The 72,089-nt window shown below is 44.9% G+C and overlaps 1 protein-coding gene and 1 pseudogene across 1 annotated transcript; both read left to right on the forward strand.

Moving 5' to 3' along the window:
- The first annotated feature begins 17,703 nt into the window (after positions 1–17,703).
- LOC123410917 lies at positions 17,704–37,430 on the forward strand (annotated as a pseudogene).
- Positions 37,431–61,403: 23,973 nt separating this feature from the next.
- On the forward strand, positions 61,404–64,145 carry LOC123413515 (disease resistance protein RPM1-like). The gene has a single exon (XM_045106450.1). It carries the CDS (start codon positions 61,404–61,406, stop codon positions 64,143–64,145), a length of 2,742 nt encoding a protein of 913 aa, XP_044962385.1.
- The last annotated feature ends 7,944 nt before the right edge of the window (positions 64,146–72,089 follow it).

Below are 72,089 nucleotides of genomic sequence, written 5' to 3' on the forward strand. Positions count from 1 at the left end.
TCATCAAAAGTTCTATCCTACGCATTTGGTGCATCGTGATCAGAACTTTATTTATAACTTCTGGCCTCGTGACAGGGAAAGCATAGCTCAAGCTTGGGGAGGCTTAAATCAATGCTATATTCATGCCCCAATCATGAACTCTCGAGATAAATCATCACTCAAAACTTTTATGCTCGGCTTTCTCATGAAGATCGTACCATGCTTGACACTTCTTGTGCCGGTTCTTTTATAAAAAAAGATATTGATCACAAGTGGAATTTATTGGAGAGAATCAAACGCAACTCTAAAGATTGGGAGCTGGAGGAAGGTAAGGAGTCAGGTATGAATTTCCAGTTTGATTGCGTTAAATCTTTTGTTGAGACAAACACTTCTAGAGATTTTAGCGCTAAGTATGGACTTGACTCTGAGATAGTAGCTTCTCTTTGTGAATCTTTTGCTGCTCATGTTGATCTTCCCAAAGAGAAGTGGTTTAAATATCATCCTCCTGTAGAAAGCAACATAGCCAAAACCAGTCTAGTTGAGGAGAAAGTCATTGCTTTTAGTGATCATGTTGTTCCTTGTGCTTACACTGAGAAACCACCATACCCTGCTAGGATAAAGGATTATTCTAAAGCTCCAACTGTGATACGTATGGGTTACATTAGACCACTTGCACCCCCTGAGGAGATTAGAGTTGAACCTAGTGTTGCTATTATCAAAGATCTCTTAGCCGAAGACATAGACGGGCATGTTATCAAATTCTGTGAGGACTCCGCTAGAATACTTTGAAATACTTAAGAAGGCTTTGATAACCGCACCTATTGTTCAACCACCTGACTGGAACTTTCCCTTTGAAATCATGTGTGATGATAGTGATTACGCTGTTGGTGCTGTTCTAGGACAAAGAGTTGACAAGAACTTGAATGTCATTCACTACGCTAGTAAAACTCTAGACAGTGCCCAAAGAAACTATACCACTACGGAGAAGGAATTTTTAGCAGTCGTGTTTGCATGTGAAAAGTTCATATCTTACATAGTTGACTCCAAAGTCACTATTCACTCTGATCATGCTGCTATTAAGTACCTCATGGAGAAGAATGACACTAAGCCTAGGCTGATCAGATGGGTTCTCCTGCTACAGGAATTTGATTTGCACGCCGTTGACCAAAAGGGTGTTGATAACCCTGTAGCAGATAACTTGTCTAGGCTAGAAAATGTCCTTGATAAGCCACTACCTATTGATGACAGCTTTCCTGATGAGCAATTAAATATCATCCGCACTTCACTTAGTGCACCGTGGTATGCCGATTATGCAAACTATATCGTAGCCAAATACATACCACCCAGTTTCACCTATCAACAAAAGAAGAAATTCTTCTTTGATTTGAGACACTACTTTTGGGATGATCCTCACCTTTATAAGGAAGGAGTAGATGGTGTTATTAGACGTTGTGTGCCTGAACATGAACAGGGACAGATCCTGCAGAAGTGTCATTCCGAAGCCTACGTAGGACACCATGCTGGAGATAGAACTGCCCATAAGGTATTGCAATTAGGTTGCTAATGGCCCACTCTCTTCAAGGATGCCCGTAAGTTTGTCTTGTCTTGTGACGAATGCCAAAGGATAGGGAACATCAGTAAGCATCAAGAGATGCCTATGAACTATTCACTTGTCATTGAACCGTTTGATGTGTGGGGCTTTGATTATATGGGACACTTCCCGAGTTCCGATGGGTACACTCACATCTTAGTTGCTGTGGATTACGTTACTAAGTGGGTAGAAGCTATCCCCACTAAAAATGCTGATCACCACACCTCTATTAAGATGCTTAAAGAAGTCATATTCCAAAGATTTGGAGTCCCTAGATACTTGATGACTGATGGCGGTTCACACTTCATTCATGGTGTTTTCCGCAAGATGCTAGCTAAGTATGATGTCAACCATAGAGTTGCATCTCCTTATCATCCTCAGTCTAGTGGTCAAGTGGAGTTGAGTAATAGGGAGATCAAGTTTATCCTACAAAAGACCGTCAATAGATCTCGAAAGAACTGGTCTAGCAAACTTGACGATGCACTATGGGCTTATAGGACTGCTTATAAGAATCCCATGGGCATGTCACCGTATAAAATGGTTTACGGTAAGGCCTGTCATTTACCTCTTGAGCTGGAACACAGAGCTTATTGGGCAATCAAAGAGCTCAACTTTGATTTCAAACTTGTCGGTGAGAAGCGGTTGTTTGATATCAGCTCGTTAGATGAATGGAGAGCCCAGGCATGCGAGAATGCCAGGTTGTTCAAGGAAAAGGTTAAGATATGGCACGACAAACGAATACAGAAACGAGAGTTCAATGTAGGTGATTATGTCTTGCTATACAATTCTCGTTTGAGATTCTTTGCAGGCAAGCTTCTCTCTAAATGGGAAGGTCCCTATGTTATCGAGGAAGTATATCATTCCGGTGCCATCAAGATCAATAACATGGAAGGAAATTTTCCTAGAGTGGTAAATGGGCAAAAAATCAAGTATTACATCTCTGGTACTCCCATAAATGTTGAGACAAATATCATCAATGTCATAACTCCACAGGAGTACATAAGGGATGTTTGTCATCCTGTTTCAGGCCTTAAAAACGAAGATGTATCTGTTTCGGCCAGAAATTGGACTCCGATACTTTTCCAATACGAAATTTCTTCCATTTTGGAATTTTTGGAAAATTAGAAAAATAAAAAGCAGTCCGGAGAACGAACGAGGCAGCCACAAGCCCTGCCACCGCCCCCTACCCCCTGGTGGCGGAGGGCAAGCTTGTGGGCACCTCGTGTGCCTCCCGGACTCCGTTTTCTTGCGGAGGACTCCTTCTGGCGCAGAAGAAATCAATATATAGTCGCCCGTAGGTTTTGATCTCCGTATCGCGTAGTTTTCCTCTATTTTCGTTTCGAGCCTGTTTCTTTGACAGATCTAGATCATCATGACTTCCCCAAACGCTCCTAAGGACAAGATCTTCGAGAAGGTCATCAATCCCTACCTCATAGAAGTGCTGAAACACCCTCAATCTATCAAGATGAGCGAGGGGATGTTGCACATCCGTGATGTTGAGGGGCCTAAGAAGACCAGAAGCGTGGAGACGAGGCTCGAAGCAATGGAGCGACAAGTCTTCAAGTGCCAAGGGATGGTGGAGTGTGGACTCAACGCCAACCACACAATGATCACAGAGTTCACTAGCAATCACAAGATGGATGCCATTGATATTGGGAAACACCTCTCCAGGCTCTACGATAGGGTTGACCAACTTCAGGGCCAGATCTATGACCTGCAGAATCAAAACTGTGAGTATGAGTACAGATTTAAATCAATAAGGTTGGCTGCAGATTTGAGGATTCCGGCGACTCGTTCATCCTGCCATGATGGAGCACCAATGCCTTGGAAGACGGAGGATCACACTACTCCAACAACAACAACAGCACCACCAAAGGAAGACAACTAAGCATTGGTATGGGCAATCCCCTTGGTTTCTGCCAAGCTTGGGGGAGTCGCCCTTGTATCGTATCACCTTATATCTTTTGCTTTTACCTTTGTTTTAGTTCTTTCCTTTTCAGTTTTTATTTCTTCTTTTAGAGGAATAAGTCTTTAGTTTTTAGTTTGAGTCTTTTGCTTTTGTCTCTCCCCCGATGTATTCGAGCTTACGAGCTATATAATAAAGAGTTTCTTAGTCAAGGGCTTTGCTTTGTGCCATGATCAAAGAGTATGAAAAGAACGATAGCATGAAAGATCATGAGACGATCTTATGGAAAGTGATAACTTCACTTATGACATGTATGATGATTGAAACTTGTTGAGAATAAATCAACATAGACCTCAGTCATTGTTGCAATTAATAAGAAGTAATAAGGAAAGAGAGGTTCACATATAAATATATCATCTAAGACACTTTTTACAATTGTGAGCACTCACCAAACTATTACATGCCTAGGAGTAGATGCTGGACAAGGAAGAGAACATAATGAATTGTGTTTGCTTGGTTCCAAACAATGTTATATGATTAGAGATCCCTTAGCATGTGACGATTGCTTCCACCTCATATTAGCGAAACCTCCCGCACTGAGTAGAGATACTACTTGTGCATCCATAAACCTCCAACCAGTTTTGCCATGAGAGTCCATCATACCTACCTATGGATTGAATAAGATCCTTCAAGTAAGTTGTCATCGATGCAAGCAATAAAAATTGCTCTCTAATATGTATGATCAATTAGTGTGTGGAAAATAAGCTTTGTATGAACCTGTGATGAGGAAGACATAAAAGCGACAGACTGCATAATAAAGTTCTTTATCACAGGAGGCAATATAAAGTGACGTTCTTCCGAACTAAGAGGACACGCATTCAAACCTCAAAAGCGCATGACAACCTCTGCTTCCCTCTGCGAAGGGCCTATCTTGTACCTTTACTTTTTACCCTTGTAAGAGTCATGATGATCATCACCAATTCCCTATTTTTTTCCTTTGTCTTGGCTACCGTCACATGTTTGGAAAAGATCTATATTCATATATCAACTTGGAGTTGAGTACTTATGCTTTATTGTTGTTGACTTTACCCTTGAGGTAAATGTTTGGGAGGCAAAACTATAAGCCCCTATCTTCCTTTGTGTCCAGCTGAAACTTTGACACCATGAGTACCACGTGAGTTGTAACAATTTTGGAAAACGAAAGAGATGATTGAGTATGTGGGTTTGCCTTACAAGCTCTTATTTGACTCTTTCCGATGTTGTGATAAATTGCAATTGCTTCAATGACTATGGACTATTGTTGGTTACTTCTCGGTAAGGTTTTTTGCTTCATGCATTGCTTTGTGAAGGAATTGTTACTTTCCCATAAGAATCTTTATGATGTATTGTTGTTCTATGTGTAATCATGATGCCCTCATGTCCGTATCATGTTTTATCGACACCTTCGTCCCTCAACATGTGGACATGTTTATGGAACTTGGTTTCCGCTTGATGACAAGCGAGGTCTAAGCTTGGGGGAGTTGATACGTCCATTTTGCATCATGCTTTCATGTTGATATTTATTGCTTTTTGGGCTATTATATTACTTGCGGTACCATATTTATGCCTTTTCTCTCTTATTTTGTAAGGTTTATTTGAAGAGGGAGAATTCAGGCAGCTGGAATTCTGGACTGGAAAAGGAGCAAATCCTAGTCCACTATTCTGCACATCTCCAAATGCCCTGAAAAGTTACGTGGATTTTTCTGGATTATATAAAAAATACTGGGCGAAAGAACTACCGGAGGGGGGCCACCAGCACTCCACAAGCCCTGCCACCGCGACCACCCACCTGGTGGCGCAGGGCAAGCTTGTGGGCTGCCTGACGGCCCACTAGCTCCCCCCTTTTGCTATATGAAGGGTTTTGGTCCAGCAAAAATCATACGGGAGCTTTTTCGTGGTTTCGCCGCCGCCACGAGGCAGAACTTGAGCAGATCCAATCTAGAGCTCCAGCAGGACGATCCTGCCGGGGAACTTCCCTCCCGGAGGGGGGAATCGTCGCCATCGTCGTCACCAACACTCCTCTCGTTGGAGGGGAGGCATCTTGATCAGCACCATCTCCTCTCCAATCCCTAGTTCATCTCTTGTAACCAATCTTCGTCTCGCAACTCTGATTGGTACTTGTAAGGTTTCTAGTAGTGTTGATTACTCTTTGTAGTTGATGCTAGTTGGATTATTTGGTGGAAGAGTTTATGTTCAGATCCTTGATGCTATTCATTACACCTCGGATCATGATTATGATTATGTCTTGTGAGTAGTTATTTTTGTTCCCGGGGACATGGGATAAGTCATGTTAATAATAGTCATGTGAATTTGATATTCGTTCGGTATTTTGATATGTTGTATGTTGATTTTCCTCTAGTGGTGTTATGTGAACGTCGACTATATAACACTTCACCATATTTGGGCCTAGAGGAAGGCATTGGGAAGTAGTAAGTAGATGATGGGTTGCTGGAGTGACAGAAGCTTAAACCCCGGTCTATGCGTTGCTTCGTGAGGGGCTGATTTGGATCCACTAGTTTAATGCTATGGTTAGACTTTGTCTTAATTATTCGTTTGTAGTTGTGGATGCTTGCGAGAGAGGTTAATCATAAGTGGGATGCTTGTCCAAGTAAGGGCAGTACCCAAGCGCCGGTCCACCCACATATCAAACTATCAAAGTAACGAACGCGAATCATATGAACATGATGAAACTAGCATGACAGAAATTCCCGTGTGTCCTCGGGAGCGTTTTTCCTCCTATAAGAGTTTGTTCAGGCTTGTCCCTTGCTACAAAAGGGATTGGGCCACTTTCTGCACCGTTGCTACTACTTGTTACTTGTTACTCTTTGCTTGCTACGTTTCACCTCGCTACACAATCACTTGTTACCGCTACTTTCAGTGCTTGCAGTTATTACCTTGCTGAAATCCGTTTATCAGAGCCTTCTGCTCCTCATTGGGTTTGACACTCTTACTTATCGAAAGGACTACGATTGATCCCCTATACTTGTGGGTCATCAAGACTCTTTTCTGGCGCCGTTGCCAGGGAGTGAAGCGCCTTTGGTAAGTGGAAATTGGTAAGGAAACATTTTTATACTGTGCTGAAATTTATTGTCACTTGTCACTATGGAAACTATTCCTTTGAGGAGTTTGTTCGGGGTATCTTCACCATGAACGGAAGCACGAGGAGTTGCTCCTCAACCCGAGGGACCTACTGAAAATATCTTTTATGAAATTCCTTGAGAAACTGCTGGCTAATCCTTTCACAGGAGATGGATCTTCACATCGAGACTTGCATCTAATCTATGTAGATGAAGTTTGTGGTTTATTTAAGCTTGCAGGTTTGCCCGAGGATGAGGTAAAGAAGAAAGTCTTTCCTTTATCTTTGAAGGATAAGGCATTGACATGGTATAGGTTATGTGATGATACTGGATCATGGGGCTACAACCGGTTGAAATTGGAATTTCATCAAAAGTTCTATCCTACGCATTTGGTGCATCGTGATCAGAACTTTATTTATAACTTCTGGCCTCGTGACAGGGAAAGCATAGCTCAAGCTTGGGGAGGCTTAAATCAATGCTATATTCATGCCCCAATCATGAACTCTCGAGATAAATCATCACTCAAAACTTTTATGCTCGGCTTTCTCATGAAGATCGTACCATGCTTGACACTTCTTGTGCCGGTTCTTTTATAAAAAAAGATATTGATCACAAGTGGAATTTATTGGAGAGAATCAAACGCAACTCTAAAGATTGGGAGCTGGAGGAAGGTAAGGAGTCAGGTATGAATTTCCAGTTTGATTGCGTTAAATCTTTTGTTGAGACAAACACTTCTAGAGATTTTAGCGCTAAGTATGGACTTGACTCTGAGATAGTAGCTTCTCTTTGTGAATCTTTTGCTGCTCATGTTGATCTTCCCAAAGAGAAGTGGTTTAAATATCATCCTCCTGTAGAAAGCAACATAGCCAAAACCAGTCTAGTTGAGGAGAAAGTCATTGCTTTTAGTGATCATGTTGTTCCTTGTGCTTACACTGAGAAACCACCATACCCTGCTAGGATAAAGGATTATTCTAAAGCTCCAACTGTGATACGTATGGGTTACATTAGACCACTTGCACCCCCTGAGGAGATTAGAGTTGAACCTAGTGTTGCTATTATCAAAGATCTCTTAGCCGAAGACATAGACGGGCATGTTATCAAATTCTGTGAGGACTCCGCTAGAATACTTTGAAATACTTAAGAAGGCTTTGATAACCGCACCTATTGTTCAACCACCTGACTGGAACTTTCCCTTTGAAATCATGTGTGATGATAGTGATTACGCTGTTGGTGCTGTTCTAGGACAAAGAGTTGACAAGAACTTGAATGTCATTCACTACGCTAGTAAAACTCTAGACAGTGCCCAAAGAAACTATACCACTACGGAGAAGGAATTTTTAGCAGTCGTGTTTGCATGTGAAAAGTTCATATCTTACATAGTTGACTCCAAAGTCACTATTCACTCTGATCATGCTGCTATTAAGTACCTCATGGAGAAGAATGACACTAAGCCTAGGCTGATCAGATGGGTTCTCCTGCTACAGGAATTTGATTTGCACGCCGTTGACCAAAAGGGTGTTGATAACCCTGTAGCAGATAACTTGTCTAGGCTAGAAAATGTCCTTGATAAGCCACTACCTATTGATGACAGCTTTCCTGATGAGCAATTAAATATCATCCGCACTTCACTTAGTGCACCGTGGTATGCCGATTATGCAAACTATATCGTAGCCAAATACATACCACCCAGTTTCACCTATCAACAAAAGAAGAAATTCTTCTTTGATTTGAGACACTACTTTTGGGATGATCCTCACCTTTATAAGGAAGGAGTAGATGGTGTTATTAGACGTTGTGTGCCTGAACATGAACAGGGACAGATCCTGCAGAAGTGTCATTCCGAAGCCTACGTAGGACACCATGCTGGAGATAGAACTGCCCATAAGGTATTGCAATTAGGTTGCTAATGGCCCACTCTCTTCAAGGATGCCCGTAAGTTTGTCTTGTCTTGTGACGAATGCCAAAGGATAGGGAACATCAGTAAGCATCAAGAGATGCCTATGAACTATTCACTTGTCATTGAACCGTTTGATGTGTGGGGCTTTGATTATATGGGACACTTCCCGAGTTCCGATGGGTACACTCACATCTTAGTTGCTGTGGATTACGTTACTAAGTGGGTAGAAGCTATCCCCACTAAAAATGCTGATCACCACACCTCTATTAAGATGCTTAAAGAAGTCATATTCCAAAGATTTGGAGTCCCTAGATACTTGATGACTGATGGCGGTTCACACTTCATTCATGGTGTTTTCCGCAAGATGCTAGCTAAGTATGATGTCAACCATAGAGTTGCATCTCCTTATCATCCTCAGTCTAGTGGTCAAGTGGAGTTGAGTAATAGGGAGATCAAGTTTATCCTACAAAAGACCGTCAATAGATCTCGAAAGAACTGGTCTAGCAAACTTGACGATGCACTATGGGCTTATAGGACTGCTTATAAGAATCCCATGGGCATGTCACCGTATAAAATGGTTTACGGTAAGGCCTGTCATTTACCTCTTGAGCTGGAACACAGAGCTTATTGGGCAATCAAAGAGCTCAACTTTGATTTCAAACTTGTCGGTGAGAAGCGGTTGTTTGATATCAGCTCGTTAGATGAATGGAGAGCCCAGGCATGCGAGAATGCCAGGTTGTTCAAGGAAAAGGTTAAGAGATGGCACGACAAACGAATACAGAAACGAGAGTTCAATGTAGGTGATTATGTCTTGCTATACAATTCTCGTTTGAGATTCTTTGCAGGCAAGCTTCTCTCTAAATGGGAAGGTCCCTATGTTATCGAGGAAGTATATCATTCCGGTGCCATCAAGATCAATAACATGGAAGGAAATTTTCCTAGAGTGGTAAATGGGCAAAAAATCAAGTATTACATCTCTGGTACTCCCATAAATGTTGAGACAAATATCATCAATGTCATAACTCCACAGGAGTACATAAGGGATGTTTGTCATCCTGTTTCAGGCCTTAAAAACGAAGATGTATCTGTTTCGGCCAGAAATTGGACTCCGATACTTTTCCAATACGAAATTTCTTCCATTTTGGAATTTTTGGAAAATTAGAAAAATAAAAAGCAGTCCGGAGAACGAACGAGGCAGCCACAAGCCCTGCCACCGCCCCCTACCCCCTGGTGGCGGAGGGCAAGCTTGTGGGCACCTCGCGTGCCTCCCGGACTCCGTTTTCTTGCGGAGGACTCCTTCTGGCGCAGAAGAAATCAATATATAGTCGCCCGTAGGTTTTGATCTCCGTATCGCGTAGTTTTCCTCTATTTTCGTTTCGAGCCTGTTTCTTTGACAGATCTAGATCATCATGACTTCCCCAAACGCTCCTAAGGACAAGATCTTCGAGAAGGTCATCAATCCCTACCTCATAGAAGTGCTGAAACACCCTCAATCTATCAAGATGAGCGAGGGGATGTTGCACATCCGTGATGTTGAGGGGCCTAAGAAGACCAGAAGCGTGGAGACGAGGCTCGAAGCAATGGAGCGACAAGTCTTCAAGTGCCAAGGGATGGTGGAGTGTGGACTCAACGCCAACCACACAATGATCACAGAGTTCACTAGCAATCACAAGATGGATGCCATTGATATTGGGAAACACCTCTCCAGGCTCTACGATAGGGTTGACCAACTTCAGGGCCAGATCTATGACCTGCAGAATCAAAACTGTGAGTATGAGTACAGATTTAAATCAATAAGGTTGGCTGCAGATTTGAGGATTCCGGCGACTCGTTCATCCTGCCATGATGGAGCACCTATGCCTTGGAATACGGAGGATCACACTACTCCAACAACAACAACAGCACCACCAAAGGAAGACAACTAAGCATTGGTATGGGCAATCCCCTTGGTTTCTGCCAAGCTTGGGGGAGTCGCCCTTGTATCGTATCACCTTATATCTTTTGCTTTTACCTTTGTTTTAGTTCTTTCCTTTTCAGTTTTTATTTCTTCTTTTAGAGGAATAAGTCTTTAGTTTTTAGTTTGAGTCTTTTGCTTTTGTCTCTCCCCCGATGTATTCGAGCTTACGAGCTATATAATAAAGAGTTTCTTAGTCAAGGGCTTTGCTTTGTGCCATGATCAAAGAGTATGAAAAGAACGATAGCATGAAAGATCATGAGACGATCTTATGGAAAGTGATAACTTCACTTATGACATGTATGATGATTGAAACTTGTTGAGAATAAATCAACATAGACCTCAGTCATTGTTGCAATTAATAAGAAGTAATAAGGAAAGAGAGGTTCACATATAAATATATCATCTAAGACACTTTTTAAAATTGTGAGCACTCACCAAACTATTACATGCCTAGGAGTAGATGCTGGACAAGGAAGACAACATAATGAATTGTGTTTGCTTGGTTCCAAACAATGTTATATGATTAGAGATCCCTTAGCATGTGACGATTGCTTCCACCTCATATTAGCCAAACCTCCCGCACTGAGTAGAGATACTACTTGTGCATCCATAAACCTCCAACCAGTTTTGCCATGAGAGTCCATCATACCTACCTATGGATTGAATAAGATCCTTCAAGTAAGTTGTCATCGATGCAAGCAATAAAAATTGCTCTCTAATATGTATGATCAATTAGTGTGTGGAAAATAAGCTTTGTATGAACCTGTGATGAGGAAGACATAAAAGCGACAGACTGCATAATAAAGTTCTTTATCACAGGAGGCAATATAAAGTGACGTTCTTCCGAACTAAGAGGACACGCATTCAAACCTCAAAAGCGCATGACAACCTCTGCTTCCCTCTGCGAAGGGCCTATCTTGTACCTTTACTTTTTACCCTTGTAAGAGTCATGATGATCATCACCAATTCCCTATTTTTTTCCTTTGTCTTGGCTACCGTCACATGTTTGGAAAAGATCTATATTCATATATCAACTTGGAGTTGAGTACTTATGCTTTATTGTTGTTGACTTTACCCTTGAGGTAAATGTTTGGGAGGCAAAACTATAAGCCCCTATCTTCCTTTGTGTCCAGCTGAAACTTTGACACCATGAGTACCACGTGAGTTGTAACAATTTTGGAAAACGAAAGAGATGATTGAGTATGTGGGTTTGCCTTACAAGCTCTTATTTGACTCTTTCCGATGTTGTGATAAATTGCAATTGCTTCAATGACTATGGACTATTGTTGGTTACTTCTCGGTAAGGTTTTTTGCTTCATGCATTGCTTTGTGAAGGAATTGTTACTTTCCCATAAGAATCTTTATGATGTATTGTTGTTCTATGTGTAATCATGATGCCCTCATGTCCGTATCATGTTTTATCGACACCTTCGTCCCTCAACATGTGGACATGTTTATGGAACTTGGTTTCCGCTTGATGACAAGCGAGGTCTAAGCTTGGGGGAGTTGATACGTCCATTTTGCATCATGCTTTCATGTTGATATTTATTGCTTTTTGGGCTATTATATTACTTGCGGTACCATATTTATGCCTTTTCTCTCTTATTTTGTAAGGTTTATTTGAAGAGGGAGAATTCAGGCAGCTGGAATTCTGGACTGGAAAAGGAGCAAATCCTAGTCCACTATTCTGCACATCTCCAAATGCCCTGAAAAGTTACGTGGATTTTTCTGGATTATATAAAAAATACTGGGCGAAAGAACTACCGGAGGGGGGCCACCAGCACTCCACAAGCCCTGCCACCGCGACCACCCACCTGGTGGCGCAGGGCAAGCTTGTGGGCTGCCTGACGGCCCACTAGCTCCCCCCTTTTGCTATATGAAGGGTTTTGGTCCAGCAAAAATCATACGGGAGCTTTTTCGTGGTTTCGCCGCCGCCACGAGGCAGAACTTGAGCAGATCCAATCTAGAGCTCCAGCAGGACGATCCTGCCGGGGAACTTCCCTCCCGGAGGGGGGAATCGTCGCCATCGTCGTCACCAACACTCCTCTCGTTGGAGGGGAGGCATCTTGATCAGCACCATCTCCTCTCCAATCCCTAGTTCATCTCTTGTAACCAATCTTCGTCTCGCAACTCTGATTGGTACTTGTAAGGTTTCTAGTAGTGTTGATTACTCTTTGTAGTTGATGCTAGTTGGATTATTTGGTGGAAGAGTTTATGTTCAGATCCTTGATGCTATTCATTACACCTCGGATCATGATTATGATTATGTCTTGTGAGTAGTTATTTTTGTTCCCGGGGACATGGGATAAGTCATGTTAATAATAGTCATGTGAATTTGATATTCGTTCGGTATTTTGATATGTTGTATGTTGATTTTCCTCTAGTGGTGTTATGTGAACGTCGACTATATAACACTTCACCATATTTGGGCCTAGAGGAAGGCATTGGGAAGTAGTAAGTAGATGATGGGTTGCTGGAGTGACAGAAGCTTAAACCCCGGTCTATGCGTTGCTTCGTGAGGGGCTGATTTGGATCCACTAGTTTAATGCTATGGTTAGACTTTGTCTTAATTATTCGTTTGTAGTTGTGGATGCTTGCGAGAGAGGTTAATCATAAGTGGGATGCTTGTCCAAGTAAGGGCAGTACCCAAGCGCCGGTCCACCCACATATCAAACTATCAAAGTAACGAACGCGAATCATATGAACATGATGAAACTAGCATGACAGAAATTCCCGTGTGTCCTCGGGAGCGTTTTTCCTCCTATAAGAGTTTGTTCAGGCTTGTCCCTTGCTACAAAAGGGATTGGGCCACTTTCTGCACCGTTGCTACTACTTGTTACTTGTTACTCTTTGCTTGCTACGTTTCACCTCGCTACACAATCACTTGTTACCGCTACTTTCAGTGCTTGCAGTTATTACCTTGCTGAAATCCGTTTATCAGAGCCTTCTGCTCCTCATTGGGTTTGACACTCTTACTTATCGAAAGGACTACGATTGATCCCCTATACTTGTGGGTCATCATGAGACGCTCCCCGTTGATTGTCACCGGAAGCAGCATCATCTTTGCCGTCTTGATGCCAGCCATGGCATGAAGGGAGACGACGAAGGCGGTCGCATCGACCGGCCCGTAGGTCGTGACGCCGGCCTCGAAGAGTGTGGTGGCGTCGAGCTCCACGGTGAGGGCCTCCACCTCCGCGTCGTAGACGGTCTCCAAGTAGAACAGGCGGGCGCACGTATGACCCGGCGCATACGGCTCGTCGCAGTTGAAGCACAGGCCCTTGCGCCGCCGCTCGAGCTGCTCGGCCGATGTCAAGCGCCGGAAGGTGCGTGTCGGCGCGGGGGTAGCCGCAGTAGCGGCCGGCAGGGCGGAGCGTGTCGGGGTGGCGGCCACCGGGGCGGGGTGGGTCAGGGGACGCGTGCCGCGGCCCAGGAACGCCTCCTGCAGGGCGTTGGCGTGCTGCTCGTACGCGCATGCGTAGTACATGGCCGTCTACAGGTCATTGGGGTCGCGCATCTCGACGTCGATGCGGATGTGGTCGGGAAGGCCGCCGACGAAGAGCTCGGTGCGTTGGCGAGCCATGACATCAGGCGCATGGCAGACCAACGTCTGGAAGCGGTCGGCGAAGTCCTGCACCGAGGTGGTGAAGGGAAGGCGACAGAGCTCGGCCAGGCGGCTCCCACGTATGGGGGCCCGAACCGGAGGAGACACAGGTCGCGAAAGCGCTCCCACGGAGGCATCCCGCCATCGTCCTGCTCGAGGGCGTAGTACCACGTCTGTGCGGCGCCACGGAGGTGGTAGGAGGTGATCCACGTGCGGTCGGACGCCATGGTCCGCTGCCCCCTGAAAAACTGGTCGTACTGATTGAGCCAGTTCATGGGGTCGACGGTGTCATCGTAGGTGGCGAACTCCAGCTTGGTGAAGCGGGGCGGCTGCTGCACGTGTGGCGAGGCCGCGTAGGCGCCCTCGTGATGACCCAGTACGGCGGCAGGAGAGTGCTGCGGCAACACGGAGCTCCCGGCGTACGGGTCAGTGTACCCGCCGAGCCCCTCGAAGGTGGGGGCGGGTGGCTGCAACACCGTCGGCTGTAGCGGCGCCGTCGTGTAGGTCGGCGTGTCGATCCACATCGGAAGCGGGGATGGCGACGACGGCCACCGGACCTGGGTGATCGGCAGGCCCTAGGGCGCGACGGTGGCCGAGGGCGGTGGCGCGAAGGGCGCCGCCGGCAGAGGCGGTTGGGGCGGGGTTGCGTACGGAGCCTGGAGGAAAGTTCGGAGGTTTGAGACCGCCAGGGTGAGGTCGAGGATCGCCGAGGACATCTCTGCCGGGGAGAGGACGGGGGCGGCTTCGACCGCAAGGGCCGCGGTACCGGAGGCGGACGGACCTGAGGTGGCCGGTGGCGGCGACTGGTGCGGCGGCGGCGGCTGCTGCGAGTCGGCGGCGAAGGCGGTGATGGTGGGAAGGTCCGACAAACTCATCGAACCCAAGCAAACTGATACCAAATTGGTAGAGGCTAGGGTTCTACTAGGTCTGGGATGTAGGTTGTAGGGGTGGAAGTGCGGGATGCGCGGCTGGGGATGCCGGCGCCGGCGGTTGGGCGCCGTCGTTGAGAGAGAGAGAGAGGCGCGGTTGAGGTAGGGCGGCTAGGGTTTGGGCTCCTGTCTCCTAAGGGAGACGACAACAGAATACTGTTTATTGTCTGATTAATATCAAAGGGTACATGTGTTTACATAGGAGGACAAGCTCCACTATACCCTAGATAACTTGGAATCTAATATAACTTGGAGTCTTTAAAATAACTAACATAACTTCCGCTAAGCCCGTAACTAACCCTGCTCATTGGGCCTCGTCCGTTGGTACGTTGTACCGGTCATAACATTAACAGTTTGACATAATTAAAAGAGAGCCAGATTAAGGAGCAGTACTTACACACGGCAAGCTGTTGAAGGCTTGAAGGCATTGCTCTGTGCCACTATCACTGTGTGCATGCCACAGTACGGACTGCTGAGCAGAGAGACCGTGCCATGAAGCACCTTTAATGCATGGGGTCTATGAAAATTTGAAGTAGCATTGAAAAGCTGAGCACAGAGAGGCACATTGATTTCAAATAATGTAGCATGTCGGAAAATGATTTACCTGCAGCCACCTCGAGAAGACTAGCAGCTGACTTGACTCTGCTTTGGTGTTTTCAGATCCTGAAGCGCACAAGGAGGTCCAAGTCTGGCTGGATCTACATCGATTAAAAGCCAGGTGCGTTCCCCTTAATTTGGTTTTGTTCTAGGTACTTCTCTGGTAATGACGGTACCATCACAGTGCTAAAACACCTTTAATGCGTTGGATGTGCACACAGGCGAAGTGGTTTCAGATAATACAGCATGACGGTAAATCATTGAGCTTCAGCCACGAGAAGACTAGCATTGACTTGGCTTAGGCTGGTCACAATGGGGTGGAACTTAGCAGGAACATCACACACTCCAATACGAGTTTGCTTATGTGGCATGTATTTAATGAAGAGAGAGGTGCTTGTGGTAACTAGCTAAGTTACCGAAACATCACACACTCCAAGAAACAATGAGTCTATAGCCTAATAAATGCATCGTTGCATGACAATACATACATGTTACTCTCCATTGTGAAGGTAGGAACATAGTCTAGAAAAGTGTGTAGGTTACTACCTTATGTTACTCCCCATTGTGACCAGCCTTAGATTCACTGGTGGCAACTTGAGATTGCTTAAACAACAAAACTGGTGTTTCGCACTCTCACCAAGCCATGGCACTGTTTTGATGATTCAGATCCTGAACTGCAGTTTCACCAAGCCACTCTCATCTGAAAGCTGTCTGGATCTACATCGATTACAATCCAGGTGTGTTTCGCTTAATTTGGTTGTGTTCCTAGTTCTCTGGTCAATATCGTAGCTAGCTAGGTTGATGCAGTAATAAGAAGTTTTCCTTGCCATTATTAGCCAGGCAGCTGATTGTTCTCTGGTTTTATTAGCCAGGACATCTCAATTTGAAGATGCAATCCAGCTAGTTGTCAGCAACAAGAAGCTAGCACACTCTCAGCCATAACCATGGCTCCATGTGAGTTCAGGATCTCCATGATTAAGATTCAATGACAACAAGACCAGGCAAGCCACGAGGTCTCTTCTTTTGGGAGAAGACTGTTCTGGTGGTTTCAGATTCAAAAGTGCACAAGGAGGTTGCCAAGATCGATCACATCTAAGCTATTACGAAGCAGGTGCGTCGTCCTTCACTAGTAGTCTCGCAATGTTAGGTTGCACTCAGCACAATGTTACTGGGCGCAAACAAAATACACTTCTGTTGTTTCTTTTCAAGTTGGCTAGCCTAGTATACTTTGTGAGTATTGCCACTAATTGTTTCCCTTAGATTCAATAAACGTTTCTTAAGCACCTTAAGCACAATAAACGTTTCTTCTAGCACCTTAAGCACAATAAACGTTTCTTCTAGCACCTTAAGCACAATAAACGTTTCTACGAGCTTCTTAATTTGTGGGGATACTTTGTTTTAGTTGCCACTCATTGTTTCCCTTAGATTCACAAATAACCTTAATTACTCTGTATGACAGATTCATAGTTGTTCATAATGCTCGTTAATTAGTGGTTGTATGCTATCCTCCCAAAGTCAAAATCTTGTTGGGCGAGGATCTCCTAAAGTGAACAGGAAGGCTCCTATTAGTTAAAGTATTTTTATCAGAAAATAATATATTGATTTGTCCTTATGATTCTTATGACATGACATGCTTAATTAACAACTCTAGCTATTTTTCACTCCAAACATCTGGAGATATTATTAGATGGATATTGAAGTGTGGAACTACGCCACCTGATACTGTCACATTAGCCAACTATCTGATAGTAGAATATTCATATTGGCGAGCTAGCATGTATATCAGATTTGCTTCCTTGTTCGTCTTACTTGGTTCAAATTTCAACATTTGGGTCATTTCAAGATGAGATGTCCCTATATGGAACCGGATCATGCATGCTGGGTCATTCGGTACAATGTCACCCGTGCTAGTAGGTTAATAACATTAAGTTTGCCGCAGTGAACTATTGCACAACCCCAAGTGTTTTAAATTTCTCATTTATCTGCCTATTTTAATTACCGTTTTGTTTGATTGTTTGGGTTGGAGTTGGATAGGTTAAGAATAACTAATAAGAGTTTTGGAGGATTTCATGGAAATTTTCTTCTTATTTAACTTTATCATTGTGGCTGGAGTGTTTTTGAAGTGTTTTGGCAAGTGCTTGGTACTAGTAGGGTGCACCCATTGTTTAACTAAACATCATTCACTTCGTTTTGCAGTGGTTGTTTGAATTATATTGAGAAAATATACAACTAGGCGACCAATCAACAGTGAGACGTTAGAAATTCTCAGAAAGTAATAGCGGAGATTGTTATTCTATTAGCCATTAAAAAGATCGGCACTGCCTTGGCAAATGGAATAGCACGTGAGGCAAGCACACAATTTGCAAAGTATGGGAGACAACTATTAGAGCTACAAGCCAGCATGGATCGTCTTGTGAGGGAGCTTAGTGTAATGCATGATGTTCTCTATCAAATGGACATACGCAACCTGAACAATGCAGTCTATGAGAGCTGGTTGGAGGGGGTACGGAAGGTAGCATATAATATGGAGGACATGGTGGATGAGTACTTGTGTCTAGTTGGTCAGGAGAATGATATAGGGTGTTGCTTTTACCAGAAGAAAGGGTTCCGAAAACCAAGGTCTCTACTTTCTTTGAACATGATAGCTATCAAGGTGAAGCAGATAGAGAAAGACCTTACACACTTGTCAGAGACAAAAAACCGTTGGATTCCCATGAACATTGGGGATACTAGTAGCTCAGTCTACATTGTTAAGAGGCCCCAAGATCTAGCGAACACTTCACATTCCCTTGATGAAGATCTAGTGGGGGTCGATGAGAACAGAGAAACACTTCAGCAGTGGTTGGCAAGTGATCATTTGGGACGCTCTGTGATAGCGCTGCTTGGAATGGGAGGGCTTGGTAAAACAGCTTTAGCTGCAAATGTCTACAAGAAGGAGAGGGAGAACTTCCAATGCCATGCCTGGGTTTCCATCTCTCAAACTTATTCTAGAGAAGATATCTTGAGGAATATAATCAAGGAACTTTCCAGAGATAAAGTTGGTGTTCTATCTAACACGAAAGACATGGACACCACATGCCTTGAAGAGACAATTAAGACGTTTCTGGAGCAACAAAAGTATTTGATCATTTTGGATGATGTTTGGACTCCAGAAGCATTTAATGATTTTTCTAGGGTGCTTATTCATAATGATAAGGGCAGTCGAGTGGTAGTCACAACAAGGGAAAGTTGTGTTGCTCCACTTGCCTCTCAAGGACAAATCTTAACACTTCCAGCTTTACCCGAAGACAAGGCATGGGACCTCTTCTGTAAGAAAGCCTTTCCAAGAGATACAAATCATAAATGTCCTACCGAGTTGAAGCCTTTGTCCGAGGAAATAGTTAGCAAGTGCAAAGGCTTGCCTCTGGTTATCGTGTTAGTTGGTGGCCTCTTGCGTGTGCGTGAGAAAACTGTGGAAGAATGGAGCAGAATAAATGTCCAATTGAGTTGGGAGCTAATTAATAATTCAAGTCTCAGTGACATAAGGAATGTTTTGCATCTGAGCTTCATATCTATACTTAATAATAAAGCGGCTATTGCTTTCGTCGGAAAATCCACCGCGTCATTTTTATTAAAAAAAACCTGTAATTTTCGCAAAGACCCTGGTCCACCCTGGCCTGTGCCCAGGCCGCTGCCACACCACTCGTCGTCGTGGCCGAGCTCAACCACCACTGTTGTCGATCTCAACCCACCCGCCTCGGCGGCCGTACCTCTGCCCGCTTGTTGCCCCCGTTTCGGCGCTCGAGCACAGCTTCTGGATCAAATCAACGCGACAACTACAATGACTGGGGCTGATGCGTCTGCTCGATGCAGAACGGCGGTGGCGCACGGATAAGGCGCGGCGGAGCGAAGTACTTGCAGGTGGCACTAGTGGGGACGGGGCCTTTAGCCCCGGCCCGTAAGGGGCTTTAGTCCCGGTTCACCAACCGGGACTAAAGGGGCGGGACTAAAGGCCTAACCTTTAGTCACGGTCCTGTTCCAAGCAGGGACTAAAGGTGCTCCACGTGGGCGCCTCGTAGCGCCCCAGGGGTAGGCCCTTTAGTCCCGATTCATTACACACCGGGACTAAAGAGTTTCAGATTTTACTTATTTTTGGGTTTTTTTTTTGAATGAAATTATTTTTGGGTTTTAGGGTTTTAGGGTTTAGGTGCTCGGGAGATTAACGTGATGCCTCGTTTGGTGTTCGGCAATTAGTTTTCATATAATTTAAATAGAAATAATTATGCATATATATATAAGATTAACTTATCTTACAAGCGAGCATATATATACAATTATATGCAGATCTGAATTATCGGGACTAGAGCTCGTCTATTCGATTACATGGACGAACATCAGTAATGGCCCCTAGCTACACTAAATCGTCCTTTGTCATCTATAGCTTCCGTCCTCAGAAAGCAAGCTCCTCTACAACAACAATCGCGGGTTGCTCTGGTAGGACCTTCGTCCTCATGGCCGTGTACTATATAAGAAGAGGAGATGAATATGAATATCAATCATGATAACAAAGAATGACGGGTAAAAATAGAGGTGTGAATTTTCATTGTTTACGTCGAATCTGTGATCCTTGTGCTCAGAGGTAAATGTGCGAATGGTCTCGCAAACATAGTATCATGTGATCCTTGTGCTCAGAGGTAAATGTGCGAATGGTCTAGCAAACATAGTATCCGCATAGATGCGTTCTCCGTGGCTGCTGGTCACACTTTACGAGAATAGAATATATATAATCAAAATAATAATCTAGCATCATAAATGTATTGAAAATAGAAGTATATCATACTACTACTTACCTGAGCCGCTCTAAAGGTCAGCTTCTCAGGTTCGATACCGGGAGTCACGCACTTGAACCGCTTTCAAACCCTGCCCGACAAGGATAATGATTTGCTAAGTTTTTCATTAATTGATATATCAGAAAATCATCGAAAGAGACCGATAGAGCTCAAGAAAGATTGAAATTACCCTTGGAGCATGTCCTGCAGGCTTTGGAACTGTTCCAAGGGTCTCGATAATGGGTCGAAGGCATCAACTCTTCCCTTATCAATTTGAATGTCCAACAGAATCCAATGGAAGCTGCACATGTATATATATATATATGTATATATATATATATATATGTGTGTGTGTGTGTGTGTGTGTGTGTGTGTGTGTGTGTGTCAGTAACTTATCAATTACACTTATAAGTGAATGGACACAACAGAGTAAAGACCCTCACCTGAACTTGTATGGAAACAGTATGTGGTCACAGAAATTTTGATCTGTTAGAAACCTTAGAAGGTTTTCCTCCGTCTCCTTAGGTTTATCAGTTAGCGTCGCTATATGTATTTTATCTGGGTCAATAAACCCAATATTTAGGATTTTCTTTTTTTTACAATCCAGAATCTTCATTCTGCATAATAGAGTACAAGTTATATATAGACAATGAATTGAAATAACTAAACAAGTTATATGTAGACAACGAATTGAAAAACTTACAGACAATAGCAACTCATAAGCGATTTGTCGAGGGCGTCGCCATTGTACATCTGGAAGAGTTCATCAAAGTCGATATGGATTTCTTCGGGGCGGCCGTAGTACTCCCGTGGAACACTCACGACGATCATCGTTCTCCCATTCTTTGATTCACTTAAGTACCATGTATGCAAGTAACACATATTTGTTGGGAGATCATCTTTGCTGACCAAAGGCGATCCCATGACAAACTGTGGCTTAGGGGCTACCACAGCCTTGGGTAACCTGTCGTCTTGGGAAGCCAGAATATCTTCAACCGAGATACCCCATTCAGCCGCCCACTTCTTTGCTAATTTGAAATCTTGCCCTGCACCGGAGGGGAGACATTCTCGGTTAACACCGTGAGGGGTGGGATCGACTGTTTGGCCTGTTGTCCAAGCTGAGGAACGTCTGATTTTTTCTTGCTTGTAGTTGAACTTGATTTGCTCCCAGTTGCACTTGCACGTGATCTGCTCTTTTTCACTTCCTTCTGCAATGTGCGTGTATAGTCATCAGGCTTATGGTGTAAGTCATACTGTGATGGAAGGTTCGTGAAGTATTTTGCAAATGCTATTTGCTTCTCGGTGTATTCCGGGCGGGGCTCGGGTTCCTTCTTTTTCATCTGTGCATCATGATGTTCCTTTGCTATCCTGGCGTTTTCCTCGGGGGTACGATCATAAGGTCTGATAGGAAGATTACCATGAGGTACCTTTGGGAGGGGCGACCGTTTGCGCTTTGGGGGGCTCCGTTGCTTAGAAATCGTCGGCGGAGCGTTCTTGGTGGCACGCTTCCGCTTAGTATCCGGAGCGGGCGGCGGCGGAGACGGACGACCCAAGTCCGGCGGCGGTGATCGAGATGGACTCGTGTTGTGCTGGCCGACGTCATGTGGAGGGCTTGGACGTAATGGAGGTGTAGGTGACCTGCGACGACTCGGAGGCGGTGTTGTCCTTGGGGCCGAGCCTGGAAGCTTGATGTAGTTCTTGTCCCATAGGATGACTCCACCCAGTACTTCTCCGAGTGTCCTCTCATCTTCGGGTCCAGCTATGTCGAGCTCCATATCATGAAACCCCGCCATGATTTCATCCACCCCGACTTTAGCAAAGCCAGCTGGAATCTCACGGCCATGCGAGCGTGCATCAGGGCCAGAAGGTAAAGCTTGTCCGAGGGCCACCTTCATGGATATGTTCTTGAATTTCTGATGGAGTTCACATGATGTTGACTCCTTGATTCCATCCATGGGGTAGCTGGGACCGCCCTCTATCATTCTTCGTGCATCGTCGGGCGGGGCCTCAGATTCAGCCACGCTGCTTTTCCGCTTAGATGGGGCGCCGGTAATATCAAGTGCAGGATCTTCCTGGCGCGCTTCTCCTCTAAGCTCATCAATCTGCTTTTGTTGCTCGTTAATCCTGGCAAGCAACTTGGTTGAACTTGTCATTCTCCTCATCCTGCTGCCGCTTCTTTGCTCTCTCTCGGCTTCTGTAAGTGTCTTGGTCTCTGGCAAACCCAAGCCACCACGGGTAAGAAGGACCGAAGCCTCGCGTTCGTCCTCCATGTTCGTCATTGCCGAGGACCAGTGTGAGGAAATCTTTCTCTCTATGTGCAGTGAACTTTCTTTTTCCCTCCTTAATTTCTTTCACTATCCTTTTCCAATTCTCCCTGGGTATCCTAAGACCGTAACTGCAGATGAGGTCCCCTGTTTCTTCGTCGTACGAACCACCATGCGCAAGGAACCAATTTCTTGCTCTCAATTCCCACTCATCACGGAGTGGTTCAGGTACGATGCCTTTATCTAGCAGATCTTGCTCTTTCTTATCCCACTTTGGGATGGCAGTCTCATAGCCCCCTGGCCCCAGCTTGTGGTGATATTTCTTCTTGTCGGCATTTATCTTGTTCTTTTCTGATAATGCCTGGGCATCTTCTGACTCCTTGTACTCTTGAAATGCCTTCCAGTGATTCGCCTGCTTGGCTAGATACCCCTCGAATACTCGCACTTTCTTTGTCCTCAGATAATTTTTCCATAGCTTCTTCTTCCAGCTACGGAACAGTTCGGCCATCTTCTTTAGAGTCCACTGCTTGACTTTAGCCCTCAGTTTGTCTGCGGCGTCTTCATTCTCACATTCTGGCAGGTTGAAATGTGACATGAGATCATTCCAAAGATTATCTTTGTACCTTTCGGCGACATAGTCACTATCGGCTGCCCCTTTGCGCTTGTTCCACTCCCGAACGCTGATCGGGACGTGATCCCTAACGAGAACTCTGCATTGCTTCTTGAATGTGCCAGCAGCATTCTTAGGAAGCTTGGGGTCGCCCGTAGGCAATATCACCTCAAAGATGTAATGCGTCCGTGCATCCAACTTTCTAGTCGGGCCTCGTTTCGTAGGTTTGCTCGATGTGGAGGCCTAAGAGGGAGAAACATTCGTCAAATGAATGTACATGTATACAATATAGAGCTATCTCCAATATTTTTCACATATTACAAGTGATTGTCGAACTTCATATGTATACCTCGCCGGACTTTATTATTTCTTCACCGGCTTCTCCACCGGCTTCTCCACCAGTGGAGCTATCACCTTCTCCGTCATTGGACCTATCTCCTGCCCCATCGGCTTCATCTTCGTGTCGCTCGACCTCCATTCCATATCCGGAGGGGTTTAGATATGACGACGGAGATTCAGCTGGTTCAACGTCGGGGCCGTCTTTGATTATATCTTTGAGAAGTTCTTCCTCTTCGAGGTTCCTGATATGTGGATCCATAGTTCTGCAAAAAACGGACATTTGATTAACTAATAAACTAACAAACTATATAAGAGGGGTTGGAAACTTCGAAGTGTCGTTTTATATAGGAGGACCTTTAGTCCCGGGTCTTGGCTAGAACCTAAACTCTAAAATATGTCTAACGGATTCTCTTAACCTTTGTACCAAAAAAGAATTATTCTATCAGGAACTCCGTTCCAAAACAACTTTAGTCCCGGGTCGTGGCTCCACCCGGGACTCCTAGATTTCTGCATAGTATTCAAAGTAGGAGTACTTTTCCAATTTGAGAATTCAATAAGCAAAACCAAATCGTAAAATAAAGTAGTATTCAAATTAGCATGCATTCAATTATAAGCAAATACATCATCTCTTTTGTCCGTACATCGTCGAATATTATCACTAATACTCCTCGAATACTATCATACATATAGCATCACTGATACATCTAGAACCGTAGCGTCCGACGGGTATCGGCGCGGGCGGTGGACACCCAAAGAGAAAGAACCATCACAGGATCATAGCTCCAGTGAGATCCCCGAAGAACCTGCCAGGTATGCTCGAACCTGCTCTCCAACGCAACCATGTAGCGACGGACGTGCTCATCCTCCTCGTTGACACGGTGACGTACCACCTCCGCGGTGTCCGGAAGCCTCGGCACCCTCACTGGCCCACGCGACCGCCACCAAACAAGAATCGGGTCAATGACGGGCTGGCTCCTCACCAACCTACGGCCCCCGGAAGGTAGCACCTCCCAATACCAGCCGGGCGGAGCCCAGTCCCGGACAGGGCCCCTCTTATCAAGCAGGTGTCCTCCGCCGAGTCGACGACGAGGATGCGGGATAGGCATCGTAAAATGAACTAAAAAAATAAACTAGTTCTATTAATTTTCTTGCTAAAAATAAACTATTAACACTTAAGCATATACAATAGCAAAATTAATCTATTAACACTTAAGCATATACAATAACAAAATTAAGCAATAATCTAAGAAACACTATTAACACTTAAGCATATACACTACACTAATAACAATTAAGCAATAATCTACTTCTTCTTCTACTTCTACTTCTCCTCTTCTTCTACTACTTCTCCTCTTCTCTTCTTCTACTTCTCCTCTCCTCCTCTTCTAATTTTTTCTCTTCTTCTACTTCTCCTCTTCTTCTATTTTTCCTCTTCTTCTCCTCTCCTCCTCTTCTTATTCTCCTTTTTCTTCTTTTCTTCTACTCCTCTTCTTATTTTTCTTTTTTCTAATCTTATTTTCTTATTTTTGTTCATATTTCTTCTTCTTGTAACCCTAACCTAATTCTAAATATTACTAACCCTAATAATCTAGCACAAAACTAATAACAATAGGAATTAAATAACAAAAAAATCTTTTTCTTTTTCTTCTTTTCTTCCCTTTTTCTTCTTTTCTTCTCCTTTTTCTTCCTTTCTTCTCCTTTTTCTTCCTTTCTTCTCCTTTTTCTTCCTTTCTTTCTTTTTTCTTCTTTTCTTCTCCTTTTTCTTCTTTTCTTCTCCTTTTTCTTCTTTTCTTCTCCTTCCCTTTTTCTTCCTTTCTTCTCCTTTTTCTATCTTTTTCTCCTTTTTCTTCCTTTCTTCTCCTTTTTCTTCCTTTCTTCTCGTTTTTCTTATTTTCTCCTCCTTTTTCTTCTTTTCTTCTACTGGCCGGAGTGTTGGGGAGGAGGGGGCGGGGGGCTTATCAGTCGGAGGTGTCGACGGGCGCGCGGCGAGGAGGACGGCGGCGCGCGGCGAGGAGGGCGGCGGCGGCGAGGAGGACGACGGCGACGGCGAGGAGGACGGCAGGTGGCGGCGAGGAGGACGGCGGGCAGCCTGACGACGTCGTCGAGGTCGTCGGTGTGCCGCGCCGGGCAGGAGAATGAGAGGAAGAAGAAGAGAAATGGACAATTTGGGTTGGAATTTTTCTAAGTCCCGCTTATATAGGTGGATCTTTAGCCCCGGTGGGTGGCTCCAACCGGAACTAAAGACCCCCTTTAGTCCCGGGTGGAGCCACGACCCGGGACTAAAGGCCTCTTTTCGGGCAGACGAGAAGGCGGGAAGCAGGGGCCTTTAGTCCCGGTTGGAACCACGCACCGGGACTAAAGCCCCTCCTCAGCAGGTGGCAGGCGAGGGGCTTTTGTACCGGGTCGTTGCTCCACCCGGGACTAAAGCCTCTCCTCGCGTGCACGATTATTTTGACTATCCAAACTATTAACTATTTTGTTATTTTCAATTAAAAACTATGTTTATTAAAATTATTTTTGCATATTTGAGAATTTGACAAAACTATGATAATGAAAAGTGTTTGAAATTGAATAAATAATGCAAAACTATTTTCTATTTTCAAAAGTAATTATTTTGACTATCCAAACTATTAACTTATTTTTTTTGAGCTAGTTGACCCTGAAATTGAAAAGCACTATAAATGAACTCTGAAAATGTTGAAAGTTGGCATGCTATCATCATTTCACCCACATAGCATGTGTTAAAAAGTTGAGAGGGCTACGACAAAAACTGGATGCACTTTGTGTACAAAACGGACAATCTATCTCGAAGTATCACGGTTTCGAACGAGAACTCATCTCTTACAAAGGGATTTCATTTTTTTGAACTTATTTGAACTCCATACATTTTGTGTGTTCAAAATGCACCATTCAAAGGCACATCACAAAATTTCAACAATTTCTGACTTCATTTGGTATTCTTCGTGCATTTACTTTTTTTTTGAGCTAGTTGACCCTAAAATTGAAAAGCACTACAAATGAACTCTGAAAATGTTGAAAGTTGGCATGCTATCATAATTTCACCCACATAGCATGTGTTAAAAAGTTGAGAGGGCTACGACAAAAACTGGATGCACTTCGTGTACAAAACGGACAATCTCTCTCGAAGTATGAGGGTTTCGAACGAGAACTCATCTCTTACAAAGGGATTTCATTTTTTTGAACTTATTTGAACTCCATACTTTTTGTGTGTTCAAAATGCACCATTCAAAGGCACATCACAAAATTTCAATAATTTCTGACTTCATTTGGTATTCTTCGTGCATTTACTTATTTTTTTTGAGCTAGTTGACCCTGAAATTGAAAAGCACTACAAATGAACTCTGAAAATGTTGAAAGTTGGTATGCTATCATCATTTCACCCACATAGCATGTGCTAAAAAGTTGAGAGGGCTACGACAAAAACTGGATGCACTTCGTATACAAAACGGACAATCTCTCTCGAAGTATCAGGGTTTCAAACGAGAACTCATCTCTTACAAAGGGATTTCATTTTTTTGAACTTATTTGAACTCCATACTTTTTGTGTGTTCAAAATGCACCATTCAAAGGCACACCACAAAATTTCAACAATTTCTGACTTCATTTGATATTCTTCGTGCATTTACTTTTTTTTTTGAGCTAGTTGACCCTGAAATTGAAAAGCACTACAAATGAATTCTGAAAATGTTGAAAGTTGGCATGCTATCACCATTTCACCCACATAGCATGTGTTAAAAGTTGAGAGGGCTACGACAAAAACTGGATGCACTTCATGTACAAAACGGACAATCTCTCTCGAAGTATCAGGGTTTCGAACGAGAACTCATCTCTTACAAAGGGATTTCATTTTTTCGAACTTATTTGAACTCCATACTTTTTGTGTGTTCAAAATGCACCATTCAAAGGCACATCACAAAATTTCAACAATTTCTGACTTCATTTGGTATTCTTCGTGCATTTACTTATTATTTTTTTGAGCTAGTTGACCCTGAAATTGAAAAGCACTACAAATGAACTCTGAAAATGTTGAAAGTTGGCATGCTATCATCATTTCACCCACATAGCATGTGTTAAAAAGTTGAGAGGGCTACGACAAAAACTGGATGCACTTCGTGTACAAAACGGACAATCTCTCTCGAAGTATCAGGGTTTCGAACGAGAACTCATCTCTTACAAAGGTTTATTAAAATTCTTTTTGCGTATTTGAGAATTTGACAAAACTATGAAAATGAAAAGTGTTTGAAATTTAGTACATTCCATACATGCATTACATAAAAGGTTTAATACATTATTACATTATTGCACCAATATTCCTATCTATTATTTCTGTTTTCTTTTGGGTCGTAGCCATGGAGAATCTTCATCATTCAGTAGGATGCTTGGGTCAGTTTTCACTTTGAAGGGCGGAATTTCATGGAACTTATTATAATCTTCTGACATGTGTGTCTTGTCATCTACTCCCACGATGTTTCTTTTCCCTGAAAGAACTATGTGGCGTTTTGGCTCATCGGACGATATCTTCTTTTGCTGATTTCTTTTTCTCGTTTTTGTAGACATGTCCTTCACATAGAAAACCTAAGCGACATCATTGGCTAGGACAAATGGTTCGTCCATGTACGCAAGATTGTTGAGATCCACTGTTGTCATGTAGTACTTTTGGTCTACAACTACCCCGTCTCCTGTCAGCTTCACCCATTTGCACCGAAACAAAGGGATCTTAAAAGTAGGTCCATAGTCAAGTTCCCATATCTCCTCTATGTACCCGTAATATGTTTCCAAACAGTGCCCATTGTCGTCTGTTGCATCAAAGCAGACACCACTATTTTGGTTGGTGCTCTTTTTATCTTGGGCAACCGTGTAAAATTTATTCCCATTTATCTCATACCCTTGGAAAGTACATATAGTCGAAGATGGTGGCCTAGCCAAACAGTACAGCTGATCTCCAACGGTGTCGTCATTCATGAGATGTGTCTACAACCAACTGTCGAAAGTCTTCTCGTGTTTCCCTTTAATCCAAGAGTCAGCCTTCCCCGGGTTTTCGGAGCGTAGAATATTCTTGTGTCTCACGATATACGGAGCCACCACGGTGGAATTGTGTAGAAATGTTTAGTGTGCTTGAGAGAAAGAATGCCCGTCCATACATACTTTTTCTTTCCTTCCTAGTGTTCCTTTTCCTGTCAGCCTACCCTCGTACCGAGATTCAGGAACACCAATCGGCTTAAGGTCAGGAAGAAAGTCCACACAAAACTCAATGACCTCCTCTGTTCCATAGCCCTTGGAGATGCTTCCTTCTGGCCTAGCACAGTTACGAACATATTTCTTTAAGACTTCCATGAACCTCTCAAAGGGGAACATATTGTGTAGAAACACAGGACCGAGAATTCTAATCTCTTCGACTAGGTGAACTAGGAGGTGTGTCATTATATTGAAGAAGGATGGCGGGAACAACAACTCAAAGCTGACCAAACATTGGACCACATCAATCTGTAACCTGATAGACTTTCTCGATCGATTACCTTCTGAGAAATTGCATTGAGGAATGCACATACCTTCACAATTGCGAGGCGAACATTTTCCGGTAGAATTCCCCTCAATGCAACCGAAAGCAATTGCGTCATAAGCACGTGGCAGTCATGAAACTTTAGGTTTTGGAATTTTTTGTCTTTCATATTTACGATTCCCTTTATATTCGACGAGAAGCCAGTCGGGACCTTGATACTGAAAAGGACTTCAAAGAAGATTCCCTTCTCTTCCTTAGTATGAGCGTAGCTGGCACGCCCTTGAAACTGCCCTGGATGCATGCCATCTCTTCCTTTATGACGTTCCTGGTCCTCCCGTGCTTCCGGTGTATCTTTTGACTTCTCATACAAGTCTAGGAAGCCTACAATATTCACGCAGAGATTCTTCGTCAGGTGCATCACGTCGATTGCCGAGCGGACCTCATGGACTTCCCAGTAGGGTAGCTCCCAAAATATAGATTTCTTCTTCCACATGGGTACGCGTTTATGAGGGCCATTAGGAACAGGTTGGCTGCCAGGACCCTTTCCAAATATTACTTTTAAATCTTTGACCATATCAAATACTTCAGCACCAGTACGGATGACAGGCTTCCCTCGGGGTTTTGCCTTGCCATTGAAATGCTTGCCTTTTTTCTTTAAGGGATGCTTGGGCGGAAGAAAACGACGATTGTATAGGTACACATTCTTCCTACATTTGTCCAGATATATACTTTCTGTCTGATCTAAATAGTGCGTGTATGCATTGTATCCCTTGTTTGACTGTCCTGAAATGTTACTAAGATCAGGCCAATCATTGATGGTTACGAAAAGCAACGCTCGAAGGTCAAATTCCTCTTGTTTGTGCTCGTCCCACACACATACACCTGGTTCGGCCCACAGCTGTAAAAGTTCATCAACTAATGGCCTTAGGTACACATCAATATCATTGCCGGGTTGCTCTGGACCTTGGATAAGCACTGGCATCATAATGAAATTCCGCTTCATGCACAACCAAGGAGGAAGGTTGTAGATACATAGAGTAACGGGCCAGGTGCTGTGACTGCAACTCTGCTCCCCAAAAGGATTCATGCCATCTGTACTCAGACCTAACCATAAGTTCCTTGCGTCAGCTGCAAATCTCGGGAACTCTCTCTCGATTTTTCTCCATTGCCGACCATCAGCGATGTGCCTCAACTTATCGTCTTTCATACGATCTTCCATGTGCCATCGCAACAACTTCGCATGATCTTTATTTCTGAACAGATGTTTCAACCGTGGTATTATAGGAGCATACCACATCACCTTGGCAAGAACCCTCTTCCTGGGTGGCTCGCCCTCAATATCACCAGGGTCATCTTTTCTGATATTATACCGCAATGCAGTGCATACCGGGCATTTATCCATATTCTCGTACTTCTCACCGCGGTAGAGGATGCAGTCATTAGGGCATGCATGTATCTTCTGCACGTCTAATCCTAGAGGGCAGACAAGCTTCTTTGCTTCGTACGTGCTGGCGGGCAATTGTTCTTTCTTGGAAGCATCTTCTTCATCAGTACCAGCAACTTTTCGAATGACGAGTCAGTCACACCGGTCTCTGCCTTCCACTTCAGCAATTCCAGTGTGCTACCCAGATTCTTCTGGCCATCTTCACAAGTTGGGTACAACAATTTGTTGTGGTCCTGTAACATCTGCTCGAACTGCAACCTCTCCTTTTCTGTGTCGCAACCTCGCCGTGCATCAGAAATGACCCGGCCAAGATCATCAGCGGGCTCATCTGGTTCCCGTTCTTCATCCTGATCTTCTTCTTCATTGTCTTCCATTACGGTATCAGCATACTCAGGGAACATAGATCGGTAGTTGTCATCATCGTTCTCTTCTTCTTCATCGTCGTCTTCCATCGTAACCCCTCTTTCTCCGTGCTTGGTCCAAACATTATAGCCCGACATAAAACCGGACCAAAGCAGGTGGCTCTGAATGACTCTTGAGGAAGTGTAATCCTTCTCATTCGGACATTCAACACATGGACAAAACATAAAGCCACCACCATGCTTGTTCGCATCGGCTGCATCTCGAAAAGAATGCACGCCTTCTGTGTAAGCGGCTGTGCGTCGATCAGCGTACATCCATGGATGGCTCATTTGTGTTATACGACAGTATATCAAATACAATCACGATCCTAAAAATTAGTACCGCACGGTCTAAACGAGGAAATATAGTTGCTAACCTTTTAGAATAATTAGAAATAAATAGGAAGAGGTTTAAGCGTGGCTCAGGCATCTCATATCGTAGTTGTGTTCGGTGAACTGAAGCGGCATCGCTCTAACACACATTTTAACAAACACCTCTAGTGCATCAAAAAAAAGTGGAGAGCTAGCACAAACCACAATCCTCCATCCAAGAAAAATGCAAGGAAGAGGGGAGAGGGGGGTTGTGCTATATATAGGCAGAGGACTTTAGTCCCGGTTTGAGACACAAACCGGGACTAAAGGTGGCGCACATGCAGGCTGCCCACCGTGTAGCCCTTTACTCCCGGTTTGGGACACGAACCGGGACTAAAGGCTCCTTACGGGCCGGGACTAAAGCCTCGAGGGAGGCATTGAGAATTGGGGCGACGTGGTCGGGCCTTTAGTCCCGGCCCAGAGGCAGGCTGGGACTAAAGGGTCCCGGCCAAAGGCCCGTTTTCCACTAGTGTGGAGGCGGGCCTCCATGGCTCACACGGGGAACTCCGAGGTTATGGCGCGGCAACGACGACTCCTTATGGCCAGATAGAGGCGCCTAACCCTTGCTCCTCTCATCGTATCCCTCCTCCGGCAGGAACTCATCATCTGGTGAGATCCCCTCCCCAGGCCTCCAACCGTGTGCCAAGCACCGGCAAGAAATTTTGTTTTATGGGGATTTGTTTGCTGATGAATGAATGTATTGAATGTAAGATTGTATTGTTATAGAGACAGAGAATGGCACACCACCTTCAGTTTGTCATCTGATCCCACATTCTCTACCCCATGAGTAAAATAAGATAACAGTCCATTGATCAATTCACGTAGCCTTTTTGTTTTGCTTTGCTTGTCCCGCTCAATTTCTTATCATGATGGAATTAACAATGGACGGGTTGATTTCTCAATAAGATAGGATAGGACTGACTACATTAGTTAATTAGCTTATTATTTTAATAAATCAAAATGATTATAAAAAGATTAAAAACGTGTGGTATTTTTTTCTCCCGTTGCAACGCCCGGGCCCTTTTGCTATACCTTCCAACACGCTTGAAAGCTTGTTTCTTGTACTGCAGCTTATTTCCGGAAGACTATCTTTTCAAAAGGAAACAACTTATACGGTTATGGCTAGCCGAGGGGTTCATCGAGGAGAGGGGTGAAAGCACACTAGAGGAAGTGGCAGAAGGCTATCTAAAAGAGTTGGTTGATAGAAACATGCTACAACTTGTTAAGAGGAACTCATTTGGTAGGATAAAGGAATTCAGAATGCATGATATCTTACGTGAATTGGCAGTTGACTTGTGCCAGAAGAACTGTTTTGGTGTTGCATATGAGGAGAAATGTGGAGGGGCTCATCAGAAGGACGAACGCCGTTTGGTATTGCACAAATTTAAAGGTGATATTCAACAATCGTGTTCCAATATGCACCAACTTCGGACTATGATTACACTGGGTGATAGCAAGTCAACATTCACTCAACTAACTCTGCTATGTAATGAGTCAAGATACATGACAGTGCTAGAATTAAGTGGTCTACCTATCAAGAAGATTCCAGATGCCATTGGAGATCTTTTTAATCTTCGCCATTTGGGTTTGCGTGATTCAAAAGTGAAGAAGCTCCCGAAGTCTGTTGAGAAGCTTTCAAATCTGTTGACGCTGGACCTTTTTCGATCTGACATACATGAGTTGCCTAGTGGAATCATGAAGCTGAAGATGCTCAGACATTTATTTGCTGGGAGAGTAATACATTCAGGTGGGAGAGTGTTGAAAACTTGTAGTGGCATGTGTATCCCCAATGGTCTTGGAAATCTAACTAATCTGCACACATTGCTAGCATTGGAAGCACAAAATGATTCCCTTAGGCATTTAGGGGAGCTGAGGCAAATAAGAAGCTTGAGGTTGTGGTATGTGAAGGGAATCTACTGTGGACTTATCAGCAAATCTCAAGTTCATATGCGGTATTTGTCCTGCCTAGATGTAGGTGCAAGCGACGAGAACGAGGTTCTCTTGTTGAATGTCCGCCTGCCAAGCCTGCAAAAGCTAGGTTTGAGAGGACGACTAGCTGAAGGAGCGTTGGACGAGTCTCCTCTCTTCCAAGCTGTTGGGGGGCAGAACTTGTATGAATTGTACGTATCTATTTTGGTCACAGCTGAGAGAAGACCCCCTGCCATCCCTTTCTCGGTTGTCAAACTTGACGCGTCTAGTTTTCGCCAGAGCATACAACGGAGAGCAGCTGGCATTTCTCACGGGGTGGTTTTCCAAGCTAAAGATTCTTGCTCTAACAGACCTGCCTAAGATACAGGAAGGTGCCATGGCGAGCCTGGAGAGACTATTCTTAACCAACCTCAGCAGCATGACGGAGGTCCCACCTGGCATTAAGTTCCTCATGTCCATCAAGTATCTAGGCTTCCATGAGATCAGCAGGGACTTCTTGACATCCCTGCGCCATTGTTCTGCAATTGCGCCATTGACATCACTTCTCTATCTCATGAAACGTAAAAATTACAAAGCCATTTTAACTTCAAGTTCCACAAGAGTATATGAACATCAAAGCTCTATAACAAATGGAATGATAAGGAAGGTCCTTTATGTTGCGTCACATGCATGCATGGTAGGTGAGTTTGTCAGTTTTGATAGGACATAAGTTGGTTGCTTCCTCATCTTTCTTATTGCAAAATAAGTGGTGCTTGATGGATTGGAGATTGAAACCGTCTCCATGTTCGTCAAGTATTCTGTACTTTCCACAATGAGCCATTAGTAGCCAGTGGTCTTACATGTACGTTGGGCCTTTCATGAGGTGGCATGTTTAGAAAATAGAGTAGTGGGGGTCAACTACTTAGTATACTAAGATACTAGACGTGTGTTATATACATAGATGTTGACTGAAATGGTCGAGCCATTTAGCCATGGAAACAAGTACCTCAATCAATAATCATTGAGTGGCACACGCATCACTAATCATTGAGTTCAGTTTAATGATATAATTGTGTAACTCCAAATAATAAAAAAATTGGTATCCAAATCTTGTTGCTGACCAATTTTTTTTGCAATGGGGACAAAGACTTGACATTTTCTTAATTAAGTGAGCGAGAATTGCGCTATTAGTTTTTAGGAAAACGGGCTGAAACCGCTGGGCCATGAATCTCGGGGGCAAACGCTGTGCGTCGGAACAACTTTCCTCGCTGCCCTGGCCACCTCCTCCTCCGACGGCGATGGGTTGTGGAGTAGAGGGGGACTATGCCCCCTCCCCCCCCCCCCACCCCCCCACACACACGGCTTCCGTGCTGAAAAACAAGGACTTCGGCTGGTAGTCAAAAAAGGCAGCCCTTCGGTCAGTTGGGCATTACTAGGAATTGCAGGGCCGGGGTATAGGTGGCCCTTGTAGGAAATGCAACTGCTGCCCACGAAATATGCTGCCCACAGTGTCTTATTTGTCTTTTTACATGGTTGATTGGAGATTGAAACCGTCTCCATGTTCCTTCTATATTTCTGTGGCGTCCAAAACGAGTCTTGGATCCAAAGGACTTATTTTAGTCTGACTAAAAATAGTCTTTTCAAAAGGCTAAAGTTCGAAACACGCAGAGGCTAAAACTAGTCAGGGGTACCCTTACTAAAATGTGGATTAGTCCTCTCTCTCCTCATTTAACTCCTCTCCTTTAACACAGACGAGTTCTGGATTAAAGGGTTTGGAGGATAATAAATGTTCATTAACTTGATTTTTGTCTCTTTAGGGCATCTCCAATGGTTGTAAGATAGTTGTTGGTAATTTTGACACATAGGATTTTTGATGATATGTCATTGCAATAAATGAGGAAAGAGAACAAGGTTGTATGTAAATTAACCAACACCCTTGCACAAGCTCCAATGTAGAATGAGAGAGCACCTTATTTATTACCTCACATCTTATTGGGCAAACTAGATACAACCCATTGGAGTAGTTGTATGTTAAGGTGTTGGCTGATGACATGGCATATTTTACCAACAAGATAACCAACAAACTGTTGGAGATGCCCTTACTACTCCTTCCGTCACAGTTTATAAGGCATGCGCGTGTATCTAGGTCGTCAATTTGACTTATATAAAATATATTATTTAACATAAAAATTATATCATTAGAAAATAGAACATCTAAAGTTTCTAATGATATATTTTTTGTAATATATGTCTCTCATTAAGTTGGTCCAATTGACGACCTAGATACACGTGCCGGACTTATAAACTGAAACGAAAGGAATATTTAAATCTAAACATGGGTGAGGCTAGCAAGTTTTAGTCCCACTACTTTTAATCATGGGACTAAAACAGTCCCACTACTTTTAATCATGGGACTAAAACGTATCCGAACACCCTCTTAGCACTAGCCACAATGTGTCATTAGCATTAGCACTAGTAAATGATTTGGGAAATGCTTCCTCCTGAAAACAAGGACTCTAGATAAGGCAACTCTTGTCTTTTCTCATTTATCATTATTAAATGCAGGGGTACAGTAGTAATAGTTTAGAAACCATGATTATATATTTTGCCCCCTTAGACTCAGTGGACGGCATTAGAGCAAGTACAATAGGATGACGTAGGCGGACTGTAAGACTTAAAATAATATATTTATGATGAGTTGGAAGAGAGCGAAGAGGAGAGAGAAGACAAACGGGCTACAAACTAACAACCGGCTGTAACACGTGCTCCTAGACACTTCGTGAGAAAAGATGGTAGGCCTTGTATAAATAAAGTAATACTTATTTACATCTACATATTGTATTTGCGGGCAGCTTGGCTGTAGATGACGTGTCAACATCATATAGCCAGCAACTGGCTGTACTATTAACCATGCTCTTAAGTTGGGGCGCGAGTGGCTATAAATACCTCACCACCCTGCTAGTGTTGGCAGCATCCAAATTAAAGGAACAAACCAGAGAGTTTCAGCAGGCAAGTGAAACCCCAGCGCGCTCTGCCATCTTTCCCCACCATGCATGGCGGCCATGTGGTCTCCGATCATCGGACTCCTCCTGCTCCTGCTCCAACTAGCGCCGTCCTCTTCCTCCTACATCCAGTTGCCGCTCCAAGGCAACGTCCACCCTGTTGGGTATGTTTCTCCATTCCCTACATATAGCATGAGCAGACTTCAAGTTTTATTGCTCTTCAATATATTTGACACGGTTTTCTATTCTGTACCTACGCAGTTACTTCTATGTTACGATGGAGATTGGTGGGAAGCCCTACTTCCTGGACATCGACACTGGCAGCAGTCTCACGTGGCTGGAGTGCATGCACCCGAACCACCAGTGCAAAATCTGCAAGGTAACAACAGTTTGTCATAGTATCACAGATTTATTGTCCTACACTTGCATGTCTTAACTTGGTGTTGGATATAACAATCACTAGGGACCGCACCTACCATATCGTCCAAATGGATCTCTCAAGAAGGTGAACTGTGCAGATCAGTTTTGTGTATTGATCTCCACAAAGACCTACCTCATTATCAGGATCGTCCGTGTAATGCTAGGCAGCCAGACGAATGCCACTATCATGTACGGTACGTCAGCGGGGCATCATCGGACGGTGTGATTGTAAACGACATGGTATATGTTGACCTGCTGTCTCCCTCTCATCATCCCCCCAAGAGAGTGCAAATTTTCTTCGGGTTCGGGTAAGACACTCCGAACTGATATGTTCTCGCATGTGCAGCGTGCCTACTTGAGTTGGATATAGGTTGGTCACAGCTCAGAGAAGACCCCCCTGCCACCCCTTTCTCGCCTTCTCGGTTATCAACCTTGACACGTCTAGATTTCACCAGAGCATACAACGGAGAGCAGCTGGCATTTCTCACGGGATGGTTTCCCAATCTAAAGATGCTAGTTCTAGAAGACCTGCCTAATCTGAGTCGGCTGGTGATACAGCAAGGTGCCATTACAAGCCTGGAGGAATTAATGGTAATCAACCTCAGCAGCATGACGGAGGTCCCACCTGGCATTGAGTTCCTCATGCCCCTCCAGTATCTAGGCTTCCATGAGATCAGCAGGGACTTCTTGACATCCCTGCGCCAGTGTTCTGCAACTCGAGGGACACGATGGTGGTATACTCTCCGAGATTGAGCTGCTACACTTGTCAGGAAACACGCATGTACGTAAGCTATCGCCAATCACCTGTCAACTAGTGACTTGGTTCTTTCCTCGCCTCTAATCGTACTAGCTTAACATGTTGATGTGATTTGGTCATGGTTATGCAGGTCAGCTGCCCGAAGGAAGGAATATGGTTCACCAACTGAGTCAAGGCGCCAATGCATCTGCTATACAGTCCGGGTTTCCTCTGATGTTCCGGAATGTCCAACCGCGCGTCTTCACCATTAATTTGGTTATACCTCCACTACAGTGCTTCACTTCTGCTACTAGTGCTGCCTACTGCTGCTGATAGGAAACCTTTACCTAAAAGACATGTCTAGCGGGACGCCTAGGGGGGCGTTTTCCCTGGCGCCCCGTCTGCCGCCGGCGAGTGGGAGCGGATTGCCGGAGGATAGAGTAGCCACTGGTCTCGCCCAGGAAGACGATGAGATCCAGGCGATCTCTACTCAGGCGTTTACTGCTAGAGGAGGGGTGAATGGATCCAATGACAGCGGCGAGTTCGAAAGGCTTCGGAGTGGATCTCCGACAGATTTTCAGCACTGCCGGTGGGAGGTTCTCTTCCGGGATTCGTCCACGATTTCTCAAGATGACTCGCGAGGGTTCATCATTCTACACTTACGATCTAAGTGGGCTACCATTCGAGATGAACAAGGGGATATTCTGGCCGGGCGTTATCTTGATGAGGATGAAATCCCCAAGGTGGGACAGATCATTCTCATCGATGGCTATCGTTTGATAGTGCTGGAGCAGTCGCCGTTACGGGCCCCGTCCCAAGATTCGGTAAGCCCTTTGATTCCTAGGAATTTTGGCGGTAGATTTTGGGTGCTTGCTGATCAGGATGACGAGACGGAGGAGGAGCCAGAGGACGAACTGGTGGAGGTGATGCCGACAACCCCTTGTACCCCAGCTTCGTCCATGCCGACGTTGTTGGAGCGAAAGGTTCGTCAAGACCCAATCCTTGCGACGAAGAAGACGGTGCCGACGTCTCGGAAACCATGGATTGGACCGATTCCAAAGGTAAGTCGCAGGCCTATCTCTCTTCTTGATTTTTTCAAGCCAGATTGCTTTACGTATGCGAAGAACAGGTCGTCTCCTTCTGTTCTTCGGCCCGAAGTACCGCCGGTGATCGCGGAAGTAAGGAGTATTTCCAGGGAGTCAGTTTCGGATTCCCTGCGGGTTTCCAGAGATAATTTTCTGAAGTTTGCGCTGAACACTGCTGGGCCTGACGGGCTAGCAAGTTTGGCGGCTCCTAATCCACCGGATACTGGGATTTCGGCCCCAGGTAATATTACTCAAACCGAGCTGGAGTCTAGTCCTCAGGGGTATATGGCCCAGGAGACTCCAACACAATCCGAGCTGGATTCTTTGACACAATCCGACCTGGAGTCCAGTTGTCCGGGGTATATGGCCCAGGAGACTTCGGCCAGGATCGTTGTGTCCTCTGCCACGACAGAACCTGCCGTCGCTTCTCTCGGGCGCCAGGTTTCTGAGTCGCCAGAGGCAAATCAACTAGCTAGGGTTCGTCCCAGACCTGGCTTCCCATCGCTAGGACCAGGGAGGGCGACTAGGGTGCCGCCGTCTGCTACGCCGTGCTTGGCTATGGCAGGGCGGGGCTCCAAGCAGTCTGCCTCGTCCCGGCAATCAGGGCAGAACCCGGTCCAGGGGAATCCACCAGCACCTAAGCCCTTGGGTTCGATCCCAGCGCAGGCCGGGCCGTCCCAAGTTCCTGTTCAGGCCGGGAAGACGCCCATTGGAGTACCCGGCCAGAAGGATTCTGCACCGGCGAGGCCTCATCACGGCCGCTGGGGTGATGAAGGTGCCAATGCTTATACTGAGGGGCACTATCGGGGGAGTGCTTCTTCTGGAGGAGGTCGTGGGTTTGCTTGGCAAAATAATGGTTTTCATGCACCTCCGGGTCAGTTTGTCCCGGGGCCTTCCGGTCCTGCATACCCGAGAAGAGGAGGATTCAGACAGAATTGGATGGGCAGAGGGGGCGGGAGAAAGCCTAAGCCTCCTATCCCCTCTCCTGAGCCGTCGCTTCCCATGGATTCTGTTGTGGCGTCTACGGTGGTAACAACTAAGGAGGTTGATGCCATACCTCAGACTGATCAGACTTTGGTAAGTACCAAAGGGGAAGTGGCCGAGAGACCTTCTAAGTGGGCCCGAAAGAAAGAGAAAATGACGTGCTATCGGTGTAGCGAGACGGGGCATTTTGTTTCTGAGTGTAAAGCCGAGCTTTGCGTCTATTTCTTGAAACCTATTCATGGGGCTGATAAGTGTCCTCTTACTGTTGGCCCTATGCCAGTCATGACGATATATGGGGTTTCTAGCCAAGATTTGATGTTTTTCGAGTCTCCGTCTGCTAAGGCTAATGTTCATGTTCCGGAGGCTGGCCACACGGGTACGGTGACTGTCACACGGGGAGTATTGTCGGTGGAGCAGATAGTGCAGCAACTAAAAGAGCTTGTTTCTTCTACTTTCAGATGGGAACCTGTGTTGATAGCAGATAACGTCTTCAAGGTCGTTTTCCCGACTAAGGAGGATCTAGCTCGTTTGCTTAAATTCGGTATGTGTAGGGTTGCTAGCACGAGTACTGTTCTTGAGTTTGATGCCTGGAAGTGTGAAGAACCTAAGGGGAGGCCACTACCCCAGATTTGGGTGCACTTCGCAGGAGCCCCCTCTAGAGCAACTAATGACTTTCTGGTCGCATGGAGTCTGGGGTCGCTCATTGGCAAAACTGAAGAGGTGGATATGATCTACACTAGAGCCAAAGGAGTAGCGCGGATGTTAGTTAGTGTTCTAGATATTGAGCTTGTTCCAGATGAGGTTATTTGGACCTTTGAGGGGTTGCGTTACACTCTCTATCTGGAAATCGAAAGCCCTTCTTTGTTTGATGTTCCTGAGACTGATAAAGATACGCACATGACGGATGGAGATGATACGAGTGGTTCCAAAGATAATGCGGAGGGGACAAAGGATACAGATCCGAGTGACTTCTCCAATCAGAATACTTCGTCGCAGGAAAAACAGACTACTCCGGCTCCAGGTAATGGCCCAAGTTCGGGCTCGGCTATGCACCACGATCTGCGGTTTGGATCTTTTCAACCTTCGTCCGCGCCGGCTAAGGTTGATTCTCGGCCGGCATGCTTTGGCAGCGGGACTAGGTCTGGGATGCCGCGTTTTTTGGGCAAAAACACTCGGTGCAATAGAGCATATGTGCAGCCACAGTCTACACTGCAACCTCTCTCTCTCGGCGAGTTTTTAGCAGAAGAAAAATCTGCGGCTAAGCTCAGCTCGAGTGTTTCAACACCGGCGGTATTGCCAGTGGCTGCTACGTGCATGAGAAGTGACCAACCGGCTGACTTGGCCATGCAAATGGTGTCTTCGCAGGCTGCACATGTGAGGTGCAGGCAGGAGGAAGAAGACATTCATAGCGCTTGGGAAAACAGTTCATCAAAGAAAGAGTCCGCCAATCTTGCTGCTCCAGAAAATATATCGGTCGCTTTTGGCGTTGAGCCAGCTGGTGTAGGACATACCCAGCTGGGCTCCATCCTTACTGCTGCTTTCGAGGTGCCCCAGAAGGGTTCGCAGGACTTTACGTACATGCATGAGGCTGGGTCTGTTGGAGATGGCAGCAATTTCTCGTTTGTTGGTCCTGATGCAATAACTGCTGTTGATGAGCTCCAGCAGTGTACGTATGTTTGTAACACTGAGGCCATGCTAAACATGCATGATGTGGGGTATGGTGGACGTGGTAGCGGTCTCTCGAGGGCCGATCCTGATACAAATACTAAGGATAATGCTACAGTTCAAGAACGAGCCAACATAGGAGGCGGCCACAAGGGTGATGCCCCTACTGATGCTCAACCGGTGGACGGTTCTCTGGAGTTGGCTGGTTCTTTGAAGGATACAGCATGTTTGCCAATGGCCGCCACGGAATTTACACCGACTGCGGTTGCACCAAACTCTAGTCTGATCTCGGAGGAAGATGTCATAGCATTCGGAGGTGTTCCCAATCCGATGAGTCCGAACCGACGGACTAGTCAACGGGTACAGTCTCAGCCAGATGTGGATGACCTGCAGATTGGACGGGCGATGCGGATGGCCAAAATGAAGGACGTTCAGAATTCAACAGGTATGAATTTTAATATTGAACATTCTATTCTTCATTTTACTCCGCAAGAGATTTTACATAACGCTACGGCAGTGGGGGTGTCTTTGGGCGACACGAGCCAACAAGTTTCAAAATCTATCAATGACTTATTAGACTTAGAGGTTGATAGGGCTTTGGATATTATTCGAAACTTAGCGGTAGTTAGACCGATGAATGATAACGACATTTCGGGTTTGGGGGATTTGAATTTATTATGTCAAAATTTAGTCCCGGAAGAGGAGACTACGCAGTCTCATGCAGATATTGGTGTTTCAAATTTAGTGACTCCACATCTTTATGATACGGCCAAGGATATTCATGGTTATACGGACCAGGATTATGCCTTAGATAGGCCAAAACGTAATTCGAAACGTAGAATATATCCAGTATCTGTTGTTCGTAGGAGTGCTCGTTTCAGGACGGCTAAAAAATTCTATGATGAGAGATGAAAGGACTTTTTTGGAATAGCAGAGGTCTAAGAGACTTGGCTAAAATTAGGTTCCTTGCAGAGTCTACTCTGCAACATAGTCTTGACTTCATTGCGTTGATGGAGACGGGGCGGGAAAAATTCACAACGCAGTTTTTGAACTCCCTTTCGGGAGGAGTGGATTTTGAATGGCATTGTCTCCCCCCAAGAGGAAGGTCCGGAGGGATCTTACTTGGGGTACGGTGCAATACACTCCAGGTGCGGGAAGTCATTTTGGGTGATTTCACAGTAAAATTTAGAATTAGAAACAAGGAAGATGGTTTTCGATGGGCCCTAGTAGAGGTATATGGTGCCGCTCAACAAGAGCACAAGCCAGCTTTCTTGGCTGATCTGGTTCGAATTTGTGATGAAAATCTACCACTCGTGGTGGGTGGAGATTTCAATATCATCAGGAGAGCTGATGAGAAAAGTAATGATAATTATGACGGTAGATGGCCCTTTATGTTTAATACGATCATAGAGAGTCTCAATCTACGGGAGATTGAACTCTCCGGTCGGAAATATACTTGGGCCAATTCTTTACGTAAGCAGACTTTTGAAAAATTGGATAGAGTATTGACTAGTGTTGACTGGGAACAGAAGTTTCCTTTCGTCACAGTTGTTGCTATGCAGAGGGCTATATCTGACCATACCCCGTTATTATTAGACTCTGGCCAGGCTACCCATAAAGGAAAGAGAGATGCTTTCTCTTTTGAGGCCAGTTGGTTCACTCGTGAGGGATTTTTAGACATTATTGCCAGAGAGTGGAACAAACCTACGGAGGGGAACTCAAGTATAGTTATCTGGCAAAGCAAGATCCGACACCTTAGACAATTCTTGAGAGGATGGGCTAAGAATGTGTCCGGACAGTACAAAGATGAGCAGGATCGACTGCTTCACTTTATAGATGCCCTCGATCGTAAAGCCGAGACTATCATGTTGGATGAACATGAAAGGTCGGCAAAATATGTGGCAGAACAGCGGGTGCGTGTTCTCCTAAGGGAAGAGGAAATGAAATGGGCTGTCAGGGCCAAGGTCAAGGCAATTGTCCAAGGGGACAACAATACTAAGTTTTTCCACTTGATTGCAAATGGCAAACATAGGAAAAAGAAAATTATACAACTCGAGCAAGATGAGGGTACCATAGTAGGACATGAGAACCTCAAACTATATATTACAAATTATTATAAAAGGTTGTTTGGTGCTCCGAAACATAGTTTTGTTTCTATGGACGAGTATCACACTGCGGACATTCCTCAAGTCGGTCAGGCCGACAATGAAAGTCTATCCGCACCATTCCTAGAGAAAGAGGTGTTACAAGCAATTGAGGCAATGAAAAATGGTAAAGCTCCTGGCCCAGATGGGTTTCCAGCTGAGTTTTATAAACATTGTTGGCATATTATCAAGGAGGATCTGATGACTATGTTCCATGATCTATATTATGGTCACCTTCAAATTTTTCATCTTAATTTCGGAACGATTACGTTATTACCGAAAAAAGAAGGGGCATCCAGAATTGAACAATTTCGTCCTATTTGTCTGCTAAATGTCAGCTTCAAAATTTTCACAAAGGTGGGAACGGATAGGCTAACTAAGATGGCACATTCGGTCGTGCAATCTTCGCAAACAGCTTTTATGCCTGGTAGGAATATTCTTGAAGGGGTGGTTGTCCTTCATGAGATTCTGCATGAACTACATTCCAAGAAACTCAATGGAGTTCTGTTTAAGGTTGATTTCGAAAAGGCATACGACAAAGTTAAATGGTCTTTCCTGCAGCAAACTCTACGAATGAAAGGGTTTGGGGACATTTGGCGTAGGCATGTGGATTGTTTTATAAAAAAAGGAAGTGTCGGTGTTAAAGTAAATGATGATGTTGGTCATTTCTTTCAGACACTTAAGGGACTTAGGCAAGGAGACCCTATGTCACCTATTTTATTTAACATAGTTGCGGATATGTTAGCGCTGATGATCAGGAGGGCTAATGACAAGGACTTGGTAGGGGGACTAGTTCCACATCTAGTTGATGGGGGTGTCTCGATCCTACAATATGCAGATGACACGATCCAATATGCAGATGACACGATCCTTTTCATGGAACATGACTTCAAAAAGGCTAGAAACTTGAAACTTATTCTTTGCTTGTTTGAGCAGTTATCAGGGTTGAAAATTAATTTTCACAAAAGTGAGCTTTTCTGTTTTGGGGAGGCACAAACTGAACAGCTCAAGTATTACCAACTTTTTGGGTGTCAGGGCGGTACTTTACCATTCTCGTATTTAGGGATCCCTATTCATTATCGCAAGTTGACCATCAAGGAGTGGAGATGTATCGAGGATCGTTTTGAGAAAAAACTTAGCTGCTGGAAGGGCAAGCTATTATCCTACGGAGGACGGTTAGTTCTTGTCAACTCAGTGCTGACAAGTATGCCGTTGTTTCTCTTATCCTTTTTCCAAGTGCCTGTTGGGGTAAGGAAAAGATTGGATTTCTATCGATCTCGATTTTTTTGGCAGAGCGACGAGGTCAAGACTAAATATAGGCTTACTAGATGAGACATTATTTGTAGACCCAAGGACCAGGGAGGCTTGGGCATTGAAAATCTAGAGGTCAAGAACAGGTGTCTGCTTAGCAAGTGGTTATTCAGATTATCTGTCGAATCGCAAGGGATGTGGGTACAAATTCTAAAGAACAAGTATCTGCAGCATAAAGCCCTAGCCCAGGTCACTGCGCGACCGGGTGATTCCCCTTTTTGGAAGGGTCTAATGAGGACAAAGAGCGCTTTCTTTAACAGAACTAGATTCATTTATTGGTAATGGTGAAAAGACTAGATTCTGGGAGGATACTTGGTTAGGCCCACAACCTTTGGCTCTACAGTATCCGCAATTATATAACATTGCACAACGAAAACAGACCTCAGTCGCAACAGTGTTACGGCATATTCCTCTTAACATTCAATTTCGCAGAGCATTGTTCGGAAACAGATGGGTTAGTTGGTTACATCTAGTAAGACGACTGATGGATATTAACCTCTCCGATCTACCAGATACTATTCATTGGAAGTTGACCTCGAATGGTACATTCTCTGTGAAATCGATGTACGAGGATGTTATAAATACGTTGCCTATCTCAAAGTCCATGCATATATGGAAGGTCAAGGTTTCCCTTAAGATAAAAATCTTCATGTGGTTTGTTCACAAGGGAGTGATTTTAACTAAGGATAACTTGACTAAAAGGAATTGGAAAGGGAATAAAAGATGTAGCTTTTGTCAAACGCATGAGACGATTAAACACCTCTTCTTGGAATGCCCTATGGCCAAACTATTATGGCGCTCACTACAAATTTCTTTCAACATTGAACCACCTACTAGCATTCACATGTTATTTGGGACGTGGCTAAATGGGGTTAATGTTCATTTCGCCAAACTAATTCGGGTTGGAACTTGTGCCATGCTGTGGGCGATATGGAACTGCAGAAATGATCTAGCTTTTAACAGACTGAATTATATTAACTTTTTGCAGGTCATCTTCAGAGCTACCGCCTCGATCCGCACATGGTCCTTACTCACTCCTATGGAAACCAGGGAGCCTTTGGTTACTGGGTGTGTCCGATGGAAGATGGTAGCTCAGGTTATCTTCAACCGATTTGGATGGAGGCATGCTAATAGGATTGGACTTTAGTCCAGTTTATTAGAGGGTTATTCTTAGCTTTTTGGTGGTCTGAGCGCCCTGTAATTTTAGTCTTTGGCTTTTTCTTTGTTGGGAATCTTTTGTTTCTTTTCAGACTATTTTGCTATTAATAAAATGGCTATATGCATCAATCGATGCAGAGGCCGGGCGTCGCCTCCATTTCTAAAAAAAAAAAACTGCTGCTATGTTCGTGTCATCGTGTGCTTACCATTTGTGATAATAAGGCGGCAATTGTCGTGAGACTGACTGCGAGCGATTTGTGTTTTCACAGTCAAACTACTGTACGTATGTACTGCTATTTGTGTGTGCTTATTGTAAGACATACTCGAGTCGTGTTTCCATTTCCAGACTTCTTCCCATGTGCTATTCGGGAATTCTGTATGATATCGCATATTTCAGTTGTCGACCACGACCACAGGAAGACTAGCCTTGACCAACATGACTATAACCTGGTTTTGATGGGTATATGAATATTCTACTTTTAAATAGCTGGCTATTGTTCTAGAAGTAATTCCAGCCACACAAGACAGACTAGTTAGCATTGACTTGTCATCAGAGGTTCAGACATTGCCTCTTGAGACGGATTCAACGACAAGACTGTGTAAAGACTTGTCGCACCCGTTCCCCGACGGCGCCGTGAACTCGGGCCGCATCGCAGATCAGCGCCAGCTCTGCAATCCCCCTCGTCGGTGTCCTCCTGCTCGCGCTCCCGAACGATCCCGCGACTTTCGCGCACCACCGGGCCGCCGATCTTGCTGCTGTCTGCTGCCAGATCAGGCTCCAGCTCGAGGCAGGTTGGATCTTGTCTATGGTCAACGCCGGCCTCCACGTCTCTAGAACGGGCCGAGTGGCTGCCTCTCTGTCCGCCTCAGCCGGCTCTCGTGACTGCTCATGCATTTGCCTTTGGCATGGGCAGCAGCTCCTGCTGCTACGTGGTGCTGTCCCACTCGCATGTGCTTTTCCTGGCTGGCATCTGCTCTGTTCCTGCATGCTTGTCCGCTGCTGCTTCTTGCATGTGCTGTTTGCAATCTTGGTGCGTGGTGCTGAGTTCGATTAGCTGCTGCCTTTCTACATGGCCGGATGTGTGCTGCATCTCGTGCTCCCATGGCCGTTTATCATCGCTTGGCCTACTCTACTCTGTTTTGATCTCTGAATTTGTTTTTACCCTGCTATTGCATCTAGTCTTGAGTTTAGTCTATGCTTCTAGCTTTCTATATTTTTCCGTTGCGTCCATCAAATTCGTCGATGTTTTGTGTTATCACGTCATGAGAGTCAACCATACCTTTGTCCGTCAGCCTTTTTTTGGTCCCGATCCTTTCTATGCAACTTTTGTGGCTTATTTGTCCTTGTTGTTTTCTATAGGATTTTCTGGACTTCTTTTGCATTGTCGATCTACGTCCATCGTGTCTTATCCGCCGAGCTTTCGCCGACGGTTGTCGTGGACTATGATTTTCTGCACAATGCTTTATTATCTTGATGTGCGATCTTCTTTTGACAACCCATCTTCTCTTGATACTTATGTTGTATCTTTAAGTGATGCGGTGTTTTCTTCTGATGTGCCATCTCTTCGGTGTCTTTCTCTTGATGTGTCATCTTCTTTTGACAACCCATCTTCTCTTGATACTTATCTTATATCTTCAAGTGATGCGGTGTCTACCTCTGATGTGCCATCTCTTCGTTATCTCCTTCGGCGACTCGACAAGTTTTGAAGACTCTTCATGCTACGACGACACTCTCAAGATGCGGATTTGGATTATCATTTTTTTAGTATTACATTTCTTCAAATGCAATGCTATTGCATACGCTTTGCATTTGAGGAGGGGTGTTAGGAAGTATTAGTATTAGTCTAGGAGTCCTTATTAGTCTAGAAGTCCTTATTAGTCTATGTTTACTATCCTTGCATCCCAATTCATGTGTAACATATATATATATGCCCCTTGGGCCTTTAATGTAGATAAGTTGCTTTCCTAACAACCTGGTCTGTCTGGATCTTGAAGCGAACAAGGAGGAGGCTACCACTTTCACCTAATATGTCTGGATTTGTAAGGATTACAAGCCCGGCGCGTTCCTCGCTGGTTCTCTTGTCAATATCCAACTAGTACGGTCGATGCAGAAAGAATGAGCAATTTTCCTTGTCAATATCCTAGTGGTGGTTCTCTGATTTTGATGGGTAAAAGAAACAGGGAAAGGATCCTCAAGTTGAGGATCGAATATCCAGCTATTTATTTATTTTTATTTTTAAAATGGATGAATACCTTAAGAAGAAAAGACTTGCTCAGTTAATTGGAGGAAAACAGAGAGTCAAAATTAGATTGCCCGATTAATTATGAGGAACCGGACAGAAATCATCACCACCATTGAACGACACAAATAAAATATCCCATCCACACCATGTCAAAGAGGGCCACGTCGAGATAACATGGAGGCATCATCTTCACCACTCCTTTCATAGAGACGTCATCAACATCCCTAAACTATGAGAAAAGGACCATGACTTCATCATAGACCATCGTCAACCAAACCCACACAGTAGAGGCCATGCGGAGATGTACAATGATCCACACCAGAACTCAGCTACCCGCGACAAGAAAGCGCAACTCTGACTCTAACGAAGAACCATGAAGGAGAACTATAGGCACAGTTGATGTCGTGGAAGATCATGGAATGAACCACTTGTTAATGGTCATATTAGTCCCGGTTCAAAACCAAACCGGGACTAAAGGGTCAAATGAAAGACCTTTTTTCTACTAGTGTACAACCGAGAGCAGCTATCATGTCTCGAGTAAGCGCAACTGTATGGTCATGACACACCCACAAGTTTCATCATCTCTATCTACAACATGATGTAGAACAGAAGAGCGATCAGCATGAAGACGAGCGCGACTATGTAGTACCGACGGTGCCGCCCCTGCTCATGCTGGAGTGTCGACCACCTCAAGTAACTAATTTTCGCTTTGGCTCTGGTGTCGAACCCTCTGTGTGGCTAGCACCCGGGTACCTGTGCACCTTGGCCTGAGCGGCTGGCCAGTGGTCGTAGACTCCTGGAACCCTCCCAACGTAAACGACATAATAGCCCTTCACCATCTGTGATCTAGCTAGTACCTGCAACGTGAGTTGTTGATTTGAACGATAATATGCAACATAATGTACTTAAGAAAACAAAAAGAGACATGATTACCAAAATAAAAGCAACCAATAGTAAACATAAAGGACGAAGTTCCTCATACCCAAACTAATTAACTAGAACGATCTACGCTTGTTGAGGACCACGGTTTAGTTACATCACATAGTTTCGCCATGCATAATTTCAAAGTTTTGCCATAGAAAGACAGTACTGATAAGGCGCGCTAGTTCAGGACCACGGTTTAGTTACAGCGCATTGTCATTGACAATCAGTTGTCCAGGTCCGCGTTCCAATCTTTATAGTCAGGGAGGACGCAACCGAGCTTCGTGAAAGGCTTCATGTCCAGACGCTGAGCGCTTAGCAGTGCTCGGACATCAACCCGCGTGAATGGCCCATGGTAGAACATCCCCATTGGTTCGAGGACTTGCTTCACGATCACTTGGGCTAGTTCACACTGTACGTTATAAACCTCAGCTCAGATTCGATGATCCGGTGTCTTTCCAATGCTTGTGGCCCAACTGACAATCTCGGCATCTTCGACAGTAGCTGACATGCGAAGGCATTGATGATCCCTTCTGTACTCCAACAGGTGATGCATGAGGTAGAATCCATCAGCCTGACTCTCGTTCGGTTGCTGGATGCAGCAGAAGTCGGTCTTATGACCGAAAGCCGGTGCTTTATTCATGGACCTTTTCACCTTGATATATCCACCAGTCATGCTGAACGTCCACAGGGCAGAGTCAAGAACATTCTTGACGTGCGTGCAATCCTTTTTCTTCAGGTTCTTCGACGAGTCCAAGTACACAACATGGGAGTATTACGGATACAGAACGATGAGGACGGCGCCGTCCCCGCTGTGCAAATTAAGTACACCTCAGTTGTGCCACCATGCTTGCAAAGGAATGATTAACATGTCGAAAGGATATGCGCGGATGACATACGAGGGATGATAAGGCAGGAGAATCGCTTCCTTGTCCTTATCAGCGATCATGAATTCACCGAGGTACTTGCTCGCATACTCACGGTGCTCTTTGCAAACTTCCAAGAAGCTCTCGTGCATATAGTATGGGTTCGCGACGCAGATATAGTTGATGCTCTCCCTCCTGGTGACGTAGTCGAGATACAACACATACATGCGGATGGACTAAAAATCCAGCTTGGTCATGTGGAACATGTTGTAGATGTAGTCAAATCGCAGGATGAATGTAGTCGCGGGCCAGATATCGACGTACATCTTCCCACCCGGCACATGAGCCGCGTAAAGCAGGTATCCTGGATGTTTCACGACGAGAAGGTTTTTCTCTCTGGCCATCACATCTTCATGGAGTCTCTTTAGATCATTGTTCAGTATGTGATCTAGCGCTTTGGCAGGTAGGATCGGCTTGCCGGCAATGTGGACATGCGGCTTACCTTCGACAGGCATTCTGTCTACCACCAGGGGTTTCAGAGGCGGCTGGCTGCTTGAAGCACCTATGGCGCCTTTAGATCTCTTGGTCGGTCTCTTCCTTTGCTTCTTGGAGGGTGGCGGTAGTGAGCCCACCATACCTTCCCTAACGACCATCCCAAGTGTCCTCGGGCTAAACAGTGGACGGGCCTCGGAGGGTTGCTGGGTAGAGGCGGCATGTGGAGGCATCTCCTGCAAGGATGGCTTGAAGAGAGACTTTTTGCATTCCGCCTTAGGACGTTTCGGCTCCGGAAAATCAGGCAGCATCCAGTCATCATCTGCACGGTCATAACGTGAGTCTTCGGCGTCCTGAGCCATCAATCCATCATAGGCGGTATTGAAATACTAGTTCGGGTCATCATCATCATCCTCCATGTCATCATCAACATTTGCTTCTTCGACAGCGGGGGAGACATGATCTGGCACTAATGGAGGCTCTCCCTCACGTCGTACGCTACCATCATCCGCCACGACAGGTGCAGGTAATGTGGTAGGTGGGGTGGTGTTCATACCTTCTTGAGAAGTTGGCGTTGGAGTGATGATACTGGGCTCCTCGAGACGAAGAAGAGACTTCGGCCAAGTCAAGAACCAGTTCTTACATGCGCCAATCGTCTTAGGGGTCTCGTCATCATCGACTGGTATCGGAGGAGGCAAATCCTCGTAGCCCGCTAAGACACTGGCCACGATAACCTTGAAGACGCCATCGGGCATCTGTCAGTTGTGGAACATGCGGTCCTTCGGCTTCACGATGGTTGCCTTTCCCACAGCCACCTCCTGGCCCTTGATGTCATAGAGTAGGGTGCACGGGGTGTCGTCGGCCTACGAAGGAGACATGTCTGCGACATCAATCATCTGAAAGGCAACTGAAACGGAAGACTATAGACATGCTGGTGAGAAGGGTATGACGCTTAATTACCGTGAGGGCGTTGAGCTCAGCCAGCGAGGAAGGCCCGCCGAGCATGCCAGAGACTGAGGTCGGGCTGCTATGAATAGGAACGGGACCTTTTGCGGTTGCTTGGGCAGGTGCTGGTGTTGTGGTGTTCGCCGAGTTGCTCCCGACAAAGCTGGGAATTGGAAAGTCCTCCAGCCGTGCATTTGGATTGTTCTTCGTGTAATTGAAAATTGCCGGAATCAAGCCGGCCACCGCGTGAGTGACCAACCCACTAACTACCCCGACTAACTCTTCTTTGGTCTCAGCTTTGGTTTTATTGACCGCAATCGCGACCTTCTCGCCGATGCTCTCCAGAGTAACGACCAATCGTCTCTTCCTTCTCTCCTCTGGCTCCTCGGGGTAGCACGTCTTCCACGAGGCCCCATCTCCGTGTTGGAAATATGCCCTAGAGGCAATAATAAATTAGTTATTATTATATTTCTTTGTTCATGATAATCGTTTATTATCCATGCTATAATTGTATTGATTGGAAACACAATACTTGTGTGGATACATAGACAAAACACTGTCCCTAGTAAGCCTCTAGTTGACTGGCTCGTTGATCAAAGATGGTCAAGGTTTCCTGGCCATAGGCAAGTGTTGTCACTTGATAACGGGATCACATCATTAGGAGAATCATGTGATGGACTAGACCCAAACTAATAGACGTAGCATGTTGATCGTGTCATTTTGTTGCTACTGTTTTCTGCATGTCAAGTATTTGTTCCTATGACCATGAGATCATATAACTCACGGACACCGGAGGAATGCTTTGTGTGTATCAAACGTCGCAACGTAACTGGGTGACTATAAAGATGCTCTACAGGTATCTCCGAAGGTGTTCGTTGAGTTAGTATGGATCAAGACTGGGATTTGTCACTCCGTGTGACGGAGAGGTATCTCGGGGCCCACTCGGTAATACAACATCACACAAAAGCCTTGCAAGCAATGTGACTTAGTGTAAGTTACGGGATCTTGTATTACGGAACGAGTAAAGAGACTTGCCGGTAAACGAGATTGAAATAGGTATGCGGATACTGACGATCGAATCTCACGCAAGTAACATACCGAAGGACAAAAGGAATGACATACGGGATTATATGAATCCTTGGCACTGAGGTTCAAACGATAAGTTCTTCGTAGAATATGTAGGATCCAATATGGGCATCCAGGTCCCGCTATTGGATATTGACCGAGGAGTCTCTCGGGTCATGTCTACATAGTTCTCGAACCCGCAGGGTCTGCACACTTAAGGTTCGACGTTGTTTTATGCGTATTTGAGTTATATGGTTGGTTACTGAATGTTGTTCGGAGTCCCGGATGACATCACGGACGCCACGAGGGTTTGCGGAATGGTCCGGAAACGAAGATTGATATATAGGATGACCTCATTTGATTACCGGAAGGTTTTCGGAGTTACCGGGAATGTACCGGGAATGACGAATGGGTTCCGGGAGTTCACCGGAGGGGGCACCCACCCCGGGGAAGCCCATAGGCCTTGGGGGTGGCGCAGCAGCCCTTAGTGGGCTGGTGGGACAGCCCAAAAGAGCCCTATACGCATTGGAACAAAAATCAAACAGAAAAGAAAAAAAGGAGGTGGGAAAGGGAAGAAGGACTCCACCTTCCAAACCAAGTAGATTTCGGTTTGGGAGGGGGAGACCTTCCCCCTTAGGCTCGGCCGACCCCTTGGGAGTCCTTGGACCCCACGGCAGCCCTACCACATATCTCCACGGTTTTACCTCTAGATCGCGTTTCTGCGGAGCTCGGGCGGAGCCCTGCTGAGACGAGATCATCACCAACCTCCGGAGCGCCGTCACGCTGCCGGAGAACTCTTCTACCTCTCCGTCTCTCTTGCTGGATCAAGAAGGCCGAGATCATCGTCGAGCTGTACGTGTGCTGAACGCGGAGGTGCCGTCCGTTCGGCACTAGATCGTGGGACTGATCGCGGGATGGTTCGTGGGGCGGATCGAGGGACGTGAGTTCGTTCCACTACATCAACCGCGTTCACTAACGCTTCTGCTGTACGGTCTACAAGGGTACGTAGATTACACATCCCCTCTCGTAGATGGACATCACCATGATAGGTCTTCGTGCGCGTAGGAAAGTTTTTGTTTCCCATGCGATGTTCCCCAACACTCCGACACCGTGCACACGTCCATAGGATGGTGGCTTGTCCACCGGGATCTTTTTCAGTATGTTCAGGGCCGAGTTGAATGGGGTGTCCCATTTGGGCCTCGCCGACGACTGTGACGACTCGTCGCTTTCGGCTGCCTTCTGGTGCTGCTCTTTCTGCAAAAGGAACGTGGATGGTTTACTAATGTGAGAAAACTTGCAGCCAAATTGATTGGAAGCTAATTAATATTATAATGTGGTAATATAACAATTATCAGAAGTCTCATGAATTCCCTCGTGTTCAGGTCCGTGTAAAAGATCTTTCTCTCTTTGTCCAACTTGTACCGGGCCCTGATCCAATCATGCTCCAGCGGGTCGCTGAACTCCGCCAAGGGGTTTGGGATCCCGAGACTTTCACGTTCGGCGTCCTCCTTGGCCCATATGTGCCTCTTCCCCTCGTAACCACGGCTTTCGAGGCGGTGGGGAGGCGTGTTCCTGGCCTGGAGCGCCTTCATTTTCTATGAATTTGCCTTGACTTCTTCTTTTTCGCAATTCTCCAGGAATTTTGCAAAGTCCTCTTCCGTTATTGTCGGATTATCAACATGAATCTTGGACCACGGTTCATTCTTCCCAACCGCTTTTTTCACCCGAACTTTCCAGGAGGACAAGTCGTTGGTGAACGTCACCATCGCCTTCTCGTTTATTTTTGTCATGACGGGATCATCCCATGGCTCTTTATATTTCTCTTCATTCCGGCCGGGGAACATGAACCTAACGTGCAACTTCTTTAGGAGCATGTGCTCCATATGTGGTATCTGCTTCAACCTCTCGTCGTTTCCCTGAGGTTGCATCCAAGTTGATTGCCCCAGCACTTGCGCGCTTCCTCTGGCGCTGTTGGCTCTAACTTCTTGGGGTGAATCTCCATGACCAAAATTTGTCCAATGTCAAGCGTGTTTGGTTTTCTTGTCCTCTTCTTCTTCGGTGCTTTACCGGCTAAGACATCATCGTTGCCGGTCTCGGGGGCGGTCTCGGTAACGGTGCCAGTGCCGGTGTCGGGGTTGGGACCACTGCCGCCAGCATGCAACCCCAAGGCATGTTCGTGCAGGTAATCGAAATAGTGATTTGTTACCTCCATGGAGTCTGCGGAGGGAGCAGAACCACCCACGACTTCGGTGTTGGTAGACATGTTTCCTATGCAACAATTGTAAATAAAAGATATAATGAAGAGAAAAAAGGGGCCTATATTTGGTCAGAATGTTGATTCATTCCCCCTCCAGCAAATCCCGGGTACTCCATATATCCTAGTTTCTAGCACAAGTCATGCCGAAAATTTCGGCATGACCTTTGCTAAAAATTGGACATATGGAGCGCCTGAAATTTGTCGGAACGGAAATGAATCAACATTCCGGCAAAACATATGCCACTCGGACATTCAGAAGGACATATCACTATCTAGGGCAATATTCTTTAGACATTCAGAAGGACCAAACAAATTCTTATAAAAGGAATTGGCATATAATAAAATGCTTTTCCCCATGCACCAGATTTACATTACTTCCTAGATGGCAGTTCCTTACCTCCCCTCATAGTTGAGGGGACAAGACTTTGGTTTTTGGATATTTCAGATTCTTCATAGTGATCAGCAAATATAAATCCCAAGTGGCTCAGAGAATATAGCAATCCCTTCCCCGGCAACGGCGCTAGAAAAATGCTGCTAGCAGTCCCCGGCAACGGCACTAGAAAAATGTTGTTGACTTGTTCCTGACTTGATGCCTCCACGACAACGGAGCTAGAACTGCTCCCAGTTGCTCAACAATTAGCAATTGTCTTGCAATGGCCCACCAGCGCGTGGGTTCGCGGCAGTTTTCGAAGGTAGAGTATTCAACCCAAATTTGTTGGTTCGCCCAACAGGAAGTGAAAGGATACTCTCAAGTATTAGCAGCTGAATGTGTCAGATTCAACCACACCTGAAAGATTAGTATCTGCAAGCAAAGTATTAGTAGCAAAGTAGAATGATAGCAACGGTGTCAGAAATGATCTGTTGACAAGGCAGACTATTCCTAACCGTCGTATCAATGACGCCAGAAGTTGCCCGTGGACGGGAAATAGTCTTTTCCCGGCAACGGTGCGAGAAAAAGGGTATTGTAGCAGGTAGCAGCATTGTAACGAGTAACAGCAGTGGCAAGGAACAGCAGTAGTGACAACAGTAGCAAGTAGCAACAGTAGCAAGTAGCAACAGTAGCAGCAAGAATAGTAACAGCAGTAGTAGCAGAGCAAGTAACAATAGCAGCAACAGTAGTAACAGCAGTAGCAGCAGAGCAAGTAACAACAGCAGTGGGACAAACTCGTAGGCAATGGGTCGGCGATTCATTGGATGACATTCATCATGCAACAGTCATAACACGGAGAGATATGTGGCTAGCTCCCGTTCGTCAATGTGATGTATGCATGCATTCCGTGTGTAGTCATACGTGCTTAGGGAAAATAACTTGCATGACATCTATTGTCCATCCCTCCCGTGGCAGCGGGGTCCAAAAGGATACTACGGGATATTAAGGTTCTCCTTTTAATAAAGAACCGGAACAACGCATTAGCACTTGGTGAACACATGAACTCCTCAAACTATGGTCATCACCGGGAGTGGTTCCGGTTATTGTCACTCCGGGGTTGCTGGATCATAACACATAGTAGGTAACTACAACTTGCAAGATCGGATCTAAAACACACATATATTGGTGACAACAAAATAATTTCAAATCTGAAATCATGACACTCGGGCCCTAGTGACAAGCATTAAGCATGGCAAAGTAGTAGCAACATCAATCTCAGAACCTAGTGGATACTAGGGATCAATCTCCGTCATAACTAACTCGATTACATGATAGATCTAATCCTACTCATCACCGCCCAGCAAGCCTATGAATAGATTACTCACGAACGATGAAGAGCTTCATGGAATTGGAGTGGAAAGAAGGTTCATGATGACGATGGCGACGATTTCCCCTCTCCGGAGCCCAAAACGGACTCCAGATCTGCCCTCCAGATGAAGAACAGGATGTGGCGGCGCCTCCGTATCACAAACGCGATGAAATCTTCTCTCTTGATTTTTCTCGGGACGAAAGTGAATTTATAGAGCTGAGTTTGGGGGCGGAGAGCCACGTGGGCCCCACAAGCTTGGTTGCCGCTGCCAGGGGGGCTGGCCACGACAACATGGCTTGTGGCCCACTGGCCCATCCCCTCCGGTGGATCTTTGCGCAGGTATTTTTCATATTTTCCAGAAATACTCTCCGTAAATTTTCAGGACGTTCCGAGAACTTTCATTTCTGCACAAAAACAACACCATGGCAATTCTGCTGAAAACAACGTGAGTCCGGGTTAGTTCCATTCAAACCATGCAAATTAGAGTCCAAAACAAAGGCAAAAGAGTTTGGAAAAGTAGATACGATGGAGACGTATCACGCTCCTGCTAAGCTCTTAGTAGTAGCGCTTAAATGGATCAACGCTACTGCTAATTAGCAGCAGCATGTTATTTTTTCCACCGCTACTACTGAGGTCCTGTGTATAGGCTTTTCCCTAATAGTGCTCACTTATAGCAAACGGATCCTATTTGACATCTCTATGCAGCAAACAGTTGTGGAATCGCTGAAGCGAAGCGACGCCACAAGGCGGCCAAATTTTATTCATGTTTTAAATTTTGTTAACGTTTTCAAAAGAAATCAATTTTTAAAAAATTCTTCACAATTTTAAAAATTTGGAAATTTGTTTGCAATTTCTAAAAATGTTCAAATGTTTCACATAGAAATTGGTCATGTTTACGAAATTTTGTTTTGAAATTTTTCCTCATGTCTTAAAACAAATATTATTTCCAAATGATTAAAATAAAAAAGGGCCAAAAAACCAGATCGATGGATTTAACTAGACGCTAAGCTCACTTACTCCACACCGTGAGGGTGATGAGGATAGGAAACTGTTTAGCCTGCAGGGCGTATTTATTTTTTGCCGGCCCCCAAAAATCCCCGTCGCGCCTCGATTTTCGCCGGTTGGGTCCAGTTTGAGGGCCGACGATCCCAGGGCTGAACCCAGCGCGCTTGGGGGGCGCTTGGAGGCTCTGACGGAAGGAAAAATGACATGTGAGCCGCCACTCTGAGGCAAAATACTTTTTTCACGTCCAGATTCGTCCTCTGCATGCACTACACCTTTCGCTGCCATGTCGATCCTGATGCCGCCCACCTTCCTACCGCTGCTAGAAAGGTCATCTCCCCGTCGAGAAAGGGAGGGTTCACCGCGGCTTCACCCCTTGCTTCTGGGCGAGTTTTTCTGGCGCTCCGGCCATGCAAGCGGTTGCGCATCTGCCACGCCAGCTAGGTGTTCGACGATTTGTCTCGATGATGGACTCCGACAACGAGGAGGCGTGCACGGCACTGCTGGAGGAGAAAGCCGATGCCGACGCCCAGGACGAAGAGCACCTCATGGTCCTCGTCGCTTTGGCAGGCCTGTTCGCGAGAACCGCAAAGCCGCGGAAGGGTGCTTGGCGCCGGCTGGCTGAAGGCAATGCAAAGGCATCGACTGGAAAGCTATTGCTTGCTCTACACTGACTACTTCGATGATTCTCCTCTGCATGGGAACAAAGTATTCCGACGCGGTTATCAGATGAGCCAGAAGCTCTTCCTCGGGATTGTGAATTCCATCAGGGAGTTCGACAACTACTTCAAGTGCAAGAAGAATTGCACAGGCACACTTGAATTCACTCACTCTAGAAGTGCACGACAGCTATGAGGATGCTTGCACGGAGCTCCCGGTGATATACTGCAAGACTATTGACGCATGACCGAGTCCATCACCATTGAGTGTTTGTACAAGTTCTGCAGGACTGTGGTGGTTGTGTTTGGACCTCAATACTTGCGATCACCCGGTGCTGAAGACACTGCTCGAATCCTAGCACAGAATGCAGCAAGACGATTTCCTGTGATGCTTGGAAGTATCGACTGCATGCATCGGAAATGAAAAACTATCCATTTGCTTGACAAGGTATGTACAAAGGCGCCAAAGGCGGTTGCAGCTTGGTACTCGAGGCAGTGGTCACACATGACCTCTGGATTTGGCACCCCTTTGATATGCCAGGACCTCATAATGACATCAACGTACTGCAGTGCTCGAATGTCTTTGCTAAGCTTGTTGAAGGTCATGCTCCTCCGGTTAACTACGAGGTCAAAGGGCGCCACTACAACAAGGGATACTACCTAGCAGATGGCATCTATCCGAGATGGTCCACATTTGTGAAGACTATCTCAAACCCTGTGCCAGGAGGCAAGAACTCCTACTTTGCCAAGCGTCAAGAAACTTGCAGGAAGGGGGTCGAGCGGGCATTGGTGTGCTCCAATCTCAATTTGTTGTTTTCCGGTACCCCGCTCAGACCTGGTCGAGAGATCAAATGTGGGAAGTCATGACTTGTGTCATCTTACATAACATGATCATTGAGAGCGAGCACAAAGAACTTGTGTTTGACACTGAACCATATTACAGGCAGGGTCCTCTTGCCCAAGTTGATCACTTGCTACCAGCAACCTGGACTGCCTTTCTCACCATGCGTCGGGAGATCCGAGACCCCACAGGTGCATCAAGAACTGCAGCACGATTTGGTGGAGCATCTATGGAGGCTCAAGGACAATGCCTAGCTCGATGTGTGATGAATTATGAGTTTTTATTTGTTAAACTATTTTGATTTGTATTGACTTGTTGAATTATTTTGATTTGTATTGATTTCTCTGATGAATTATGTGATAAAAAATAAGCATATGTTGAATTTGTGCCGAAACACGGCAAATATGGGCTGAAATTGATATAATTTTGCTCCGAAAGTGGGCTGAAATCGACGGCTGTGGGTGACTGGAAACCCGAGCCCCTCATGTCGATTTTTTCGCCGATGCGCCTCAGACAACGCTATTTCACGTTCCCGAGGGGCCGAACAACTGGAGATGCTCTAAGCTCACCGGCCCCCTCCATCAGGCGGTGCCGCGAGAGGGCTTCCCTTCCCGACGGCTACGATGGGGTAAGCCATCCAGCCGGCAAGCCCTGTTAGTGGTAGCGAAATCAAACTTGCAGATATCCCTGGTAGATCCCTGTGTTCTCCTTAGGGCCAGCTTGTAACGTCACTAAATCTGAACCCGATCTAATTCTTGAGATGCTGGCTTCGGTTCACGGCGTTAGCCAAGGGAAATTGAATTGATTCGACAAAATGAACAGGATGCTATCGATCCCCTTTTTCTACTCGGTGTCAAATACTTTTCACTGTTACAATTTCAAGATTTTTTTTCTATGTGCTTTTTATTATTTAGTACTAGTTGATTACTGATCCTGAAAAATGGACCGAATTTAAGAATTTTGAGTTTTCCATTTGCCTCACTTAACTTTTTAACATGACATCCGTATCCCTGAAAAATGGAGTAAATTTAAGCATCTTGAGCTTTGCATTGTGTATGGCATAACCTGTTAACTGGTCTCCATCAGGTTGTCGATATCAACCATATTAGTAGTGATCGCCCACCCTGAACAATGACCCAAATCCAGCAATACCCGTTAACACAGGTCTCCATCAGATTGTCCATACCAACCACCTTAATTAGTAGTGATCGCCGGTCCTGAAGATGATCCAAATCCAGCATTTTGAGTGCCTCGTTTTGTATCGCTTTACTTGTTAACATGTCTCTATGAGCCCAGCCTGACCATGTTAACCATCCTTGTTGGTGACTAGTGCGCAGATATGTTACATATCATAGGACGGCAACATTTGATACTAACGATTCTTTCCGCTGCCTTGCTTAATCCGCACACTGATAGCCACGCCTTGTTTTTTAAAGTTTAGTTTGGCAAAATCGAGGTTTGGAGAGAGAAGAGGAGGAACGTTAAAGTCTCAGAAACACATGAGGACTGCAACAGCTTTGGCCAGTTCATGTTGTTTTTAACAAGGCTAGCGTTCCTCTCACTCACCAAGCCATCACAGTGTTTTGGTGATTTCAGATTCTGAACTGCACAAGCAGTCGCCACAGACCTAAATGGGATAATCCTAATAGTTTTGTGTTTTGAACTGCACACGGAGATCTCCTATAGGTTGGTTGGACCTAGATTCTGAATTGCACAAGGAGGCTGCCTTAGAGAGCCAAATCTGGCTGGATCTACATCCATTTGGAGGTAGGTGTGTTGCCTTTAATTTGGTTTTCTTCGTACTTCTGTTGTCAATATTGTACAGGACGTATACATCTAGGTCCATGCTTTTATTTTGCTGTAAAAGACTTTGTATTTCCGTAAAGTAATAGAAAGAGGAGTAGCCTCGTTTGAAAACAAAGGTCCATAAGAAAAAATGAGCAGTTTTCTTTTGCATTATGATCCAGGTATGGTGGTTGGTATCTGGTTTTAATAGGTAAAATGAACAAGCGAGCACAAGGTCTCTTTGATTTTCTGCGAGGGTCCATGAAACTATTTTGATGGTTTCAGATTCACAACGAGGTCAACCAAATGAACATTGTGAAGCAGGTGTGTTATCTGTTCCTAGTTTTCTGGCTATCTTAGGCTGTATATAGAACAGTCTCCCTCGGTGGAAAACAAAAAACCACTCTGCAGTCATGCTGTATCTTTTGAAGCCTAGCTAATATATAACTATCCGAAGAGAATCATGCATGATCTTTCTATTGGTTGAGTGTAAGAGGTTCTTGTTAGTTAAAAACATGAAGTTTGCTGCAGTTGACTATTTACTCTCCGAAGTGTTTGAGAAATGCTTGTCAAAGGGTATTTTGTTTCATTATGTGGCATAAAATTAGATAGGTTAACAATATAAAATAAGACCCTAGGATGATTGATAAGAAAGCTTCTGCTTATTTCAATTGCGAATGTGGTTGGAGAGTTTTGAAGTGTTTTGGCAAGTGCTTGGTAGTAGCAGAATTAACTAAATATTTAATAAATGCATCACTTACATCATTTTGCAGTGGTCATGCCAATAATATTGAGGAGAATACACAACTAGCTCACTACCCGACAATATCAATTCTCAAAGCAATGGCGGAGACTGTGATTCTTCTAGCCATTAAAAAGATCACATTTGCCTTGGCAAAAGGAGTGGTAGACAAGGCCAGTGTGCACTTTGCGAAGTATGGCACACAACTACTAGAGATACAAGGCAACATGGCCCGTGTTGCCAGGGAGCTTCGCATAATGCATGATGTTCTCTGTCAAATGGATATTCGAAACCGCAACAATCAAGTATACGAGGGTTGGTTGGACGAGGTGCAGAAAGTAGCACATGTGATGGAAGACATGGTGGATGAGTACTTGTATCTAGTCGGTCAGGAACATGATCTCGGTTTTTTCTTTTTCCTAAAGAAAGGGTTCAAAAAGCCAAGAAGTCTACTTTCTTTGAACCAGATAGATTTCAAGGTGAAGGAAGTAGAGAGAGATCTTACACACCTGTCAGAGACAAAAAACCGATGGGTTACTCTGATAGATAATGGGGATACTAGCAGCTCAAATTACATTGTGAAGAGGGCCAATGATCTAGCAAACATTTCACGCTTGCTTGATGATGAAGATCTGGTGGGGGTGGATGAAAACAGAGAAAAGCTTGAGAAGTGGTTGGTAGATGATGACCATGAATGCTCTGTGGTAGCGCTACTTGGAATGGGAGGACTTGGTAAAACAACTTTAGCTGCAAATGTTTACAAGAAGGTTAGAGAGAAATTCCAGTGCCATGCATGGCTCTCCATCTCTCAAACTTATTCTAGAGAAGATATCTTGAGGACTATAACCAAGGAGCTTCTTAAAGATAACATTAGTGTTCTTTCCAGCACTGCTGCTATGGACATCACCCGCCTTGAAGAGACATTGAATAAATTTCTAAAGCAACAGAAGTATTTGATAATATTAGATGATGTTTGGACTCCGGAAGCATTTGATGACTTGTCTAGGGCGCTTCCCCATAATGATAAAGGAAGTAGAGTCATAATCACAACAAGGGAAGGCGTTGTTGCTGCACTTGCTTCTCCAGGACATATCTTGCCAATGGAGGCTTTACCTGAAGACAAGGCATGGGATCTCTTTTGTAAGAAAGCCTTTCCAAGAGATGCAAATTGTGATGGTCATGCGGAATTGAAGCCTTTGTCAGAGGAAATAGTTAGCAAGTGCAAAGGCTTGCCTCTTGCCATTGTGTCAGTTGGTAGCCTATTGTGCGTGCGTGAGAAAACTATGGAAGAATGGAGAAGGATAAATAACCAATTGAGTTGGGAGCTAATTAATAATTCGAGGCTCGATCACGTAAGGAATGTTTTGTATCTGAGCTTCATATACCTTCCAACACACTTGAAAAGTTGTTTCCTATACTGCAGCTTATTTCCAGAAGACTATCTGTTACGTAGGAAACAACTTGCACGGTTATGGTCAGCAGAGGGGTTCATTGAAGAGAGGGGTGAAAGCACATTAGAAGAAGTGGCAGAGTTCTATCTAAAGGAGTTAGTTGATAGAAATATGCTACAACTTGTTGAGTTGAACACATTTGGTAGGATGAAGAAATTTAGAATGCATGATATCTTACGTGAATTGGCAGTGGACTTATGTCGTAAGAATTGTTTTGGTGCTACTTATGATAATAAATCTGGCGGGTCTCTTGGGGATAGACGATTGGTACTCCGCAATCTAAAGAAGGATAATTATCAGCCAATTTCTGGTATACATCAACTTCGTACAATCATTACACTTGATAATAGCGTGCCGTCATCCATTATATCGTTGCTATGCTCTGAATCAAGATATATGACAGTGCTAGAGTTACGTGGTTTGTCCACTAAGAAGATTCCAGCTGCTATTGGAGATCTTTTTAATCTTCGCCATTTGAGTTTGCGTGATTCAAAAATACAGGTGCTCCCGAAGTCTATTGAGAGGCTTTCAAATCTTATTACATTGGACCTTTATGGATGTGACATACATGTGTTGCCCAGTGGGATTGTGAAGCTGAAGAAGCTTAGGCATTTATTTGCTGAGAGAGTACTCGATCCAGATGAGAGAGGAATGAGATGTTCTAGGGGTGTGCGAATCCCTAGTGTCCTTGGACATCTAACAAACCTGCAGACGCTACATGCATTGGAAGCACGGGACAAATCTCTTGGACATTTAGGGGAGCTGAGGCAACTGAGAAGCTTGAGGTTATGGAATGTGAAAGGAACCTACTGTGAACGCATCAGTGAGTCTCTGGTTCAAATGCAGTATTTGTCGTTCCTAGAGGTGAATGCAAGTAATGGGAAGGAGGTTCTCCAGATGAATGTTTGCCTTCCACAGCTGCAAAAATTAATTTTGAGGGCACGACTAGCGAATGGGGCGTTGGACGAGTCTCCTCTCTTCCAAGCTGTTTGGGGGCAGAATTTGTATGTATTGTCTCTATATGGGTCACAACTGAGAGAAGACCCCATGTCATCCCTTTCTCGGCTGTCAAGTTTGACGCGTCTACGTTTGACAGGAGCATACAGCGGAGAGCAGATGACGCTTCTCACGGGATGGTTTCCCAAGCTAAAGATTCTCTTTCTGAAAGATCTGCCTAATCTAAATCGGCTAGTGATACAGCAAGGTGCCATGGCTAGCCTGGAAGAATTTTTCTTAGTCAACCTGAACAGCTTGACAGAGGTCCCACCTGGCATTGAGTTCCTCATGCCCCTGCAGTACCTAGCATTCGACCAAATCAGCAGCGACTTCTTGACTGTGCTGGAGCAGTGTTCTGCTATTCGAGGGAACTGGTGGTATACTCTCCAAGATTGACCTGCCAACGGGCCGGGAAATATGCACCTAGGTATGCTATATATAATTAGTTGCCTGCCAAATGATGGTAATACTTTCCTTTCTCACCATCTCTAATCTTACTGCTTTCACATATTGATGTGATGGGATGCGATGTTGGTTTTGTAGGTCACCAGCAGAAAGGAAGGCGCTTCGTTATTTTGGTCCGCCGGAGTCCGGACGATGAAGGAAAACGAAGGCTTCTGGGGTATAAGGCGTCAATGCATCCGAAGATGCATATCAATTGTTGGCGTACCGCATATCTTTAGGGTTTGCTCTGTTAAACCAACATGACAGGAGGCACACCTGATCGGTATCTATCCCATCGGTATCACATTGGTTTGAACGTAGCTAGAGTAGGTTGTTACAACTATCTTATCTGTAACTCAAATATCTATCTCTAGTCTATTCCTTGATCTCCAAGGTGTAATCCCAACTAATGTACGTGATCAGGGAGTCGTGCCCCTGCATTATAAACACGCAGCCATCGCGCACGAACAGGGTACAACGTTCCAATCTATTTCTCACCATGTAATCCCAACTAATGTACGCGATCAGGGAGTCGCGCCCCTGCATTATAAACACGCAGCCGTCACTCACGAATAGGGTACGACGTTCCAATCTATTTCTCACATGCTCTGCATCTTTTTTGCAAGACCTGATACTATTGCTAGTTCCACGTCCGTCCACGTTCACCACTTCATTTCTTCTGCTGCTTCTGCCTTTATTCACTGCTGCTACTACCGTTGTTCGTGTGCTTTTGCATATCAAGTATTATCATATATTCATATTGCCTACTAACTATTTCCGATGGTGTCTTTTAAATAAGACAGACACTTACTACGAGCGGCTTGTGTTTCCATATTATTCGGACTGATTTCCACGTTATTTATTTCAACTATGTAATGTACAACTATTTCAGGTATATTGATGTTAAATAAAGGGCACCACTAGGGATCAGACTACTGATCCCTAGCAGTATATCAGACCACTGGACAGCCATTAGATCGATTGCACTTGCAAGGCGTGATTATGTGCCCAACGTATGACCCACTTCCCCTCTAGTTAGTTTCCACATTATACTCCTGTGATTACGTTGCTACAATACCTGATTCCTATTTTCTTCCTTGAATTAATTTCTTCCGAAAATCATGCAAGGATATAATTTAAAGTCCATCTAAAATCTTCTATTTTCGTACTTTATTCAACATTTTTTCTAGGCAATTTCTTTTTTGCTTCTAGTGCATAGCGAATTTGCTTCAATGAAAAATGCATCCGCGTAACATTTTATTTTGTTCTTAATGCAGCAAAACCTTGCTTTCACCGATGGAATAATTTTCTTCAATCACAACCAAACTTTTTTGGACGTAATTCTTTTTCCAAACACTTTGCTTCCGTGTATCAAAATTTGTATCTAAGAATATGTTTTCATATCATAAATTTGGGTCTCATATATCTTTTTTATCAACTTTCCAACCAGAAAATTTGCTTCCATCCAATAATAGAAGTGCTTCCATGGTAAAATTAATTTGCTACTACTTGAACATAAGTTTGTTTCCTGCTTCATTCATTCTTACAATAAGTTTCATACATGATACAATTCGTTTCGTTCAAGTCACCAACACTGCCTACTATGCTTCCTTATGTCAACAAATTGTATGTTCCCTATAGACCGTAGACATGATTCCTTTCGCTTGCAGTTGGCCTCATTGTAGGGCTGATCCAAGTATCATGATTGATCACACTTCTTAGTGTAGGCATCAGTTGCCTCCATATATGTCAACGGCTGCGCCCATCAGTTCTAAGGCCAACACACAACTGCTTGAAACATACATCCATAATCTACTAGCCATGATGCATAAGTACAGAAGGTACATATGAAGCAACAACAAGTATTACATATATGGTACGGTAGCGATGAAGTAGAGGTTCTCACATTGCCATGTAAGAAGCATGTACGCTTCATACATGCTATGCCACACCGTCGTTGATTTTTGAAAATTTGATTTGGCATTATTCAACAATAAAAAACAAAACAAAAATCGGCTTGCCACTGTCAGCATGTATATGAAATACAGGAAGCATGATGGTAGTGTTTAAACACAAAAATTTCTCTTGACAACACAAATAGTAGAAGTGTGTTTCTTTGGCCCCAAACTATCTGGACTGAAGAAAACATACAACAAAGTTAGGAATCATGGATATTAAGAAGCATCAGTTTGTTTTTATCTCAACATAATTCATATCTAGTGGGAGCATGTAATTTTGTAACTAGAAAATAGCACTGAATGTTGCCAACTTGTGTGTGCGTCGATCAATTTGTGATCTACAAACCAATTCCACCCCTCGATGCAAACAAAACAGCAATGTTGAAGCACGTATCCAGTGTTTAAAAGGCATGGTTACTGGAAATATCATATGATAAGAATCTGTGCGTGGGACAGATGATGATGGAACGAAAGTTGGATCAGGAAATTCAATACCTTTTGAATCACAGGAAGGATTTCGAATAGGGCAAAAGAACTGGAGGCCACTCCTGATTCTCTGCCTACGGGTGCAGCCGGTTCAAATCTCAAGGTCCAGGCACTTCATGGGCAACAAACACGGTGAAGATGGAGAGCACGACCACCTACTGCCGTGATGGCACGCCACCAAGGTCACTTGCGACCGCTTCTTTTAGTATTAGGTCGGTAGAGGGGATTAGATTTGGGCGCTGTGGTGGATTGCATCATCGGCGATGGATTTCGTCTCCGGCAAGGTGGGAAGGGAGCACGGTGCGCAGGAGACGGAACAACCTGGGTGACGGAGTAGGGCAGGACAGGGGCGACAATGTTGATGATGAGCTCAAAGGAAGGATGTGATAGAGCCATGAGAGAGGAACGGAGGTTCAGGAGAGATTGACGGGAGAGATCTCAACCCTGACGGGAAAGGGACCAGGGCCTGCGTTAAATATGGGTGGTTAGCAATTTAGTATCAGGAAGACCTTGACCGTGGGATTAATTGGACATTGATGGTTCACATGTGGTATGGCGATTGCTTCGTATGAGACTACTGGTACAAAAGCGTTTCCCTTAAATAAAAGCACTTTGTTTGTTATTCAAGATGGTTGGGTATTCATTTTCATGTCATGAGGTTGCTGCCTTAAGTTGATGCTGCTGTAACTTAGCTGCTAGCTTGGGAACAGGGCCGTGAATATCCGAGGCCCTGTGCCAAATTTAAAAAAGGGACATATCTTTTGATAGCCGAGCTGAAGAAAAAAAAGGTGGACTAAACTAAATGAGAGACCAGATTATTTTCTCCAAATCATATATTGTACTATTTCAGTAATTTGCAAAAAAATAGTAGTATTTCAGTAAAAAATAGTAAATACTCAGTACCTTCTGTTCTATTGATTACGAGATTAGCAGATCCATCTTTGCAACAAGGCCAATTTGTCGGTGCCTAGGAAAACCGAAGAGAACAGATGGTTAAAGCCGGTCTTGGTGCACTGAAATCACTTGCCGAAAGGCAGCGAACCATTTGATAAATGGCAGTAAAATAGGAGGGGAAGTACACTCAAATTTCAACGGCATATAACTAAAATTTGGACAGCCTATGCACTGAAATTTGCATAGCACTAACTCTGAATTTTTGGACAACAAAACACTGAAATTTGGACAATACATACTGTCGGGGATATACCTTGCGGTATGACCCGGCAGACGGTTATGACTGGGCAGACAGTTATGACTCGGCAGACAGTTATAACCCGCCAGACAGTCAACTTCCGAAAACGATTCCCTGAAGATGAGTCTTGAAGAGAAGCCTGTTTGTAAGCAGCACGGTCGTAAGCATCCCGGTTGTAAGCAGCCCGGTCGTAAGCCGTCCGGGACTCAGCAATCTGTTTGTAAGCAGCCCGGTTGTAAGCAGCTCGGTCGTAAGCAGCCCGGTCGTAAGCAGCCCGGGACTCGGCAATCTGTTCGTAAGTCGACCGGGACTCAGCAATCCGTTTGCAAGTCGCCCGGGACTCAGCAATCTGTTCGTAAGTCACCCGGACTCAGAAGCCCACGAAGAGAAGCCCGTGATGAAGAGTCATAATATGCTAAGCCTAAATCCGGCTTGGACTCTATATGTAACTCGCCCCTTCAGCTTATATAAGGAGGGACGAGACACCCCAAGAGGGTTAGGTTTTTTAGATAGACAAGATTCACAGCTTAGGTCTAGACAAGACAAATCATGAGATAGACGGATTAGACACCCACGAGATTAGGGGTGCCGAGTCTGCACCTTTGTAATCGAGATCATCATCTTCATCAATGAAACACAAGCAGGACGTAGGCTTTTACCTCCATCGGAGGGGCCGAACCTGGGTAAACTCGCGTCTCTCGATTCCGACCAACCCCTTCAAGCCGCCAGATGGTTGCGATGGCCTCACACCTAAGTCCTTGTACGAGGACATCTGCCGTGACAAAACCACGATAGTTGGCGCCACCGTGGGGCTAATCGCACGATGGAATTGTATTCTTGAAGGGATCTCTTACAGGGATCGAGAAGTTTATGACCCGCCGAATCCGTAAGGATCGGCATGGAAGGATGTACATCATCACCATGATGAGCAATCAGAACAGACGATATGAGATAAGATCAAGTTCAAGATGACAAAGTTAGGGTTGCGTTTGTGTGCTCCTTCACGCACGATCAAACGATCCACGATTGTTTTCTGCTACGACACCATAAGTCGGCGAGACCGGCTATAGACCAATCACCTCATCCGACAACAAACCGAGTTGCTTCTGCTGCTATCGTCAAGAACCGTGGAAATCTGACGATCCGTCGGGTCCAGTCGTTGTTGTTCGATTCATCGAGAGTACTAGATGAAGATTGGAGTATTTGTAGAGCAAGCGAACTATGGTCCAGTGGCTGATAAATTTGGAAAAACAAAATTCAAGATTTGATGGACGACGAAGCACCTCGCCCCTGACTCGGTATCCGCCCTCGTGGCTCAATAAACCTCGCCTTCGTCGCGTCATGAAGAGACCTCCACGGCCTTGCCTTTGCCATGATTGAAGAAGGATTCAACGTCGTTGCAATGATTGAAGAAGGATCATGGTTCCACGCCTCCACGGCCTCGCCTTTGCCATGATTGAAGAAGGATTCAACGTCGTTGCTGTGCATCCGAGCCAGCCGCCGCGTCGCTCCAAGTCGGCGGCGCTCCGCCCCCACGCGTCTGAGCGAGGCGCCGTGTCGCTTTGAGTCAGCCTCGCCACAGCTTATCCGAGCCAGCCTTGCTCCACTGCCGCTGGCCCGAGTTAGCCACCGTCTCTTCGAGTCGCCTCGTGATGACCCACAAGTATAGGGGATCAATCATAGTCCTTTTGATGAGTAAGAGTGTCGAACCCAATGAGGAGCAGAAGGCTCTGATAAACGGTTTTCAGCAAGGTAATAACTGCAAGCACTGAAAGTAGCAGTAGCAAGTGATGGTGTAGTGAGGTGAAACGTAGCAGGTGAAAATTAACAAGTAACAAGTAATAGCAAGGGTGCAGCAAAGTGGCCCAATCCCTTTTGTAGCAAGGGACAAGCCTGAACAAAGTCTTACAAGAGGAAAAACGCTCCCGATGACACACGGGAATTTCTGTCATGCTAGTTTCATCATGTTCATATGATTCGCGTTCGTTACTTTGATAGTTTGATATGTGGGTGGACCGGCGCTTGGGTACTGATACGTCTCCGTCGTATCTATAATTTTTGATTGTTTCATGCCAATATTCTACAACTTTCATATACTTTTGGCAACTTTTTATACTATTTTTGGGACTAACACATTGATCCAGTGCCCAGTGTCAGTTCCTGTTTGTTGCATGTTTTTTGTTTCGCAGAATATCCATACCGAACGAAGTAGAAACGTAACAAAAACTTACGCAGATTTTTTTTTGTAATATTTACGATTTTTGGGAAGAAGAATCAACGCGAGGCGATGTACGGAGGGCCCACATGCCCTGTAGCCGCCACGAGGAGGTACGGCGGCGGCTGGCAGGCTTGTGGCCACTCCTTAAGGCGGTTGGAACCCTTCTTTCGCTGCAAGAAAGCTAATATCCGAAAGAAAATCTTGTTAAAATTTCAGCCCAATCGAAGTTACGGATCTCCGGAAATTTAAGAAACGGTGAAACGTAGATTCTGGGAGCGCAGAAACAGAAGGAGAGAGAGAGAGAGATCCAATCTCGGAGGGGCGTGACCCTCCACCGCCATGGAGACCATGGAACACAGGGGAAACCCTTCTCTCATCTAGGGAGGAGGTCAAGGAAGAAGAAGGAGGAGGGGGCTCTCTCCCCCTCTCTCCCGGCAGCGCCGGAACGCCGCCCGGGACATCATCGTGTGACGACGATCTACACCAACACCTTTGTCATCTTCACCAACATCTCCATCATATTCCCCCATCTATATTCAGCGGTTCACTATCCCGCAACCCGCTGTACCCTCTAATTGAACATGGTGCTTTATGCTACATATTATTATCCAATGATGTGTTGCTATCCTATGATGTCTGAGTAGATTATCGTTGTCCTATCGGTGATTGATGAATTGCTATGATTGGTCTAATTTGCTTGTGGTTATGTTGCTGTCCTTTGGTGCCCGTCATATGATCGCGCGCGTGGATCACACCATAGGGTTAGTTGTATGTTGATAGGACTATATATTGGCAGGCTAGAGTGACAGAAGCTTCGAACCTAGCATAGAAATTGATGCATATGGAATTGAAGGGGGACCAATATATCTTATTGCTATGGTTGGGTTTTACCTTAATGAACTTTAGTAGTTGCAGATGCTTGCTAATAGTTCCAATCATAAGTGCATAGAATTCCAAGTAAGGGATGACATGCTAGCAGAGGTCTCTCCCACATGATACTTGCTATCGATCTAGTAACGTAGTCAATTGCTTAGGGACAATTCCGCAACTCCTACCACCACTTTTCCACACTCGTTAGACACTCGTATTTGTTTCTTTTTCTAACCAGCCCCTAGTTTTATTTACGCGTTCTTTACTTTCTTGCAGGCCTATCCTATCACTCTTATAAAGTACTTCTAGTTTCATACTTGTTCTAGGTAAAGCGAACGTAAAGTGTGCGTAGAGTTGTATCGATGGTCGATAGAACTTGAGGGAATATTTGTCCTTCCTTTAGCTCCTCGTTGGGTTCGACACTCTTACTTATCGAGAAAGGCTATAATTGATCCCCTATACTTGTGGGTTATCAATACCTTTTTCTGGCACCGTTGCCGGGGAGCAATAGCGTGGGGTGAATATTCTCGTGTGTGCTTGTTTGCTTTATCACTAAGTAGATTTATTTGCTGTTCTAAGTTGTTCTCTATCTTTATTATGGATATGGAACACGAAATACCAAAAACATTAGGTGTACTTGCTACTCATGGAAATGGGGAACCTCCTAAAACCCTCGATGCTCGTTACGTGGAAAATATTATGCACTTCTTTAATAATCCTGAGAAAGCCCCATTCAATTATATAATGAGATACACGTTGGATCAACGTGAATACTTTAGGGATTATCTCTTGACTCAAAAGGAAAACTTTTATGGGATCAAATCCATTTGTTGAAATGGTATGCTTCGGAACTATGCAAGAGACATGGTGTTACTTGTTGCTCTAGGATGAAGGTTCCACACCTTCCATTTTCTTGTGAGTTTAATGATCATGGAACCTTGGCTTCTTATGCTAATGGTATATATGATTACTATGATGTGGATCAAATAGAAGAGTTTGTTGCTTTTATGGGTGCTTATGAAATTGAGGCTCTGTTTAAAAGGTATGATGATAATGATGATGCTCCTTACCGATCTGAAAATTTGGCTATGCTTCGTTATTGTTATACTAATTATGAATATAATGCCCATATTGAACGATTTAAGGAGAAATCCTATGCTGCCCAAGAAGAG

Source organism: Hordeum vulgare, chromosome 7H (genome assembly GCF_904849725.1).
Source record: "Hordeum vulgare subsp. vulgare chromosome 7H, MorexV3_pseudomolecules_assembly, whole genome shotgun sequence".
Taxonomy (NCBI): Eukaryota; Viridiplantae; Streptophyta; class Magnoliopsida; order Poales; family Poaceae; genus Hordeum; species Hordeum vulgare.

Coding starts and splice junctions, on each gene's coding strand:
- LOC123413515 (XM_045106450.1), top strand. CDS start 61,404: ATGGCGGAGACTGTGATTCTTCTAGCCATTAAAAAGATCACATTTGCC.